The following is a 72,089-nucleotide window of genomic DNA, read 5'->3' on the forward strand; positions in this document are numbered from 1 at the left end:
ATTCACTGTTGCTTTTTATTAAGAAAACTGAGCCTCCCGGAGGAGAAACATCATATAAATTGTGCTGTTTAAAAAGTGCTGTGTTCATTATGAGGAGCTTAATTATGGTCCTCATTTACCCAAAAAAATCAAAGTCTTGTCAAGGAATTCATAATAATGAATGTTTCTCATTAAAAATTAATGAACAAGTGGCTGATTCTGAAGGTATAGTCTGAGGACTATCGTTATGTTCCTTTCTTGTTTAGAAGAATTAATATTCATGCAAATTAGATCCGAATGACTACAGTTTAGGTGGTTACTCAGTACTACAGTTATGGATTTGTTCATCACCGTAGAAGCCAATTATATTTGTCAGCATAGGCTAGATTCTGCTGTGATAAACAAGCCTGGAAATCTCAGTGCTTTAAGAAGACAAAGGTTTCTTTCTTGCCTCGCGCAGAATGCGCTGTAAGTCAGAGGACCCCTCAAAGCAGCTCTCCTCCCAACAGTGACTCAGCAAACTCTGAGCTTTTCATTTTAAATCTCAGCCATTTCACAACTTTCGGGATCATCATGGGACAGAAAGAGAGAGGTAGAAGGTTGTTCATCAGCTCTTAAGTGCTTCAGCCTGAGGTAACACACATCACTGCTGTTCACAGCCCAATGCCACATGGTTCTGACTAGCACATCTGGGCTGTGCAGGGGGAAACAGATGAGTATTCCATGAATGATAATGTGCCTACAACAGCAGCAGCAAAACCCAGAGAAGGGGGTTGGTAAAAAGCATATTGCCTACTAGGGTGGGTTCTGCTCGGAGTTTTTTGCATAACACCCAGGATGAGGGAGAGGGCAGAACATTCCAAAACACAACCGAAAACATCTCTGTATCTTGAAAAGGATAAACGCACGAATCCCTAACTTAGCGATGTAATTGCCCTTGCATCCCTGTGATTGGAAACATACGGTAATAATGGCTCACAGTCCAAGATGGATCAAACCATCAGTAAAAAATAAAAAAAGAAAAAAAAGACAGTTGGTAAACCCAACTTGAAAAGGGAAATGGAAGGAGTTACTTGCTTGAGTGTAGGATTATCAATGGCCCAGGCCCAGCCCTGCTCATCAGAGGGAGGCACTGCATTCTATTTAAGTCTAAGGAAGGCTCCGTTGGCCAGATTAACAAGGAAGACAGTGCTTTGACTGGGAAAGAAAAACTCTTCATTCTGAAGTCTTGTTTGAGAACGCACACAATTTAACTCCCCATTCTTCTTCATCCCTAGGCTAAAATAGCAAAGAAATGAAGGACTGAGTTAATTAAATGCACATTTTAACAGCATTTATCTGGCATTGATTGGCTGAGACCACTTACAGTAAAGTGTGGAATAGTTAATACAAGCGCTGGCCATCTCCTAAAGGAGGTGACCTCAAGGTTCTCTAATTGTAGCAGTAATTTATTTAGCTTAAAATGAATGTGTTCTCAATTAGGTTGGTAGGCATTATAATAACACAAGTGGGATTTATATTTGCTTCTGTCTTGGCTGTGAGGGTTTAGTTATTGGATTTGTTTGCCTATATTTAGTCCTCCAATTCAGGATCCCTCCCTCCCAGTAAAGAACAGGAGGCTGGCTCACGCTGATTAATAAGGGCCCAGTCCTAGCGTTACAGATATTGGCCTGATCTCGCCAGAGGCCACGGAGGAGCAGACACGTAGCAGAGCCGCCAGAAGTCAACATGATCTGGGGGGTTCTGCTAGTGGGAACTGTTTCTCCCCCAGTGCAGATCCATCCTCATCTTAAATTCACCCCATAAATTGGTGCTAAATATGAAAATATGTCACTGTGGGGGCGCTTCAGCATTTACTGCAGGATTGATGTTGTTGGGGTTCATGTTTTAGAAACACACCTTCTGGGGTGCCTGGTGATTCAGCCATGAAGCGTCTGCCTTTGGCTCAGGGCGTGATCCCAGAGTCCTGGGATCGAGTTCCGCGTCAGGCTCCCTGCTCTGCTGGGAGCCTGCTGCTTCCTCTCCCACTCCCCCTGATCGTGTTCCCTCTCTCAATGGCTGTCTCTCTCTCTCTGTCAAATAAATAAATAAAATCTTAAAAACAAAACAAAACAAAAAAAAACAACAAAGAAACACACCTCTTCCTGTACTCTGCTAGAGCTGGTCCTCTGTGGCAGAAACAACAGTCATCTGAGACGCTCTACTCTCAAACTTGAACTTCTGATTCTATTTGTTCAGATAGGGGAACGGAAGCATCTTCACCTTTCCTTGGTCAGATGCGGTAAAGAAATTTTCAAAGTCAACATGCAAATGGCTGAGTCTTTACCAACCCTGGCCCCACCCAGGTCCCTGTGAATTTTTCAACCTTTGCATGCACACCAAGTGTGCAGCTAGTAATTCTGTATGAACAGATAAAACCGATCGTGATTCTCGTTTTCATTTATTTACAAGCTGTCAGAGATGAGGGGTGGGTGGCTCCCAGGGTCCCACAGAGGCTGATCTGGAAGCACAGAACTCAGCCAGTAGATGTCTCTATTAGACTCATAATCGTGAAGTATTCATGCCCCCCTGGGAGGGTGCCAGCCCTCTCCGGATGAGTGTAGCCTGCTTGCAAAATGTGTATTTTTGTCCAAAAATTTAAGAAGTCTAAAAAGGAAATCTGGCACCGATCGTCCTTGTGTTCAAGTTTAGGCTGTCAGCTTCACGACGCACTTTCTGTTTAGATCAATGGGTGGGGTAGGAGAACCCACTCTTTCCCCTGATGGATAGAAGGTTCTCTCCCATGACAGCCCCCCACCTAAAATACCACCCCTGTGCAGCCTTCTTTCTCCGGGGAATGAAACTAACACTCACCTCACTGTCTGCTCAGAGACCATTTGCTTTGCAATGAGCGCCTTCTTTTACCAGCACAAATTTATGGTCTTTGGGAAGAATAGAGACTTTTTTTTGTTTTGTTTTGGTTACATATGCAACAGATTCAAGTAAGTGATCAAACCTGTGCTGGAGATGAAAACTCACCGAAGCAAGGAGGGCGTCATAGCGATGTGTGCTCCAAAGCAGGGTGCTCGCCACCAGCTCACTTTTGTTTGAGGTCCATCAGTGCCTTTGAAACCCAGAGAGGCAGTTTGTTCAAGTATCTACCGGCACAGCAGCGGAGGAGATGAGGACGTTATAGTTAAAGGTTTTATAACCAAGTCTCAGTTACTGTGATGCTTCTCGTCTCAGGAAACACTGTCTGGTGGAAAGAAAATTGGACTGGGCGTTAGGAGATCTGTGTCCCTCTTTTCATTCTCTGGGTGATATCGAGTTACTTAACCTCTCTGAGCCCGGTTCTCTGTGGCATAGGGATGAGAACAAGAGCAAAGGAAGACAAACTTTTTGAAAGAAATTAAAAAATTCTTCCTTCTCGGGATTGTCCCAGGGCGTAAATAAGATATATAATCCTTCTGAATCATACTCAACCCTGTTGATTCTTTCCCGCCTCCTTCTTTTCCCATTGGTCTGCTCGGCAGGAAGCCTAAGAGTACTTAAAAAAAAAAAATTGATGAGGGGATTTAATAGGTAAAATGAAACTTTGGGATTATTTGAGCATATCAGAGGTTTTTATTTGCTGTGCTCCGTAACACCCTCTTTATTCCGAACATAGGACAGGTGTTCAAAGGCAGAAGAATGACACAGACTAAGTGTCAGATTATTCATATCCCCTTTGATTTGTAAGCTGTTGCTCCAGCTATGTTTTCTTAGCTATTAAACCGTGATAGAGGAAGAATGCCCTTTGCACCAACAAATGTAACCTACGTAAAAAGCATGATTTAACTTCTTCATCATCCATGCGTTCATCACCCGGTCATTGGTGTGTCCACTGGGAATCTCCTTTATGCATGACCCCCCGCTGATGGGGAGGTGCCGCTCACATCCTGGTTCCTCCTGTCAGGGGATCACTCTACCTTCTGGGAGGAATATCTTCAAGTGAATACCTCCGGTGCTAATGGATACATCGGATGCTAATTAAAATTGAAAGCATTAAGAGAACCCAAATAAGAGGATTTCGCATGCTCAAACTAGTGAGGCGAAGGCGGGTCAGAGAAAGGCCCCAAAGAGAACTAATGTAACAGGTGGGACTCAGTTGATAAAAGGAAACGTAGCTGGACAGTAGGTGAGGGGAGAAGAGGATGATATCTTCAGTACCGGGAATAACAAGAACAAAGGAAGACAGACTTTTTGGAGGACGTTGAAAAGCTTCCCCATACTTCACTGAAAAGAAAGTGTCCTGAAATTGTGAGAGTATTCATACTACACACAGATGTGCGGAGAAAATAAAGACCCTCTATTCCCTAAAGCTGTTGTGATCTTCATGCGTAGAAGATAATAACGTAAGGGGAAGAAAGATGAGCTGTTTAAGATCTGGTCCAAAATACTGCAGATTTTGACTCAGCCTCTTTGGGAGAGCTGGTCAGTCTTCCAGAATGGGTCTCTATTCCCTGATTCTGTCCTTCCCTGATTCAGGATCTCCATGCACCACCCCACGTTCCTCCCTCCCTCTCAGATCAGCAGGTGGCAGGGTGACATCTGTCCTCCTTGCTTTCTGAAGATACATATGTTCCTGCACTGGAATGAGAGAGACTTGCCCACCGTAAAATATAAATGGGGAGGTAATTTGAATCTATTACACCCATTTCAAAATCATGCAAGTTAAACAGAAAGTTCTTATATGTGTGACTTCAAAGTACTTTAAAAAATTCCCCCTCTTTCGTCACTACAGATGGTCCAGGGTCAAGTTTGTACTTGTTCACATTTCAGATTGTCAGTTTATAGACAAGATACTTCTACTTTCATTGTTTTAGGCTTTGGGTTCCTGAATGATATATGGGAAAGGGCTCATATTATATAGAAACATATCTTTCTCTTCAGCAATAGTAGGAATGCTATATAAAATTGACACTTCCCCCAATTAGGGTAGCACCAAACACTTGAATCCATTTCATGCTAAAGATTTTTCCCAGTATCCCTTTTGTAATGCTTACCAGCCAGGCCAAATGGAAACAGTGCACAAAGATGATAATTGCCAGAGAAACAGAACATTTTTTTGAGAGAGAGAAGTATCTAGACGAGAGGAACACCGGGACAGACACAGCTCTGAGACACATATGCTTGAAGTCTGTACTCGCTCTGATCAATGGAGTTTGTGGAGTTTTACTCTGAAAAATGAAGGCTTTACTCAGAAGGTGATACAGGCTGGCCTTGTCTTGCAGCTGTTTTAGAAGAGCCTGGAATTAATTTTAATTTTAATAAGTTCATTGGTATGACAGGGCAGGCATGTTTTGTGAAAATCAATATAACCGAACCCCTGTGTGGGGATGGGTTGCACGGTCCCTTTCCTTGTGCTCTTTCCTTGGTGACCATGTCTAACTGTAAGTCTGCGAAGGCCAAGGCAAACACTTGTTTCCCTACCCCCTTACCCCTCCCATCTAATTTTCTGCAATAAGTAGTGTTTGGGAAAGGTAAAGGATTTAAGGAAATATGCTATTTTTACATGTCTCCAGTTACTGGATTTTTGCCAGCTATATTTCTATACTCCGGTCACTGAGCCCAAAATGGATAAATAAATCTACAGAGAGTTTGTGAATTGGCTATTTAGAAAAACAATCTAGCAATTTGTGAAATGTTTCCTTTCTGGCATGGCACGTATAAATATTTCTACATTTACGACCATTGTCAATTTGAGGACCTTTAATAGTCATGCCAAGATCGGAACTTGCAACGATGCAGGAAAAGTATGTCAATATATACACCATTCATGTACACAGTGTCTGCAAAAATATAGAAACATGGGTAAACACGTGTAATGCCATCAATGCCATCTCTGATCTGTAAAAGCAATAAATTAATATGTAGTAATATCAATGTATCTTTGCTAATGTCAGTAAATCTAATAATATTAATAATGATACTAGCACTGATGCCTTTTCTCCCCTACGTTCGACTTTAGGGACACACTGCACAATGTGATCCCAAATGTTTTGTTTAATGTGTGCATGTTTAAAACAGAAAAATATACAACCCACTTTTAAAAAAAACAATTTATTTATTTATTTGGGAGAGAGAGAGAGCACTAGCACACAAGCAGGGGGAGCAGCAGGCAGGGGGAGAGGCAGGTTCCTCACTGAACAGGGAGCCCAATGCAGGGCTCGAGCCCAAGGTCCTGGGATCATGACCTGAGCTGAAGGCACACGCTTAACCAACTGAGCCACCCAAGTGTCCCTATATACAACCCAATTTTAATGGTGGTTTTCTCTGTGAGGTGAGGTATATATCATTTTCATTTTCTTCTCTGTTTCTGATTGTTCTGATATTTCTAATATTAGCATGTGTTACTTTTGAGTTGAGACAAAATTAAAAATAAAAAAATAACAGAAAAAACTGTGTGTCTGCGCATTGACCATACAATGTAAGTAAGGTGAATGCTACATGCACCTACTTGGAATCGTGGTTGTGAGGCTCACACTTTGCAGATAAATGACATGTTTTAAGAATCTAGGGAGGAGAGGGGCGCCTGGGTGGCACAGCGGTTAGGCGTCTGCCTTCGGCTCAGGGCATGATCCCGGCGTTCTGGGATCAGGCCCCGCATCAGGCTCCTCTGCTACAAGCCTGCTTCTTCCTCTCCCACTCCCCCTGCTTGTGTTCCCTCTCTCGCTGGCTGTCTCTATCTCTGTCAAATAAATAAATAAAATCTTTTAAAAAAAAAATCTAGGGAGGAGAGAAGTAAAGACAAGAAGTACCAGAAGGTCCAAATGTTTATCTCCTAATGCATCGAAACTAATAGTCTTGATATAATCATTTTCTTCCATAGAAGTTTCCAGGAAAAAGACAGAATGCCATAGCATGGTTTCTTCACCTCTGATTTCTTTTGTTTCATTTAATCAAACCACCAAAAGCATTCTGAAAACACAACAAAGCTCCTTTAACAACTATACATTTAAGGGACAAATTACATAAAATTTGCCCTTGAGAGGTTTCAAGAAAGAGTAACATATATGTGTATTTGCCTGCATCAAGTGTTTTTAAATATGAAGGGGGCTTTAATTCATGTGGTAACAGAAACAAATCATCAGTTAGATTTATGAGAAGAGATTCGAGAGACTAGCCTAGTGCTAGTCTACAACCAATTCTGCAAGCGCGTTTGTGTAGCCCGAGTGTGTGCGTGTAGAATTATTACTATAATCTACGGCAATGGTCGGTTCCAAGTTTCCCTGTGATAACGTAGATTGAATTATGCGGTCTAATAACTTGGGAAAGAGCTTTATCATGAAACTGAATGTGTCCAGTGGTTTTTATATGGCTCCGACCTCTTATAGATCGTTTTCTCTGACACGATTTCTATAGCCTTATAAAACTTCTCATATGTTTAACCTGTACGTATGAAACCCACAGATGAAAGCCCCATCCTGCCGGGGCAGCAATCACTTTCTCTATACGGAAGACCACATGTTCCCATAAACCTTAAAGACAGAACATAATTTGAGTTTTTCTCTCGTGGAATATTTCTCATGCTTAAGTGTACAACATGACCCAAGCACATTTAAGGTCCATTTGAAAGCTGTTCAAGAACAGAACTGAAAATAGGCAGGGAAGGAATGGTTCTGGCCATACCGTCAGAGAGCACTGGCTTCATGCCTCATAGGCATACCTTTCTCTTGCCTTTGAGAAAATGACCTGTCGGCTATTGTAAGGAAAGAGTTTTCATTCTGTAGACACTGGAACCAGCAGATGATTTACCCCCAGGAGAAAAAATAACCACTCCTCCATAGAAGAGACCACATTGCCTTCGCTGAACCGCATCTGAATGAAGAGAACTCTGCAGGGCACTTTGGTCAGAATGACAGTGTCATCAGCTACGTCGGTAGATTTTTCTTAATAAAATTCTTCTACTTTGATCAATCCCTGCTCTTCAGTTTAGAGCTGAGATTAATTCTCCAAGAGACATTATGGTACAGTATGAACACTTGAAATCATCTTAGAACTGCTTGCTTTCATATTTGGCATTAACTATTGTACCACCTTAGAAACTGCTTCTATTGACCTTTAGATTAAAAATGTGTTGGATTATCATGATTGACACTTTTAAAATGACTCATTCTTGCCAAACACAGCATAACAACATTTAAACATTCCCTTTTCTTTACAGCTGCCTCTACTTTCATTATACGAAACATGGCTGTATGCTACACCATCTCTCATTGCCTAATGTGCTTTTTTTTTTTTTCCTTCAGAGTTCAAGAAGATTTACATTTGGAACTAAATGTTTCAGTGATTGCTCTGTTGGGTTTCATTATACCAGTGTAGTTAATCAAAGCAAGTCTGGCCTTGCTACCATGATTCATTGTATGGTTTTTTGAACTTAATCATTTACACAGAATGAATATACACATTATCACCGGGGCTGGATTTCTTTAACAGCTTGCATGACACAGTACTGTAATACCTTTGTCAACTGCTGGTTCCCGAGAACGTCACAGTTGCTAGCGGTTTTTTGTTAAGACATTTCATTGATGGGCTTTCGATTAGAAAGAAGCAGATAGGAAGTCCCTGGGTGGCGCTATGCAGAGCAGAGGAAATGCCTGTTGACTTGACTCATCTCCAACTGGGCTACCTGGAAATCCTCTCGTTTGGTCGTAATGTTTCTGTCCCTGGTGTGTATGGTCTTCCTGATCATAATTAACAAGTAGCCTTTCTTCCGCCTCATCCCTAATCCCATCATAAATTATTGACCCCTGGCATCTGGGTAGGGTTTGGCAGATCTCGGATTTGGGGGACAGCCTGAGAGAATTACGGGGATTGCTGTTTTTACACAGAAGAAGCTAATTGTGTTAAGTATTAACACCTGTGAACTGGGTCTAACACATCTAGTTTCTGTGTCTAAAAGTCAAGTCCAGTGAAGCTCCCCTTGACACCCTATTCCACACACACACACACACACACACACAGCAGATTCACTTTTAACCAGAACAGGTGGAGGGCGGGAGTCTCCTCCAGGCTTATAGAGGTCAGTTGTCAGTTTTTCAAGAATTTTGTAAATGCCTTGTTAAGCACAGCCATTATTAAAAAAATCAAAGTATATAAACTTTTAAGTAAATCAATTATATATTTTATTTTTTTAAAGATGTATTTGAGAGAGAGCGAGAGCTCGAGCAGAGCTGGGGGGGAGCAGAGGGACAAGCAGACACCCCGCTGAGCAGGGAGCCTGATGCAGAACTCCATCCCAGGACCCTGGGATCATGACCTAAGCTGAAGGCAGACACTTAACCGACTGAGCCACCCAGGCGCCCCTCAGTTATATATTTTAAAAGGTAATAAATACTCAAAACTCATCACTTTCTGAGTATTTCACTAAATTGTACTATTCTCTATGCCCTTGAGGTCCTCTGTGTCTAGTGTATCTGTGTGATGGAAACAGGATATGACAGCGTACTGCCACACTTGCCTTCCCAACTTCACATTCAGCGATGTCACCTCAGTAGCCTGAAATCAGCCATGATGAGAGTATTTACATCATGAAAATCACAAACGCTATAAACCAGGACTTGACTTGATCTGCCGCTTTGCCTCTTCCTTGTGTGTGAACTAGATACTACTTTTATTTGCCTACCAGAAAACTCGACTAAGTCAGTCTCAGAAAAGTTCAGGGGCACCTGGGTGGCTCAGTTGGTTAAGTGACTGCCTTCAGCTCGGGTCATGACCCCAGGGTCCTGGAGTTGAGCCCCGTGTCAGGCTCCCTGCTAACAAAGCAGGGGAGTCTGCTTCTCCCCCTCCCCCTGTTCATGTTCTCTCTCTCAGTCTCTCTTTCAAATAAATAAATAAAATCTTCAAAAAAAAAGAAAAAAGAAAAGCTCGGTAAATAATCTGGCCAGAAGATTCCACTGCCGATGTTTTCTGACTTCAAAATCCGTTCTGTTAAGTCTTGTGATCTATACCTCCCCTCCCGTGGAACTTTAACACATCAATCTACCTGTACACTCATAAAAACTATTAGTGGCATTAACTGGTGTTTGGTTGGTGTATTTGTTGTGGTCCTTGAGTTAGGTACCACTTAAGTACATTTAAGTTTAAACTTTTTTTTTTCAATCAGAGAGCCAGTTGTTATACGTTTACCAACATATCACTCTCCGGAATTGGAGGTCCAGTTTAAACAAATCTACCCCCAGGAATGACCAGGCTCGGCTACTGCAGTCCTATCACTTAACTTTCCCATCCTCCTTGCCTCTCTTCCATGCCATCTCCTAACCCCAGAAAACACGGAGAAGGATTCCTAGAAAAGCAACGTGAAGGTGATAGAAATGAGAAAAGGAGGCAGTTATACAGACATGCAAAGAAGCACTGGGTTTGATGGGCTTTGAAAGAATCAGGGATCCAACTACCCGAGCCTGTCCTCTCTATGCCATTCTGATTTGCCTTCCATGGAGAAAACAACCTCTTCGTGGGAAACTCAGGGTACATGATCAACCAAGTACTGCCTGGCTAATGTAGGATAAAGGAAGTGAATGGCGTGGTAGGCTGGGAGCCAGAGACTGATAAAATCATATGGGGCCCACCCACTTGTGTTTCAGATTTTCTTACCATTATTTGTGTGCACACTCACAAAAGAAGCACTAAGCTACTCTTTGTGTGGTAGTCACATTGGTGTGGGAGTGAGGCTGAAATGTGCGCATGCCCTATTGGTGGCACTTCTCTAATGGGATATTCCGTCCCCACCCCCACTCCAAAGCTCTTTACACGGTGATCCAAAAACCTGACCTCTGACACATTTCAGTCTTTGGGTTCGTTATTGGTACCACATGCAGCAAGAATTACCTTCAGCTTTACCGCTGACCCTGGAAGTCATGCCTTTCGAGAAGTTTCTGCCTCACTCCTGACTCAAAGAGGCCCTTGATAGCTCATAATGGAAATTGTTTGGTGTGTGGCAATTAGATATAAATCACACTCTAACTTTCCAAGAAGTCTTGTCTCTAAATGCAAAAGAAAAGAAAGGAAGAAAAAAGAAAAAAGTGATAGCAAAATTCTTAAGGTAGTTTTAAAACTTGTGTGCAAAGTTATCAAGGAAAGAAGGTAACAGAATTCATTTAACTGTAAAGCCTAAAAATTAAAAACTGAAGAGAGCTTATCACAAAATTATTGTCCATTGTTGGGATTCCCTTTATTCTCTTCTTAAAAATGCATTACGGGGTGCATTACGGGGTGCCTGGGTGGCACAGCGGTTAAGCGTCTGCCTTCGGTTCAGGGCGTGATCCCAGCGTTATGGGATCGAGCCCCACATCAGGCTCCTCTGCTATGAGCCTGCTTCCTCCTCTCCCACTCCCCCTGCTTGTGTTCCCTCTCTCGCTAGCTGTCTCTATCTCTGTCAAATAAATAAATAAAATATTTTTTTTAAAAATGCATTACAGCACTTGTTTTTTCCTATATATGCATACATTTTCCTCCTCAGTTGGACTGAGAATAAAGTATTTTGCAAATAGTAGTTGCTCCAAAACGCTAGTCCACTGGCTGATTTCAAAAGCTGTGGGGTTCTACAAATTGACCCATTAAGCAGCTGCTCCCACCTAAAAGTTACTCCTATTAACAGTAAAATGCAAGATTAGAGCTCACATTGTCTCAGTAATGGTGTTCTCACCTAGTGTTCAAATCCTATATGTCAGAATTCTAATCAGGTAACAAGATGCTGAGAACACAGGTGGTGAGGTGCCCAAAGGTTGGCCTTCTATGCTATTCCATGCTATGTTATTAAGGAAAGTTTCTAGCAAACTTGAGGTTTAACTGAAAGAAAAAATAAGCATTGGTTTCATACAGTAAAACTTTAGGGGGAAAAAAAGCTAACAACATGCTTTGGTGTAACTCATTTTTGTCAAACGAGCAATTTCTATTATGGAGTCTGGCTTTAGGCTGCTAGAATGTTCTGCAGCTTGGGCCAGGTCACTTTAACTCGCCCACTGTCATACCTATTGTGAAAAGGGGAAAATAAGACCGTTTTCATCTATTTGGGATTGTAGAACAAAATACCATACGTGACCATATGTGACAAAGTACCAAGGTGACTTAGAAACAACAGAGATTTATTTCTCATGGTTCTAGGAGCTGGAAGGCCAAGATGAGGTTCTGTTGAGGACTTCCTCCTAGTTCATATATGACCATATTTGCTATGTCCTCACGTGGTAGAAAGGGTACGAGATTTCTGGAGTCTCTTTCATAAAGGCACTAATCCCATTCATGAGCTCCACCCTTATAATCTAATCACATTCCAAAGGCTTCACCTCCCAACACCATCCCACTGGAGATTAGTTTCGACGTATGAATTTGGCAGGGGACACATTCAGTCTATAGCAAATGCATCATTGAAATATTTCCCTGGTGTTCTGGCAGATGATAATTCTGGCCTTGGTACCTGCAAGTGCTCAGAAGGCCAGTCCAGGGCAATACTGCTGCATCCCTGGGACAGTTGTGGGGGGAGGTGCAGGGGGAGAATAAAGAAGTCAGTCCGAAGGAGAGAGATACAGCTGCAGTGAGCTTTCTCAGCACAAAGCAGGATTCTGGCCTCTTGAGTCTGTGAAACACTCAAATTCACTGAAAGCAGAGAGGAGGAGGACTATATATATTTATATATTGATCTGCATGCTGGGGTTTCAAATGTGATTCATTATGTACCATTTCCTTTACCCTAATCCATCTGCTGAGGTTCTCTTCTGCTGTGCAGAAGGAATTTGAAAAAGAAATGCGACTTTAACTGGGAAGAGAGTAACAGCATGACATAGTTAGAACCACCTGCACTAAAAAAGATTCAAGATGGTATTTGTCAAATATTGGAAGATGTGTGTCTGCTAGCTGAGGGATAACGGGATGTTTTCAGAGACTGTTTTAAAGTTCTATGGCCAAGAAAAAAAAAAGACTGCATTTGCTTCTCATAATAGTGGTTATCATTTCTCTTGTGAAATGTTTATCTACTGGTGATCTCACTATGGCTTCCTTTGGATTGTCTTCTTGTTTTATTTTCTCTCACTAGAAAAAGCAAACATCTTGGTTCCTGTCTTTTTCTATTATAAGTACCTAGCATGTGCAAAGTTAAAACAAAGACTGCACATTTCCAAGGAACTGGATAAGTACAGTCAAGTGGATCCTAATGGAAATGCCGTGGTGTGGGCATTTGGTTACAAATGCTTGTTGATTCTGTAAGAAGTGGAGGACAGATGGATCAAGAAGGGGGTGGTGCTGGTGAGAGAAGAGAGAATAAAATAAACAGAACTCCCTAGTGAATAAAACACTACTATTCAACTCAACTTAGAACTCGTAGGCTATGCTTTATATATGTGTCATACTAAATTTCATGTGTTGAAATCAGCTGGTAATTCAGGGATTAGTAAACTTATGTATCATACCTATATGGGCATTTAAGTTTTAGTCTACTGACTTGCTTATTATCCACACATCCTAGAAGATACTAACTCCACCAAAGTGTATTTTTGAGCTTGACCAGGTGTTTATTGTAGCTGCTTATTTTCTTTTATTCCTGACTCTAAAAAATTTTTTATCATAAAAGTAATAGAACCATGATACTACAAATTTGGACAGTAGGGGGAAATGAGAACCAAAAAATACCTAAAACATAACCCATGACCACGTGAAGAATGTTGGGGTGTGGCCTTTTGCCCTTGGGTTAATTCTTCTTTGCATTTTTACATTATGCTATAATCATTATATAAATATCACATCTATATCTATATATATATCTCGCATCTATATATATGAATATGCATATATATGCATATATATACAAATTTTATATATATACAAATTTTCTGTCCTATCTTTTATCATAAAATTATATTTTAATCATTCTCTTGTTCTGAGCTTTAAAAAAAATACAATTTAATGGCTGCATATTATTTGTAAATGGGTTATAGTTTACTTGGCATTAAGTCCATATTAATATATGTATCTCAAAAACTGGGGTCCAGAAGTAGATAGATTGGAATACACCTAGTTGGGAAAAGTAAGGGGTATCTGGGTGGCAAAGTCGGTTAAGCGTCTGACTCTTAATTTTGGCTTAGGTCGTGATCTCAAGGTCATGGGATCGAGCCCCGCATCGTCGGGATCCACGCTGGGCAGGGACTCTGCTTATTTTCCTCTCCCTCCGCCCCTCTGCCTGCTCTCTCTCTCTCTTAAATGGATAAATAAATCTTTTAAAAAAGGAAAAAGTTAAAGATGTTACTTTATAACATCTCCCGTATACTATTATGGACTGTGAAGCTCCAGGAGAAAAGCTTAGTGTGCTCATTTCTCAAACTTAATTAAACAGGGAACCATTTTCACCATGGAGCATAGCCCAACCTTGGTGTTCCCTAGAGCACACTTTGGAAAACAATGGCTTAACCATTACCTTATTGTTCGATAACTAAGTGGTAAGACTTTTCACTATAATAATTAAATAAGATTGTAACATCATATGCAAATAGATTTTTCAATATTTAGATTTTTTTTTTTAGTTTGAATTCCCAGAAGATAAAACAAAATAAAACAAATGGAAAAGTTGGTATATTTTTAAGGCCTTTAATACATATTGCCAAATTTACTTTCTAATTGCTTCACTGGCATATTAAATATTTTTTTGCAAATATGACACCGTTCCATAGAGTCATTTGGGATACTTTGCACAATCTCTGCTGCTCTTGGATTTGGGTATGGCTGAGAAAACCAACCAATTAATTGTATACTTGTATAATTAGCAATATAGTTCTACACTACTGTTACATACTGTTAGTGTCCTGAAGTATATGCCCTATGAGACGTATTGAGTTTATGAGCTGCAAAGTGAGTTACCTACTTCTGACTGTCACACACTTAGATGGTAGGCAGAGATTATTTTCTGGTTTATAAAGAGGCTGAAGATTGTGTTGTATTTTTGAGATACCTAGAAAGTTGTTGATGCATGAGGTATGCTCAGTAGATATTTACTGAGTGAAGGAATGAATAAATGCATGAAGGCATACCCACAAAATGGTCCTTCTGATCAGTATCTTGAGATAGCCCCTATTTCACCCATTACCCCTCGCCATGGCCTTCACCATACAGCACTGCTATAACCAAAGCTCTAAACCATGGAGGGCCCAGGTCTGTCAAGGAACTTAAATATGGCGGACCAAAAGTGGTTGAGGTTCTTGCAAATGCTTACGGAAAGGATGATGGATACAAGCAGCAGGACTTGGGAGCTATGGGCTCTTTGCTGGTTGTATGACCTCTTCAGCAAATCTGAGACCTCTCTGAGCGTCAGTTTCATCACAGACAAAAGGAAGTTAATAACACCCTTGCCTGGGTGTCTGGAAGTCCTAATAGATACGAAAGCACTTTGAAAAGTTAATACCACATTGAAAATATGAGGTATAATTATTATTTTTATCAACTCTGCAGTACCCATCCCAAACAGTGAGAAGACCTGGAAAACGGAATGTTAGGAGTTTGTAAATTAAAGAGAAAAAGTGATGGAATTCCTGGGTATTCATTTTCCTTCAGGTGGCCGGCCTAAAGACAACACTAATGTTTTCCCTCAAAGAACAAAAGTCTTCCCTCTTGCTGGTGTTTCCAGTTTCTTCAGAAGTTGCTAGAAGTAGCAAACCTAAGAGTAATTTGCTGACTTTTAAAAAAAATACATTGTTGACAACTGGGATTACATTGTACCTCTTTTATCCTAGACTTTTTCCTGATTCTAGTTTTATTGGGTTTTAATGAGATGTGATCTTGTGAAATGCTTTGAAACCTGATTAAAAAGCAACATGAATAAAGGTGAAGAAGAAATAACAGCAGTGTTGCAGACCTAAATAATAAATTAATGAAAAGGCAGTGGTAATTATATATAATTAGACACTTGACGTTCATGAGGGATACGAACTGAGACCTTTGGAATCCCCAAATCTGTGAATTCCGAAATATTAATACAGGCATTCTTGAGAGTCATACATTTTTCGGGCGTATCTTCATATCAAATTAACCATTATTTCAAACTTTGAAGTTTAGATCTTGCTCAGTTAGTAATTCTGGCAGTGGCCAGCACATTTTCTAAACAGTTTCACAAATCTAATTTCTTGGTTTCCATTTATGATGGTCTTGTTTATCTTATTTACATATGTCACTGACAAATAAATATTGCACTTACTTGTTTTCCTAAAACTCCTAATTGTGTACAAGAACCCATTATTCCTTTTCTTTCTTTTTTTAAATTCTTTTGGTCTTTCTCTCTTTCTCCCTTTTTATTTTTTCTTCCTTCCTTCCTTTCTCTCTCCTCTTTTTTCCTTTTCTTTTTTTTTAATTCTTTTTCTTTGTCTTTCTCTCTTTCCCTTCTTTCTTTTTTTCTTCCTTCCTTCCTCTCTCTCTCTCTTTTTTTTTTTTAAACCACCACCACCCCGAGACCTGTTAAGAGTGCAGACATACAGCAAGTGTGCTCAATAAATATTTGCTTAACACCTTCTTATACTTCTTCACTTCCATGTCAGTACCAATGGTTGGCTTTTGGGTGAGGATAATTTTTGTACAAAGTAACAAAGCAGGGCTTTTTGTTTGTTTTGTTTTGTTTTGTTCACTCATTTCATGAGATTACTGTCTGCACTCCCACCCTGACTTACTTTTCCACGTGGAGGTCCTAATGCAATAACATCCTTTGGCCTCTCCCTTTTATTCTAGGGTGGTGGTTCTCAACCAGGGGTGATTTCTAGAGACATTTGTCACCAGTGGGGTAGGAGAGATGCCATTGGCATGTAGTGGGTAGAGGCTAGGGGTGTTCCTAAACATCTTTAGATGCACAGGACAGCCTCTTTCCACAAAGAATGATCTGGCCCAAAATGTCGGTAATGTCAAGTATGAGACATGCTGATCTAGGGTGAGTTAAAGTAATGTGAGGTTTAGGGGGTTGAGGATTCTTAAACCAGTCCTTGTCTTTTTTTTTTTTTTTCTCTTTGTGCTTAGAAAAAACACACATTTCCCTCTGTTTACACTATTTCACGGGGTTCAATTAGTGGGGCAGGATCTGCCACCCACAGTGTAGACCTGCAGTTTGGGGACGTATGTTCAATGCAGGGGAGTAATATGCTCATATATCTGCACTCCCTAAAATCAGTTTAAAAAGGGGGAGATATTAATCTCCCTCTGTTGGAGTCTGGAATCTCTGTCTCTCAGTGCATTCTAAACTTGGGTAGGAAAGATTACTATTTTGGGGGCTCCTTCAAGCTCCAACATTGTGTATAATGAAGACAACAATGAGATATAGATGCTTAAAGGCCAGCTGGGTTTACTAACTAGCTATGGCTCTTCCCTCCTCACACCAGCTCTTCTAACAAACAGTGGAAATGATGGCGGTCATAGCAGTAGATGCTAAAGGTATGACAGTGGGGAAGATGAAGTCCTCGAGGCAGGGAAATTGAAGAGTTCATTGATTGAAAGATGGAAGAATGCCTATGAAAGGAGACAAAATATATAGACATGGTACCCATTTGGGACATGCCCACTAATATGTCTGTCCCAAACTTGGAAGCTGGAAGAGACATGTATTATTTCTGTCTGTCCAGAATACATCTTTTCAGAACAGAACCTACATTGTCCTTGGGGACAACCTTTCTTCCACTCTTGGTCCATGTGGGCCAACACCATACCTGGGCCTCAGGGATAGTCATGAAACTTGGCCCATGAGAACCTCTATTCCTCTTGGTCTCAGTGATTGGGTCATCAATAGGCACACACCCCAGTCAGAGCCAAACCAATGCCATGATTTTACTGGAAGAAACAGAAGATAGATACTTTTTTTTTTTCCTGCTGGACTTGGGGCTATGAGGTTGTTAGCCCAAGCTGCCATAAATAGGATGCATGAAATAGAAACCAACATACAAAATATAATGAGCTGAGAAAAGGAAAGAAAGACTCTAGAATCTCATGCCATCATTTGATCACCGAACTCCAGTTGAGCCTAAATCTTGGATTCCTCAAGTACATGAACCAATAAATTCCACCACACCACATTTAAAAAAAAAAAGACAAAAACAATTTTACAATACAGAGTCTTAAGTAACAGAGACATCAACTGTGAACTCACCATCTCAATGTCCCTAAATAAGATAACTCCTCCTAATTCTGGATGCATACATCCTGCCCATTGTCTTTGCAAACTACATACACTTGATTCCCCTCAATTTCATTTGTTCAACTGCTTTGGTCACATTTGAAAATATTTCCTGTTGGTCACTAGACACTCTGATAGCCATGGGTAAATTGATGCCATGAACCAGGTTATAGGTGAAACACGCTGTTTCTTAGCATTTATCTGACCAAACCCTGAGAAAAACCCACCAAATGCTATTCTATAATAATGACTAAAATAACAACAAAACTGATGTTGTTAACATCTACAGTTGATTAGCAATTTACCACTTTTCAGATACTATGTTAAGTGTTTTTTTGTATTATTTCATTTAATACTCTCCCTGACCCTATAAAATAATCTTGATTTTTCTACTTTACAGTAGAAGAATCAGGGACGGATGGAGGTTCAACAACTTACCAGAGGTTGCAAAGTTAGCAGGAAGTGGTGGCATTGTGAATGAGATCAGACTCCAGACGCAGGGGCCGTAACCACTGTTTTCTCCTACTTCTCAAGAGTACTCACTGGTGAGTACCTTTACAGCAAGGTTTTACAGTGATCGAAAATGTGAATCAATGATAGGCCTTCTTACTCATTTTTCCCAGGAAACTGATTCATAAAGTGATTCTTTTCTGGCATCTACTGAGAACAGTTTTACAATAAAAGATTGACAGGTGAAAACAAAGCAGGAGATGAGATGGCCACATGAGAGACACAAGCCCCAGTGGCTTTTGCCATTGTCAGTCTCTAGCCTTGGTCAATGATCGACCTCAGTCTGTGTCCTCCATTGCAAATAGAAGAGGGTGATTTAAATGTAACGATAATGATGATCTTGATTGAGGACCTACTACGTGCTAGGCATTTACCGGCCTTTACCATCCACTGGCTCTGAGCAATCATGCATGTCTTTTTAGGTCTAAACCTCCGTGATGACGGGCTGTCTATCAATTAAAATGGTTTAGAAAGGGACGTGGGAGAGAATACAAAAATGCAACGGCTTGCAAGAGTTGGATTAAAAATTCCAAATAATACAGTCTCCCAAAAGTCAATTTTTACTTTTATTCTTGACAGGGTGGCATTGTTTGTCCTTGGCAAGCGTACACACTGCAACCATTATCCCTGTTCCATGGATTTGGTGTGAATAAGGAATGAAATGCTTACAGCTGAGCTCTTGGTGGCCTGCTTAACCTTTTGGCTGAGTCCCCTTGCCCTGCTGACACCCAAATGGACACGTGAGTAGCCAGAGCGTGTTGTTAATATGCAGGCATTTTCTCCAAGGGCCACAGAAGTTCTCCATAACTCAAAGAAAATGAGGTTCCTCTGCAGCAAAACCGCCCTTTGGGGGAAAAGGCGGAGAAATTCTAGAAGAGGGTAGGAGAAAAGGAAGTCTAAATTTCAGCCACTACTCTCGATTATAATTGAAAACATGGAGGACGGTAGATGACAATTGCTCATTTCAGATGCGTGCCTGCGTCAGAGTCCTCTTCAAGCTGGTATCTCTGGTTTGTAGTTATTTTTATTTAAATATCCTGGGACAGGCACATTATTATCTGCCGCGGACATCTTTAGTAAACAGGGAGCTTAGACATGTTTGCATTGTTCCGGCTTGTCGCAGTTGGTTGACCTGATTGGATCACGCACCGCTTTGATCACATAAAAATGAAAGCAGTTTTTACTGCAAATTGCGCTGGAATAATTTGAAAACTAAACAAACCAAAAGGACATGTTCTATTTATTCTTTATTACTTACACATTTAAAAGAACACACAGACCTCCCTTCTCTCACTCCCCAAAATGGGAATGTGTTTAGAATGTACTTTTGAACCACCTTCTCTTTGAACGTTCTAGGCAAAACCCTCTGGAGGGTGCTTCTGCAAAAGCATCTGTGAGCTAGCAATTTTGGTTTGAAAAGGCACACTTTTTTTTTTTTCCTCACCAAACTCTCACCGGAGCCCTGTCTGACAGACCCAGGAGTTTTTGTCTTGACTCCAGCACTTACTGGCCTTCTAAACTCCAACACAACAGCTAACCTCCCTGCATGTCACTTTCCTCACCTGTAAAATGGGGATAGTGGCTTAGTCTTATTGAAATGATTGAATTATTGAAAGTGCATGGTTGGTATTCAAGGAAAGATGGATACTCTTTCTGATTTTGGTGTTACTTTTCATTTACGAATGAGAAAATGGAATCTCAAGGAAATGTTTTAATAGTAACAGCTTACAAGTGGTGGAGAGGAGCCCTATCCTTTTGCCTTAAAAGTCACCTTTTGCTATTTTTCTCCCGTAATAGCAACAATCTAAGCAAAAACTGTGTTTGCTATGGACACATACCCCTTTAAGATGAACCCATCCCTTGTCACCCCTAATAAGGTTGTCAACTTAAAGTCCCTAGGATAAAGATATTCAGAAGCTGCCATTTTCTCTATCTTATTTTTTTTTATTAAAATGCCCCTTAATTAAAGGATACCATTAGGAAAATGAATGGAGAGGCGATGGTTTTAAAGCCACTGCTTGCATAATGATGTGTCTGTTGCTCTCGCTGCCTTTTCTTGCCTTTTTGATCAACAGCCATGATAGCCTTATCTTTTCAATGCTACAGTCATGAGGTTATTAAAAGGGACCAAATACCCTAACAGCCTTGTACCTTTGATTTTCTGCCATACTCTCCAAGTTAATGAGTAAGAGGGTCAAGGGAATTTATTCCTGTGCTTTAGGAAATCCACAAACAATATTAAAAGAGAAGTTGGTGGCAGATTAAGAAACTTTTAATAACCTTGTGCAAACCTTCCAGACACTCATTACTCAGCTTCGGTTAGCTCATATGGGTGATTGAAATATGCAATTTCAAAATATGCTGTAGGAGCTAGAAGACACCCAGCGGCTGACAGAGAAGTAGTTTAGGCAAGAAGAAAGGGGTCTCAGGGCCAAGGAGTTCAGCGAAAGAGTGAGCTCTTTTCTTTTGCTGTATTTTTAACTAGAACAACCACATAAGAAGCAATGTTGGACGCCTTGGAGGGTTTTGTATGCACACCATTTTGAAAATCACTAAGGACCACTGATTGATTTATGTGAGGCACGTATACTTTGGTTGAAAAAGAACACTGTCTTCTCTCTCCTCTCTCCCTTTCTCTCTTTTTCTTAAGGTGCTAGTTTTCCAGGCAAGCAAGTAGCTTCTTAGCTGTTCTATCAGTTCCAGTCTAAGAAGTAGAAACTCTGGGGTGTATTCTTACTCATCTTTGAGCAGGTATTTATCTTCCTGATGCTGTTTCTCAGAACCAACTGGGAATTTGTACATAGCTTGAGATTATCAGCCAGATTCCAACTTCTAGCCTTAGCTCTTTCTACTTCTGGGAACTTGGGCCAGCCATGTAATAGTTTCACACAGAGTGAGTTAAGGATTTTATCCACATTAGATAAATGAAAATCTGAGGCTCAGAAAAATTAAGTGACTTAACCGAAGTCACACAGCTACTGAGTGGAGTTTTGAACGTTCGACTTATGTCAGTCTGGTGCCAACATCCTTGATACTGGACTGCACCCGACATCTGTTCCCTCTCCATAAAATAATACTAATCTCTGCTTCATCATCTCAGAGAATTTTTTGTAAGAATCAGTCTAGCATTTGTAAAAGTGTTTTTGTCAACTCAATAGAGCAATAAATCAATGTGAGGGTTTCCGAGAGGAGAGAGGAAGGGCAATTTTCAGTGGAGGAAACCCCATGGTCAAGGGCAAGAAGAGAGGAGAGAGGGACATACCTAACATACAGTCTCAATCACACTGACTTGAGTGGGAATTCGTGCAGTAGAGCAGGGGGTCCACAGATTTCTTCTGTCAAAGGCCAGTGAGCAAATATCTTAGGCTTCTCAGCCCATCTGTTTTCTCTCAAATACCCTCTACATGAAAGCAGCCAGGGACAACATGTAAATCAATGAGCATGGCCGAATTCCTGTAAAACTTTACTTATGGACATTGACAGTGGAATTTTATATAATTTTTACATATCACAAAATATTATTCTTGTTTTGATTTTTATTTCAGTCATTTAAAAATGCAAAAATCATGGTTAACTCACAGGCCATCCAAAACCAGGCAGTGGGCCCAGGGGGCAGAGTTTGCAGATCCTTGCTCCAGAGCAGTGAAAAATCATGAAGAGGCTGACTCATTGAGATAATGTCTGCTAGACAACACAATGTCACCAGGGTTTACTAGCGAAGAGGATTGATTACAAGACTTTGTCAGTTTGGAGTGCTTTGGGCTGCAGAGAAACCAAAAAAGCTAAAGTCGGGTCAGAAAACAAGCCATTTTATAGCACAGTTAACAAGCAGTCTGAATGGAGGGATTCCAAGGTCTGCTCAGAAGTTTAACAATGTCATCAGGGACCCAGCGTCTTTCCATTCTTTTGTTCCTCCTTTTGTAGCATGTTGAATTTCCACATTTATTCTTGATACTTCACAGTCCTAACATTGCTTTTGTGGCTCAAGCATCATGTCCTCATATCCCCAGCATGAAAGAAGGGGAAGATTGTTCACCAAGAACTCCCCCTATTTTAATCTCTTTTGTCTAAAACTTCTGTTTTCACAGAAGCCCTTCAGCAGACTACCCCTTGGCTAAAATTAGGGCCACATGGCCACATCTTTGCATTGCAAAGGAAAATGCAATTGTCCTTATCGGCTTATGTCAATCATCACTTGCCATCAGGCTGCTATAACAGAATACCATAGACTGGGGGGCTTAAAGAGCGGGAATTTATTTCTCCCAGTTCAGGAGGTTGGGATGTCCAAGGTCAAGGGGCCAGCCGATCCAGTGTCTGTTGAGAAGCCTCTTCCTGGTTTACAGACAGTGTTCGTTTTGCTGTGTCCTCACATAATGGAGAGCAGAAAGCAATCATCTCTTCCGTGTCTCTTCTTAGAAGGGCCCTAATTCAATTTATGAGGGCTCCACCCTCATAACCTAATTACCCCCCAAAGGCTCCGCCCATCACATCAGGATTTTAAACTTTGACATACAAGTTTAGGTGGGACGTAAACATCCCTAGCAATCCTTTATCACATTGATGCAAACAAAACTAGGATTCCATGAGCAAGGAGGAAGTACAGTGATGACTCTTGGAAATGTCATTGACAAGATCCGCCCCAATGAAGGAAGGAAGCAGCATCTCGCGGGAAGTTGAGCTCAGAGCCACCACTGGGGTGGGATGAAATTGCTGGATTCCCACCTGGGCCTCTATCTTCCCACTTTCCATGAACAATGGAAACTCAGTAAAGGCTTCTGTTTTCTAAATTGACCATCAGATGGCTGAGGGCCAGGACCATACCTTATTCATCAGGGTGTCCTCTGTGCTGGCCTGGCCCATGCCTACACTTCAGTAGGCTTTGAGAATACTCAGCAAATGGAAGTGTCAGAGCTTTGTGGACAGAGTTAAGGAAATTCCCCAGTAAAGGAATAGGAGTCTGAATTAGGGAGAAGAGAAATGGAATGTTCTTGAATCGAAGTTGTGCAACCTTAACTCTTTCTCTTCCCGGTGGGCAGCAGTGAAGCCATCCCAGCAGTGATGCCTGCTCCTTTCCCACAGTTCCTGGTCCTGTTACATCCTCAGTAGAATGGAAAAGACTAGATCCCATCTTTTTGCATCACCGTGAGTTAGCCAGGAAAGTTATCAGTGTCCCTCCCTGAGAAAGGGCCAGGAAAAATCTGAATAAACTTGAAAGAAATTTCAGTAAAAATGTGAAGGTGGACTCACAGTATGGGTGGTATTTCACCACAAACAGTTGGAGGCTGGAACCCAACAGCAGAAAATTAGATTTCCATCTTCTGTTCCTTTGTTTCACTAGAGCTCTAAAGTGTTATAATCTCCTCTAACTTGTGAATTGGTGGCCATGTTCTCTGAACAGATGGCAACACCCCAGTGAATGAGGTAAGCAAAGCTTTGTCACTAAGCAAACGAAAGAGAACGATAAATGCCTCTTTTTCTAATTTCTGCATCGTGTGAGTTCAATGTTGTCGTCAAATAAAATTCACAACCAAGTTCATCTCTTACAGCATCGATAATATGCTTATTACTTGTCATTGCTGCCCAGGTAGAAAGACAAAGGTAGTAAGCAGGTCATATACACGGCTGTAATTATTATTAATCCTATGTGGCAAAGCCAATGTTTCACAGTTCGCCTTTCCTTTATTAATTCATCAGCATCTGTAATGATGTCGATACATATTACTTTTACTAACATTTTGTAGTTTTCTCTCACATGTATTCACCCACCACCGTTACAGACACATTTCTGAGGTTGGCTTTTTCCGCAGCTAGAGTTTTCTATGTGCTTCACTCTCTTAGCCTCCGGGCTGAGGCCCCTTGTTCCACCCACGCCTCCCATTCCTGGTTCCTTCTTCCACCCTTCCCACTCCATCCCACTTCTCATCACCTCAGGGACGGATGACAAAGGACTTTTATCTGGAGTGCCAACTCCAACTGAATTGTACCCGTTGCTAGGGGAGCTCTGTTTAGATAAATTGTGAGAATGCTTACTGTGGTCCTGGGACATAAAGAGAGCCAGGTTCTTGACTTGCTGAGTCTCAGCAGTTCTAAGAAGGTAAGAACTTGGCTTGGCCCTATACCCAGACCCACAGAGGACCCGCCCCCAATGTCCCAGTCGCTGGAGAAGTTAAGACAGCAAGTGCTAAGGCCCCTAAGACTGCAGTGGCCCAGGCCAGCAAGAATATCTTCGCAGCCTGCACTAAGAAAGAGAGAGATGATGGCCAAATTGTGGGCGGTGGGTGAGCATGCGCAGCAGGAATCAACACAAAAAGAATGGACTTGACCATAAAGCCGAAGAGGAAAGAGTAAGAGGAGCACCTGAGTGAGAGGAACTATTTCCAGGCACATCTCCTGCCTACAAACCCCACTCTTTAGTCCATCAGCTTCACGGGCACAGCTCTTAGATACACTAGGTGTGAAGGAAAAGTCTCTAGGGATCACACTGGTATCTTGCTGTGTGTGAGAACAGTCCTGCACACACACAGTCTTATCTTTTTTCACCATTCCTTATGGATTTTCTTTTTCTTTTTTCTTTTTTTTTTTTTTTTTTAGATTTTATTTATTTGAGAGCGCGCGCATGAGCTCAGGAGCAGAGGGAGAAGCAGACTCCCCCCCCCACCCCACAGGGAGCCCCACAGGGGCCTCAATCCCAGGACCCTGAGATCGTGATCTGAGCTGAAAGCAGACGCTTAACCGACTGAGCCACCAAGGTGCCCCTCCTCATGGATTTTCACACTTCTTAGAAATGTCAGCCTTCTTTTGGATTCTCCTGTCTCCCCAGAGAAATTGGTCGCACAGCCCTGGAGCTGAAACCGGGGATGGTTTCTTACCAGTAGGCTGCCCTGGCCTAGAAGCTTACTTTCAGTTCAGGTCCTGTGTTGCTGGGAGAGCTGAGTGGGCGGCAGATTACAGATAAAGGCCTCAGGCGGTGGTTAACTGGGGGCCGGTGCAGCCTCCCTGGCCCACAGCTTAGAAGGAACAGTGCCCCTGACCAGGTGGGGAGAGCCTAGAATTCTTCTTGCGGAAATGGGTAGTGCAGACAGCTTGCGGGGGGCGGGGGGGGTGTGACACCAAGCAGGAAGTGAGGAAGTGCCCACGTGTCTGGGGAATCCACTTGCAAGGCTGCCTTCAGGTCGAAGCTTTCCTGCTGAAATTAACCCTCCATGCGTGGCTGATATTGACAGCGCTGCCCCACCTAGCATATTACTCAAGGTCAAAGGCCTCTCCCGTCCCTCACTGCCCACATTCATTGATTCCCGAGATTCTCCAAACAGAAGCCAAACACTTTTCTTCCACGACTCAGTTCACACGGATGGACTACCTGCCCTGAGGTGGGCATTAGGTGCTTTGAGAGATGATTCATGCTTGCCTCAGGGAGTTTACAATCTGGAAAGTTAGAGGGGAAAAATAAGAGCTAATAAATTAGACAGAAAAGCAATATCCTGACGCAAGTTGGCCATCAGATGCTTATCTCTCTCACCATCAAAAGCTTGTCCATAAAAGAACCTTCGTGATGAGAATGAATACATGTGACTGATACTAGGGAGACAAAGCCCCAAATAAGCCCTCGCAACCACAAAAATGTTTTGGAAGCGTCATGCCATATACCGGTGGTTTTCAACCAATGTCATTTTGGCCCCCCTTCCCCCAGAGGACGTTTGGCAATGTTTGGAGACATTTTTGATTGTTGCAACTGGGAACAGCATGCTTCTAAGTGGGTAGAGGCCAGGGAGACCGCTAAACCCTCTACAAGGTACGGGGCAATCCCCCACAGCAAGGAATTATCCAGCCCAAAATGTCAATAGTGCCAAGGTTGAGAAGCCCTGCTTTATATTAAAATTCATGCAAATTTTGCATTCTACTCAATATTGAGAATAATATTTAACATTGTGTGTATGTTTTGTTTTTGTTTTTGTTTTTGTTTTTGTTTTTTCCTGAGTATATTTGACACTGAAGGAAAATGGGGTCATGTTTCTCTGATGCTCTAGCCTGGGCTTTTTAAAGCATGGCCCCATTCTTACCTCTCCATTGATTATACTCATCCTTCAGCTTACTTTCCACCTCTTCTGTGAAGATATCATAGAACCTTGTAGCTGAGGGGTATCTGATTATTCAAGTAAAAATATGGGATGCCTGGTTATATCTGAATTTCAGAAAAATAATCTTGTAGTGACAGCATAGCCCATGAAATACTTTGGACAATTGAAATTTAGAATTTTAGTTTCAGTTTGGAATTTGAATTTCAAATAAAAAGGAAATAACTTTTTAGAAATAGAAATGTGTCCCATGTGATACTTGGGATATGTTTATACTCAGAAATATTTATTTTTTTAATCTGAAATTCCATTTTAACTGGGTATCCTATATTTTATCCAGCAGCCCTACCTACCCCAGCTTTAAGTGTTTTCGGTCTCCTATCAACTCCTGTGATGCTGTGGGTTATACTCCTTTAGTACTTGTGTTTCATAACTGTATATGAGTAATTCTCCTTTAGCAAGGATGTTTTAACCCCCCTAAGTAGAATCAAAGTTTCATAAGGCTGGGATCAGGCCCCATCGTTTTGTTCTTGTTGTCTAGAAAAGTGCCCTGATTATTGCAGGAACCCAATAAATATTTTGAGGCTGATGCATCATGACATTTTCATGCTATGCTGGGGAACTAAAAACTTTATCAGGTATCATTACATGATACGTACGCGTAACGACTAGGATTTTAGCAGTGAGTATAGACTATATTGGTTAGGATTCACTTGGCTGTTAGGATTCACTAAAACAAACAAACAATCAAAAAGCATCACTAAAACAAGACTAAAGTTTACTTCTCTCCTGCATAAAAGCAGGCTGGAGATGAGCAAGGCAAGGCCGGTGTGGTATCTCCACTGTCAGAGAACCCAGGCTTCTTTGAGTTTTTCACTCTACTATCCTTAGGGTGTGGCCTTTGCCCTCACCTTCCAAATGGTTGCTGGCGATCCTTTTCTCGTTTCCACATTCCAAGAACCAGAAGGGCAGGAGGGAAGAAGAAGGGCTCACCGTCTGCCTTTAAAGACAGTTTCTTCCATTTGCAATCTCATTGACCAGAACTCAAGCATACAGTCACCACACAGATGCAAGGGATACTGACAAACATGGTCTGTGTTCAGGGGAGAAGTGTGCCCAGCTAAATGTGAGGTTAATTGGAGAGCAAAGTGAAGAATGGATATTTGATGGGCAAGGAGCAGTCTTTGATACAGATCCCTTCTGGCCTGGGACACAAATTCCATGACCACTTTTGACTTCTATCCCTCATTCTGAAGGAAGTGGAAAACAGACCCTAGAAGAGTCCCTGGTCCATATCGCAACAGTTCACACCTTGTTTTTAAATGCAACCTCCTTCACTCAGCCTTCTTAGGTTCTTCCTTTTGCTTATCCCTTTATGAGCCATCCAAGCACTTAATACTTATGCAGGGTTTTTACCTTGCTTCATAGTTACTGCTGTGAATTCACATTTCCCCAGTAGACTGTAGACATCTTGAGGACAGTGTGCATTCGGAAATCTCTGTGACCCCTTGATGTGTCGCACACACAAGGAGTTCACCTCTCGGTTTCATGGGGGAACGACTGTCTCACACCTGTAGGAAAGGAGCGACAGCCTTGGATAGACAGACAGGCACAGGAAGGAAATATCCACGTTCTCTTTAATCACGGCCAAGATAATACATTGTGGAGATTATTTCATTTAGTTAAGCGGATTTGGTAAAGGGGAAAAATGAATTTGTTTGGAGACTACAGGGAGCTTTTGAATATAATAATGTGAGAGTCTCAAGATTTGGGCTAAAATCCCACCCCAAACTGCTCAGGAAAACAGCACGTCTGCAAAACTTGCCATTACTGAATGCACTGGTGTAGGAAGGCCGTTAGTGAAGGCTAATGCCTATACAGATGGTGTAATGAAGAAATGGGAGGTTTAGGCAGGGGAACCACAGCTCCAACAGAAGGAGCTGAAAAGATATAGATAAGATTAGCGACATATGTAAAGGCCCAGATACTGTGTGACAAAGTCTACCCAGCTGAATAGGCTGAAGCCAGAAGTAATAGGAAGGCCATGTTCTCCCTAATCCGCCAAGATAAGCTGTTCCATCCAGAATTATCAGCCAACAATCTTCAGGGTATCAGGCTGAAAATGAAGTTTCAGACTGCTTTGATTCCTCATCCATAAATGAGAAAGTGCCTGAAGGATCTTTATTTATTCTCGCTCCCACCGAAACACTCTTCAAAAAGTGCCAATATACTAGCAACAGATGCATAAAGCCTCCCTTCCTTTGATTGACAGAACATGATATAAAGCAACCCTCACTTGACATTTCAGTTTTATAAGTCTCCTAGCAGGGGGAGGGAAAAAAAATCCTGAAAAAAAATCCACCAGAAAATAAAGAGGATTTTTGCAAACTCACATGAATGTTTTCAGAATCAAATTTAACAGTTTTCTCTCCAGCCCTTATGCGATATTTTGGGTTGCAGATGAATAATTTCAGCAGAAGTAATTTTAGCCATGTGCTTATTAATGTTTATGGCTTATTGAAACAAAGTATTTACATGTTAATGTTTGTTGATTACTGGATGTTTAAGTTGCTTAGTTATAAATAATTGGGATATTCACTCTGGGGAGGAGATATTTAATTTGGTGCTGTGTGTGCTTTAATTTAGATTTCAAAATAAGTAACTGAGTGAGAAAATGTCATCCACACCTATGCATTTCAGTTTTGAAAGGTCATCCCGTGGTTAGTTTGTACATTTAAAAATTCTTGTCACACTGTTCAGTAAGATATTAAAGTCAACCGCACCCCTCTACGTATTTCTTGCAATTGACATATAAGTGTTTTGTTTGAAATAAGAACTGAATTTAATGCCTGCATATTTCTTGAGGAAGAAGGGTTGAAAAATCTCCCAGGAGAGCCTTTCAGTAAGATATTAATGCTTTTTGCCTTATCAAAGGCGTCTGCTTTGTTTTTAATTCTTCTCTGAGTCTTTGCTAAGGTTACGGGTAGCTGGAGTTGTCCACGTTCCGTGGCAAACACGGTGGACTAGAATTTCAGCACACCAGCATTTCCCTGATGAACATCGAAGCTGCTTTGGATCCCAGGGTTGACTTTATGTCACTCAAAGAGCATTTCAAATGGTAATCTTCAGACTGCAAAGAAAACTCTGGGTGATAAGAGCAAGAATATACCAAATCTGACAAAATGTAGCCAGATGGAAGTCCATTTTATTTCAAACATAATTTACTTATCTGTGTCTCCTGTTTTCCCCACTTGCCAACAAACTGGACAGTAGAAACCAAGCAGGTGTTGCTAAGAACAGTGTACCACTTTTTGTCCTGCTTCAGCTGGTGTTAGTGGTGGGATGGCTCCAAATCTTGGTTATTTTGCCATCGGAAAGTGGGAACTTGAGGAAAGCAATTAGGGTGATAATATTCCTATTACAGACTGCAGGTTTGTGTACTGCCAAAATTCATGTTGAAGCTGAACTACTTAATATGATGTATCTGGACATGGGGCCTTGGGGAGATAATTAGGTCAGAAGGATGGAGCACTCAGGATGATATTAGTGCCCTTATAAGAAGAGACTCTCCCCTTTCCTTCCCCTCCTCCTCTTCCTCATCCTTCCTCATCCTCTCGCACCCCCTTCCTCCACTTTATGAGGACAAAGCAGTAAACCAGCTGTCTACAAGCCAGGAAGTGGCCCTCAAGAGCCATCGGAACTGCCTTACCTTGATCTTGGACCTCCCAGCCTCCAGAACTGTGAGAGAGAAATATTTGTCACTGGAACCACCAGTCTATGGTATTTTTGTTTTTGCAGCCTGAATTGACTGAGAGTGCCTAATGATAGTATTTTTAGTGGCATAGAGATACTCTCAGAGCAGCCAGAAGCAAGTTATTGAATTGCCCACTCCCACCTTATTTTTTTGATTGGATAAGAGATTCTGTAATGTTTCCAGATTTCAACGAAAAAACAAGGAAAACAGAGGAATTAGATTGAAAAGATTGACGAGAAAGTATATAGATAGAAATATTTGCATAAATTCAGGAGAATTCATTTTTTTAAAGAATTATTCATTTATTTTAGAGAGAGAGCATGAGCGGGAGGGGCAGAGGGAGAGAGAATCTCAAGCAGACTCTGCTCTGAGGATGGAGCGTGACGTAGGGCTCGATCTCAAGACCCTGAGATCATGACCCTGAGATCAAAACCCTGAGCCCAAACCGAGAGCCAGACGTTTAACTGACTGCACCACCCAGGTGCCCCAGGAGAATTAATTTTAAAAATAGACTTCTACTCCCCCATTCATTTAGGACCCAAATATTCATCTTAGATCCAGCCCCAGAAAAAAGGATCTGATTAAATTTTACATATATGCCCCACTATGAACCCTGAATCAGAAATGAATGGTTCATTTTTTCAAAATAGAAAATTGGCTCCTAAGAAGTTCCCGGCTTGACTCCCGAAGACATCGATGGGATGTCTATTTGGATTAACTATAGTTTGCAATGCCTCCACTTCCTTCAGTCTATTTTATCAGTTCACCTGGTGATTAAATAAATCATATCAAGGCACAAAATACCCTCTCTTTTCCTTTAAACCTCATAGAGACACCCAAGATGATACAGGCTAGAGTGCCTTTGTGACAACAGGGATTTTCGTCTCCTGGGAGAAATGTGAAAATGTCCTATAGCATTTTAGAAATATGTTATCATAACTGGACCTTAAATAAGAAGAAACATAAAATCAGCAGACAGTATTAAAATAAATTGGGTTGGCATAGAAGTTTCTCCTAAAAAGGAATAGGTTTTTTAAAAAATGTTCTTTTTTTTAAAGATTTTATTTACTTATTTGTCAGAGAGAGAGTGAGCGCAAACAGGGGGAGTATCAGGCAGAGGGAGAAGCAGGCTTCCCACTGAGCAGGGAGCCCGATGCGGGACTCAATCCTAGGACCTTAGGATCATGACCTGAGCCGAAGGCAGATGCTTAACCACTGAACCACCCAGGCATTCCTATATAGTTGTTTTTTTTTTTAATGCATATTATGAGACAGGAATTCTGTCTACTTTATGTCATTTAAATTTCCCAATAACCCCGTGAGGTGAGTGCTATCACAACCCCCGTTTTACCTAGAAGGAAACTGAGGCTTCTTTCTGAGCCTAACTGAGCACAGTCCAGTCACTTGGTTAAGACTGTGTAGCTAGTGAACAGCAGAGTCCAACTTTACACTCAGCTCTGTTGGATTGAAGCCCAGGCTGCAGTCACCACTTTATATTACTAGTTTTTGATTCTTTGTTTGGGAGTTGCTTCTGCACATCTATTACACATACTTTTTTTTATATTGTAATGGGAAAAATCCATAGCCTATGCTTTACTTCTAAAGTCTCTGGAACCTCGGACATGATAAAAACATTTCAGAATATGTCGTGTGCACAGGATTGCCACAATACGCTTATATGGTAACAACTAAGCATGATGTGTGTGTGTACATGCGTGTTTAAAAGAATCCTTCTGTTGTTCTAAAATACGTTTTCCATTCAGAAGTATACGTACTTTGCTAAAGGCAGCTTGTCAGAGTGACACATAATTTCAAGATAAGCGCAAATTAAGTCTACCACGTAAAATACAAAAATCTCAAATACACAAATGTGATTCCAAAAATGGCCATTTAACACAGAATTGTTGAATAATTCATTCCGTGCTGTAAGGCAAGTCCTGCACTCAGTTGGCACTGGTACATGTCACACATAAGCTGATGCATTTTACTATAACTCATGGCCACTACTTATTGTCCAAATGTCTTGCAAAGTTTTGTAATGTTGCCTGTAGAGAGACAAGATAAGAATGTGGACGACTCCATCAAGACTCCCTTACTGTGTGTTCTGTACAAGTCAGCAGTAGATGAAGTGTACAAATAAGAGGATACACTTCTAAAAAAGTAAATATAGGCGTATTCTCATTAGCACAAGAACTGCCTTCCTGGAAATAAGAATGCTAAGTGAATCCATACCTTCCATGTTCATTAGGTCATAGCCCTTGTGAGAATGTGGTCCCCGTGTGGTGATTGTTTAATCGTTAACAGTGCCTAAAATAGTCCTTGTTCCAGAGCAGACACTCAATAAATATTTGTTGAAGGAATGAATGGATTATCCATTCACTTCGGCTTCCCTGAAGTCACCACATACCTTTCAACGTTGTTTCTTCTGGGTAGGAGCCACACCACTGTAGTGTCTCTCCCTGGCGGTGGGGCTGTTTGTCTGTCTGAGGGCCTCTGCCCACCTGCTTGGGGGCTGATCCTTACCCTCTGTTTCCCTGCCTGCAAGCCCGTCTTTGAAGGCGCCTCAAGCCATTATCAACCTCAGATATTAAAAACCCTCCCAAAAGTCTTGCTTGCCCTGTTCCCCTCCTCTGGCATGTTTACAAATATATTTCTTACTAGCTATTATGAGTCAAAGTTGTTCAGCTAAACATGAAGGAACGGCAGATTTAGATACTCACGAGAATCAACAAATTGCCTGACGAACACCATTCACAACCGAGCCAAGTATCTCATGGTCTGCTGCTGGTCTTTGACGGAGCCTGGCATCCCAGTGCTCTCTTCTGTACCAGCTACCGTGTCGTAAGAAAAGTAGCTATTAATTACGTTATTCACTATCTACATATTTGGTAAAAGTATTTTCTGAGACAGAGTAAAATATCGAGTCAGTAGTATAGGAGGGAATCCCAAATGTATGCCTCCATTCGAGGTAAAAAAAACAACAGATCTGTTTTGTTTTGTTTTACTCCTTTTTTGCAGTGTAGCATACATGCCATAAAGTGTGCAAATCTACAATATGCATTGTAATGAATTTTACCAAAGAAACACAACCACCCCACAACCCAGACAAAAATCATTAGCAGCAAATCAGAAGTCTCCCCCATAGCTTTCTCCTCCTCATTACTTACCCATTCCCGACCCACAGCAAAGCAACTCTGGGATCTCTTACCAAAAGATCTGTTTGCCTATGTTTTATTTCTTATAGATGTGCTATATCGTGTAGACTTGTCTGTGTCTTTCTTCTTTCACTCAATCTTTTATCTGTGGGATTTATCCACCACATTGTTGCAGGTGGCTGTGAGTCATTCATTCTCATTGCTCTATGGTATTCCATTGTACTGGTGTATCAGCGTTTATTTATCCTTTCATTTTTAATGGACATTGGGATTTTTTCCCAGTTTGGGGCTGTTATGGACATTCTCATATGTGTTTGGGTGCACACGTGTCATGTTTTTGTTGGGTATATAACTAGGAGGGAAATTATTGGGTTACAGGATAAGCACATTTTTAATTTTTAGAATTAAAACAATTTCTCCAAGTGTGTGAGAGTTCCCATGACTCTACACGCATAAGACAACTGATATATTTTGGAGAGTTTTCGGTTTGGGTTTATCTTAGTCATCCTTGCAAATGTGTAGTGTCACCTCAGTATGGCTCTCTTTGCAATTCCCAAATACCTAACAAGGTTGAACATCTTTTCATATGTTCGTTGATCATGTAGAGATCCTTTCTGATAAAATGCTTTTTCAAGTTATTGCCCGTTTATATTGTGTTATCTTTTTTCTTATTGATGTACACATTTTATATATGTGAACACATATATATGCACAATGTATATGTTCAATAATAACGTTATATACACACACAAAGAGACACAGAGACAGAAAGAGGAGGGGGAAGAGTTCTTTTTTGGAAATACATTAATAGCAATTATCTTCGCCCACCCCCTCCCTAGTCTTTTCACTGTCTGTATGATGTCATTTAGTGAATTAAGATTCGGAGTTGTAATGTAGTCCAATTAATCAATCTTTCCTTTTATGGCTAGTATTCTTTGCATTCTATTTAAGAAAACTGCCTAACTCAAGGTATTTAAAAAAAAAAAATCTTCTGTATCTTCTAAGAAACTATATGGTTTTAACTTGTTCCTTTAGTTTCTGTGATGCTTGTGGAATTGATTCTTATATATGGTGTGAGTTAAGGGTCAAGATTCATTTATTCTTTTAATAGGGATATCAAGTTGATTTAGTACTGTTTTTTGAAAAAACTTTGTTCTACATTGCATTGAAGTGGCATATTCATTATAAATCCTAGTTATGTGAATTTGTGTCTGGATTCTATCCTTTCCAGTGGTTTCTTTGTCCATCTTTGTGTCAATACTATTTTAGTTAATGTAGTCTTAGTAAATACCTATATAAGACCTCTTTCTCCTTCTTCAAAAGTATCTTTGCTAATTTTGGCCATTTGCACTTCATCTAAATTTTAGAATCAGGTTGTCAATTTCCACAAAAAATACCTGGGATGTTGAAGGAACTGCAAGGAAGTCAATATGGCAGAATTTTTCAAATGGCAGGAGGATAGCAGAGGAGAACTAGGGAGAAGCCTGAGATGTGAGGCCACAGAGGTATATAGAACCCAGGACCTCACAGGCCATGCCTCTATGGCCTCACATCTTAGGCTTCTCCCTAGTTCCCCTCTGCTAGCCTCCCGCCATTTGAACAGCTCCGCCATACCAACTTCCTGGCAGCTTCATCAATAGGCCAGGCCTCCACTCATCTCAGAGACTGTGACTTGCTTCTCTCCTGACAGAAGCTACATTTTCTATTTAGGATCCAACTAAAATTTCCTTTCTTGGTGTGCCCCATTATATAGGGATATGGCTGGTGGTAGGTACTATGTTTTGCTCATCTTTTTATCCTATAAACTTGACCAGCACATAAGAGCTCCTCTAGAAACATTGTTTGAATGAATGAGAACATATTTACTACAATTCTCCTATGTCCACTGATCATCTCAGTGTAAGAACTAAGGGCTGAAAGGAAAGTGAGAAGAACAAGACTATCACTAATTTACTCATCAATTAAATCAGCAAATAATTACTGAATATGAGCTGTGGGTTAGGCACAATCCTGGACATGAGGGATACAATAGTAGGTAAGAGAGGAAAACCCAAGAAGTTTATAGTCTAGGGAGGGAGAAAGGTTAATATAAAGGGGGGGGGGAGGTAAGTTTTAAAATCACAAATTGGGATAAGTTCTATAAAGAAAAACAAACAAACCAAAACAGGGTACTAAGCTCCAGAGCATTGAGAGTAGGGAACGCTCACTTCAGAGAGAATGTCAGGGAAAGCTCCTCTCAGGTGGTGACAATTCAGCTAACTTCTGGAGAGTAAGGAGCCAGTGTTAGAATAAGCCAGAACTTAATCAGTTCTGAATCAGGGTACTTAGCTTGATCATAATTTTATTCAGGTTTGTTTGCCTCAGGAGTTCTCAAAGGGCTGCCTGGAGACCAATAATAGGCTCCTCCCTTTCAGAGCTGCCGTAAGGTCAAAACCATAACACTAAGATCAGAACACTTAAATTATCTTGCGTCTGTCACTGTTAGTATTTCATAAGGTTACTTGGAGAGTCCCAGAATCTCCCTGACATGTGATGTCACAGAATGAAGGGGCTGGCTTTTATTAAATCGGACATTGCAGAGATTTGCGAAAAACTATAACAACAACAACAACAAAAAGCACATAGCAATGTCCCTTTCCTCATTAAGCATTTTTACTTTAGACAATATTGGTATGTTGATAAAAATATGTGTTATTTATGTTAACCTGTGATGGGTTTATTATTGCTGCTTTGTGATCATTTAAGAAGTGCTTTTAAAACTTGCAGGTTTTAATTTCTAATATTGATAGCTAAAACCCACATGAACAAAAGCTCGCTCAAGTTTTCAAACATTTTGGGGAACATAAAGGGGATGTGGAGGTCCCTTAAAAAGTTAAAAATTGAGCTACCCTGTGATCCGGCAATTGCACTACTGGGTATTTACCCCAAAGATACAGACATAGTGAGGAGAAGGGCTTTATGCACCCCAATGTTCATAGCAGCATTGTCCACAATAGCTAAATCGTGGAAGGAACCAAGATGCCCTTCATCAGACGAATGGATTAAGAAGATGTGGTCCATATATACAATGGAATATTACTCAGCCATCAAAAAGAACGATTTCTCAACATTTGCTGCAACATGGACGGGACTGGAGGAGATAATGCTAAGCGAAATAAGTCAAGCAGAAAAGGACAATTATCATATGGTTTCACTCATTTATGGAACATAAGAAGTAGGAAGATTGGTAGGAGAAGAAAGGGAAGAAGAAGGGGGGGTAAACAGAAGGGGGAATGAACCATGAGAGACTGTGGACTCTGGGAAGCAAACTGGGGGCTTCAGAGGGGAGGGGGGTGGGGGAATGGGATAGGCTGGTGATGGGTATTAAGGAGGGCACGTATTGCATGGTGCACTGGGTGTTGTACGCGTAATGAATCATGGAACTTTACATCAAAAACTAGGGATGTACTGTATGGTGACTAACATAATATAATAAAAAAAGGGGGGTCCTGAGACCAGAATGTTTGGGAACCATTGGTTTAGCTTGTAGGATTAATATCAGGAAAAGAATTATGATTCATAGATGAAATGAAGATACCCAAGAGGATATATATATATATATATATAATGGTCCCTGCTAACCTTCAGCTTTGGACACAAAATGATAGCATCTGCCTAGAAACAGAAGCATTCAAACATCTCCAATGTTCCTAAAAGCCCAGTGGTTAGCAGGTTATGGAAAAACATTGAGTGCATATGAGCAGGGTTCCATGGTGAGGAGGGTTCTCACTCAATTATTTGGTGTGTCATAGCCCCAGCCTGAGCATTTTCTATTTAATTGGGAAATTTTGTATTCTCTTGTTTATAGCACAAGGAATAGGACACCAGGCATCCTTAAGTGAAATAAAAATAGAACCAACTCCTCATTTTAAACTTCTAGAATCTTTTCCTTGAAATGTGGCCACCAGGTCTCTCTCACCCAGTTAACTGGACTAGGACTGCTTAGCCACTGTCCAGGATGATCAAGGCTGACTCCATGAAATACTCAATCACTCCGTGTCTCCACCTGCTGCCTGGGCACCGTGGCACAGTATCTCCATTGTATTTCAGTCTGATTTTCAATTTCATTGGAAAAGGAAAAGTAATGAAACTGCCGACCATAAGAGATCAGTTATGGAGGAAATATTTCTTCATTAGAAAATGAAAAAAGCAAACAAACAACAAACAACATCCCCCAAAACTAACTTCAGTCTTCTGTCATTACTATGAAAAATGATTTCTCTTTTCAAAAGTCTGATGTACTTTACACTGTATCTGAAACTAAATTAGAAGTCAACAAAAGAAACATCCCACTGAGAGGAAGGAAGGAAGGGAAAGCAGGAAGGAGGGGAGAAAGAAAGAAGGAAGGGAGAGAAAGAAAGAAGGAAAGAAAGAAAAGAGTAGAATATATTAAATGGGTAGGGTTTGTTTGGGTGGGGTTTTTTTGTTTGTTTTTTGGGTTTTGGGTTTTTTTTTTTCTTTTTGGCTATTCTTATAGCCTTGTTTAATGTACTATACCCCAGGAAACATTTATATTTGCACCAGATTTGCAAGCAGAAATGATCATATTACTCTGAGAATCCCTGTGTTTGCATTTAACCTAAGGTTCTGACTTTTCCTGTTATAAATATACCCTTGCAGGCTTATACCAGGTAATGTATGTGAGAAGTACCTTACACTACAAAGATATGTATACTCATGTATTGGATTATTATTGCAAGTAAAGAAACCAAAATAAAAGTTATTGACACTATTTCTATGTAATCTCTTCCATTGATTCCTAAGAGTGTCTTTGTGAATCCGAAGTATCTTGTTTCTTTTGTATCTTGTTTATTTATTTGACAGAGAGACAGCCAACGAGAGAGGGAACACAAGCAGGGGGAGTGGGAAAGGAAGAAGCAGGCTCATAGCCGAAGAGCCTGATGTGGGGCTCGATCCCATAACGCCGGGATCACTCCCTGAGCCGAAGGCAGACGCTTAACCACTGTGCCACCCAGGCGCCCCTGAAGTGTCTTGTTTCTTGACTAATGGAACATTTCTATACTGACCCTTTCAAGTATATATGCCATCAAGTAATCAATCTGTAATCTGGAGCCCTCTCTGTTTTAAGATCTCCAAGTCTTTCTTGAATACTAATTAATCTATTCTAGAGAGATTATTAGCAAAGTTCAATATGTATTACCCTATGTACCTGAATACTGAAACAAAATAATGATTTGTAGATGTTATAATAGACAATGACCAAACTATACCATTATCTTTACAGTTACTTACACAAATTTCTTTGAGCACATTGATACCTTCTTAGAGCTAGATTTTCCAATTCAGAGAACCAAGAGGTTCTCAGAATATTAGGGGGAAATATAACATGAAAAGTCAAACATTTAGAATAACAAACTCATAATAACTGTCATTCCTGTTGTGAGGACTCAATTTATTTGAACAGACTTGACTAGAAAAATAATATTCAATGAATGTGAGGATGTGGGATCATTGTTGTATTTCCTTGAAATCGTTAATAGTAGTTAAAAAGACATCATGACACTGTAAGATGAAACTACTTCCATGTAATTATTCTGCTGTTAAGGACTACAAACACATGAATACAAATTTTGTCAACAGAATTTTATAAAATCTTCCATAAAGTGATCATTTACTTAGAGGCCCTCAGTTATCCTATCGCTTTAATATCTTTAGCTTTTTGGCTTACGAGGACTACAATTTGGAAGAGGTGGATCTCCAGAAAATATTTACTTCACAGATTTGCTTGTGTGTGATATAATCCTTTATTCACTGAAGCCTCTATATCCCATCTTTGTTTCCCTGTTAGTGTCACTCTAAAATGAAGAAAGGGGAAGGGAAAGATGTAAAAATGCTTTTTCTTCTTAAATCTACCATCCTCAGCAATAATAACTTAATAAGTGAGAACTCAGTGCCAGTTACAAGAGAGACGCATGGAGGGCATTTTGGAATGTCCTAAGGAGATGCTTCCCATTCTGAAGTGCATCGCACACTTAGAAAGAAAAACACCTTTATAAGGGGTGGGGGGAGACACAAGAATAGAATTTCCAGTGTCAGCTTTACGGTGTAAGTACGTTTGCTTCAGAGAAGGAGGAAGCAGGCAACTTTGACAGTCCTTACGTATTTCTGGAAGGCAGTGAGATGCTTTACATTGCCCAGCATTACAACACTGAAATCATAGATTTTGCCCCAAGTAAGTCCATCTGTCAATCATACGTGAAATATTGGATTATAAAATTATTAGTATGAATTTAAATGTGTTTGAATTACCATTTATATGCTGGTGGAGATTATATAAGTGTGAACTAGCACCAAAGCCTGTATAACAAGGAAAATATCATGCTTAGCATAAATCAGGCAAAATATTTGGTTTACTATTTGATGCATCTGAACATTTTTTATTGGCATTTCAAGCTTTTCTTCCTCCATCTTCTTTCTAGGTAATGTTGTTAATGAACAATACAGATAGTATAAAGTATCCAAACCGCCCCCCCCAATTCCCTTTGGTTGGGGCTGAGCAATCAGTTGGTGCATTCAGTGGGACAGAGTTGGTTATCAGGGTGAGGGCTGAGGGAGAGCCTGAGATCAGAATATTGGCTATTTAGGGGTACTGAACAAATATATAAAATAAATGAACTGAAGATAATGAGAAGCAGATTTCTCACTGTTGAAGATGGGAGTTACAAATACAGAAAGGGAGAGTGCCAGAAGTTACACTGTAGTACTAAGCTGGAATTGGAAATGTTGGTGTGGAATCATGGTTTTTCAATATACATAAATAGAAACAGGCATTGCTGCATGTGGACGTGTGTGGGTGTGTGTATATAGGCACACATTCCTTAGTCCTGTCTGCACAAGGAGCAATGACACACTGGTAACAGCATCCAAGGTACTCGGATCTTGACTCCCAAGTAGCTTCTGTTGGTTTCAAAGAAACCAAGGTTCTGCAGAAATGGCTGGGTGGAGGGCAGGGACAGGGAAACAACAAGCTGAACCTGGACTACCTTGTGCCAGAAATTAAAGATTGTCCAAACAAATTATGTCAAAAGGACATGGGAGCCAGCCTGAAGGGGCTTTCATTGGCTAAGCCTGGGACAATTTGATCATCAAGGCATATAATAATAATAATGGATTGTAAGACATTGAGTGAAACAGGAATCTGAGTCGAACCTGGTATAGATGGTAGGTAGGTAGGTGGTAGATAGATAGATAGAGATAAGTTGGTTGATTTCACTTTTATGGTGAAAGGAAAAATATTGTACAGAATGACATGTATTTAAAAAAATATCAAATTTGTAAGATCACCATTTGCCAGCCGTTACAGAAATAATTGATTCAGCTAGATTTGTCAAAGGATGCTAAAACTGGTGGGTAAATGTTTGATATTTACATAGTCTCAAAATTGTCTCCACAAATTACTTAATTACTTATCAATTAATAAGTACAAAACACATAGAAAGTGATCTTACAATGGAGAAACCTGGAGAATACTATCTAAAGCAAATTGTTAGAGTTAATAGCAACAAGAATGGGACGTATGGAAATCATGTGCCTCCAGAAATGATGCACTGAGGGCACACTTCCCTCCTACGATGCTTCTGCCCCAAAAGTGTGTAAATCACAAGAAAACATCAGATAAATCATGATTGGGGGACATTCTACGAAAATTGGCTGGTACTCTTCAAACTTTTCAAGGTCATGAAAGATAAGGAAAGACAGAGGAACTGTTCCAGATTAAAGAAGATGGAAGAAATATAACTAAATACAACATGTGATCTTAGATTAGGTCTTGTACTTCATAAAGAAAGCTGTTAGGAGAATTGGCAAGATTTGAATGGGTCTGTGGATTAGATGGTAATATTTTATCAGTGTCAGCTCCCTGATTTTAAAAGTTTGCACTGATGTAGGAGAATGTCCTCATTTTTAGGAAATATACATTGAAGTATTAAAGTAATGGGGTAACATGTCTGAAACTTAATCTCGAATGCTTCAGAAAAATATGTTGTAATGTGCACATATATGTATAGTGTGTGTGTGTGTGTGTGTCAGAAAGAGTGATAAAATAAATGTACTAAAATGTCAATAGCTGGGAACCTGATTGAAGGATATACCAGAGATCTTGGTACTATAATGTTCCTTTTCTGTAATTTTAAAATCACTTCAAAATGAAAAGTTAAGAAAAAAACTTAATTCTCCTCACTTCCCAATACAAGGGCACAAAACAATGATTTTAAAAAGCAAAGCAAAACACCCACACACATAAATACAAGCAGCAGTGGGCCAGGGACACCTGGGTGGCTAAGCATCCAACTCTTTTTTTTTTTTTTTTTTTTTTTAAAGTTTTTTTTTTTTTTTTTTTTGNTATTTATTTATTTGACAGAGATAGAGACAGCCAGCAAGGGAGAGAACACAAGCAGAGGGAGTGGGAGAGGGAGAAGCAGGCTCACAGCGGAAGAGCCTGATGTGGGGCTCGATCCCACAACGCCGGGATCACGCCCCGAGCCGAAGGCAGACGCCCAACCGCCGTGCCACCCAGGCGCCCCTAAGCATCCAACTCTTGATTTCAGCTCAGGTTTTGATCTCAGGATGCTGAGTTCAAGTTCTGGGTTAGGCTTGGGCTCCATCCTGGGCATGGAGCCTACTTAAAAAAAAAAAAAAGTGGTCCAGAATATCTACAAAAAAATAATTCAGGGTTGTATTAAACTATTAAAATTTAACAAGGAAAAATAGTTGTGTATTTTATCCAGTTCCGTCTAAATTTGGGTTCCAAATTTATGTCCATTTTTCTCTATTTCAATTTATTGATTTCTGGTTTCTCAGAGAATCGTTTTGGCAGACTGCATCCCTTTCCAATATTTCTCAGTGAGGCTACTTTCCAAATATCCATCTAAAGTTTTATAAATGTTCTCAATATCACCGCATATCATATCTCTCCCCTCTAGGAAAACAGATTTTTTAATTCCTAGACAATACCTACTATCTTAATTTGAGGCATTGCACCAAAAAATTATCTTTTCTCCCCCAGAGTTCGGACTTAAAGAAGGAGACTTTAGATGGTAGACAGAAGAGAGGGATATTATCAGAGTTGTTTCTTTTCAGCTTTGGGGTTTCGTAATACAGCCAGTTTCATGTTTTTTCTATGATTTTCTCTAATTCTAAAAATTGAGTTTTATAACTAAAGTTTAGACTATCTTTTAGGTATGATTTTTTTAAGAGGAAATCTTGGTATGTCTCAACATTTTTTTGAGTTATAAACTACCATAAATAATACTTTTTCAGTGTCACAGTCTTCTAAGTTTTCAAGTTCTTGATCAGTTAGAAATTGTGTTTAAAGTTAAAAACTTCTCCCCCAAAAGAAAATAATGTGCTTGCTGTGTTGGGAAGATAAAGTAATTGAGTTTGGGTAGAAATCTAGGGTTACAGAGGTCCACCTAGATCCAAAATGGTGACAATGATGATGATGGTGGTAGTGGTAGGGGTGATGATGATGATGGTGATGATGATGATGATGGTGGTAATGGTGGTGATGATGATGGTGATGATGATGATGCAGGTGATAGTGGTGGTCATGATGATGGTGATGATGATGGTGCTGGTGATGCTGATGGTGGTGATGGGAGTGATGATGAGAAGATGATGATGGTGGTGGTGGTGCTAATGATGATGGTGATGATGATGGTGATGTTGATGGTGCTGGTGATGCTGATGGTGGGAATGGGGGTGAAGATGAGATGATGATGATGATGATGGTGGTGGTGCTAATGATGGTGGTGATGATGATGGTGGTAATGGTGGTGATGGCATTGATGATGGTGAAGGAGAAAGAGGGAGATAAACAGATAATGATGATTATAAGCGCTAACATTGAGAACTTATTTAGACCCTCCTTTAAGGGTCTCACATGCCCTAGACATATTTAATCTTTAAAATAATCCTATAAAAAATATACCCATTTACAAATGGCAGAAGCTGAATTCCAGAAAGACAGATAAGTTGTCAGAAGTCACAGAATCAATAAAATGTGGATCCATGCTCCAAACCTAGGTCAGTACATCTCTTTCACCCTCACATGTTGAATTAAGAGTTGCCCTCCCCTTCCTGCCCTCCTCTACCAGCACATACTTATTATATTCTCTACATTTCTTAGAACCCAGAAGTTGAGCAGGAAAGAATTTTAATTCTGTCCACTGGTGTAGTTCAGATATATACAGACACATCTGACCCACTTATGGGGCCGGAGGACTGTGGTAGCTAGATTGTAGATACCAACGCAGAAATCACTACAATAGCCATCGAGGTCTGAATGATCTGACTTACTATTACCTTTCTGACACCATTTCCTGACACTTTCTTCATTGCTTTCTCCACTCCTACCACACTGGCCTCCTTGATGTTCCATGGACACATTAAGATATACTAACCTCAAGGTTTTTGCGTTTGCTAATCCCTTTGTTTACGCAAATAACGTACACACATCCATTTGTAGTATGTGCACGTGTGTCTGAAAGAGAGAGATTGATTGAGATTCATAGGTGAGGGCCGCCTCAGTAACTGCCTGAAATAAAGGGAGCAGTGGTTCAAGATCTAAGGGAGACGTTGTTATGGAATCCACCCTGACCCTAGAGTCAGGGAGACACATATCTCTCTGCCCTGGAAAGATGGGACTAAAATGCAAAACCAAAAGAAATGCAATTGAAGGTTGACGCAACTCTGCTGGGTGGCTCTCTCCCGTGTCCATTGCAGCCGAAGAGGGGGACACTAGAGGGGGCAGGCACTAGCTGAGGATGGTGGGAAGTGCAGTGACCCTAATTATGCAAGAGGTAGTGGGTGGGTCAGCACCCCTGCTGGGCAGCCTAAGGTGACATCAGCAGCCAGGTGGCATCAGAGCCCAGCACTCAGCCACTAAGAGGGACGGGCTGAGCAAGAAGTACAACCAAGCCGAGCAGAGAAGCAGGCAGGTGATGAAGTGCATTTCACATGAGGCAGTCTTTCCTGGAAGCCTGAACGGAGACCCAAGAACGCAGAAGGACTGAGTTTCTGTCTTTGAGGGGCAGGAGCTCTTGAGTTCCGTAAGTTAGGAGTAGAGGCTTGAAGTGATTCATCGCCTGAGCTACACACTCTTGGCACCTGAGGACGTTTGAGTTAACACTGATACTGAAGAGACCACTCTATTAGATCTGCTTTTTTTTTTTTAAAGATTTTATTTATTTGAGAGATAGAGCAAGAGAGAGCACAAGCAGGGGAGCGGCAGAGGGAGAGGGAGAAGCAGGCTCCCCCACTGAGCAGGGAGCCTGACGTGGAGCTCGAACCCAGGACCCTGAGATCATGACCTGAGCCGAAGGCAGATGCTTAACCCACTGAGCCACCCAGGCGCCCCTAGATACTGAGTTCTTTAAGTGCCTACTTTTACTTTGTAACTTTCTGATATAACAGAGGAGCTAGGAACAAACAAATTAAGATTCTGTGTCTTTTCCTAACAAACTGTCCAGCCATCCAAATGTGGAAACTGATGATTTGCTATCTTTCGTGCTGCTCCTCCCAAATTCGGGTAGAAGCTTGTTCAGACACGTAGATGCACCTGCTACACCGCCATGACTTCATTCATTTGCTGCTTCTGCAAACACCTGTGGGGTGCTTGCTCGGGACTAAGCGGCGAGTAGATCCAGCGAGCGAGGTTTATAATGTGGGGAGGGAGATCATTAACACAGTGTGCAATTAATAAGTTAATTATTGGGAATGTTAGAAAACACGAATGCTATGGAGAAGAAAAGCAGAGTAAAATAAAGGGATCGGGGATGGCAGATAGGGGAAGGGAGGTTGAGGTATTAAGCAGTAGGAATAATTTTAATGTTTAGCAGTGAGAAAAAGTCAGAATTGCTTAATCGGACCCATTCTTGAGCGTACTAATTTAACTTTGTGTATGATGATATAATTGATACATTATAGAATTGTATAGTTTTAGAAGTGAAAAAAAAGGTCTAATTAGAAAACTGTTGACTTCTCAACCCAGAGATAAAAATATGAGACCCTGAGAGTTTAAGTGATTTGCCCACCATCACTCAGCCAGTAAATGGTATAAAGAGAACCAACATGTAGTCTCATCAAAAAGCCTTTTTTGTAAACACAGTTTTCAAATGTTCCATGACGTAAGTTTATTCTACTGTTTCTTGTTTAATTGTCTAATTCCCACATTATTCCCGATCCACCCCTTTCCTCCCTGCTTTGCCCCTTAGTTACGTGGCTGTGCTCGCGTGTATCCTTTAGGTGCTTCTTTATGTAAGTACAAAAAAATGTGAATACATCATGTACCCTGTTTTAAACACAAAAGTAACAGATAGACACTGCTCTGTACTTTCATTGACCTCAGTGCTTTTTTAAAGGGATCCCTTACCCATTCCCCTGAATTCTCCTGTGCCTATCTTGCACCAAGGGATATAATACTAGCGGCGATCTTTTCTTAGCAGAGATTGGGACTATAGAACAGAGTTCTTTAATCAGGGTTTCAGTTAGAAAGGCTACAGTTTGCAGATAACAGAAACCTGATTTACAGAGACTCAAACAAACAGGCATTTTATTCTCCTCTTATAACAAGAACCCCCAAGGTAGGTGTTTGCTGGCATTGAGTCAGCGGTTAAACAATGAATCAGGGACCTGGATCTTGTTTTTTCATGCTTCCATTCTTGAGAGCTGGCTTTTATCCTCTTGCTGTCGCCTTGCCATTGTAAAAGGTTATTGCGCCTCTGGGCATTATCTAAGGCCTGTCTCTCAAGCAGCTTTGTGTTCTTATTCCAGAAGGAAAATCCTCCAGCCAGTCCTCCCGATTCACCCCGTTGGTCAGAACTGAGTCACATGCCCATTCCCAAGCCCATCACAGGCCAAGAGGAATAAGGTTACCTGGCGCGTATAAACCAATCAGCCCTAGGGGCTGAGGTAGGATTCTAGCCTCCTATTAGGAAATTGTGTATTCTGAGAAGTGTGAGGGCTCTCTTAGCTGTTGAGAGTATATTACGCCTTCTCACAGCCCACCCACTGTTTCATTGTGTGCCCTTGCTTTAATATATTCGTTCAAGGGCACAGATTTTAAAAATAATAATAAAAGGAAAAAATCACATGAGAACAAGAAAATGAAAGAATGGGGGTGAGGGGACTCATTTCTGAGTTAGCACATAGAAGGAGAGGAAAGGAGAACAGGGCCTCCATATCTGGGTAGATAGAGGTTATCTTAGAGTAAAAATCTGCGCTCTGTTAAGGCTATCCCAAACTACACGATAAATAAAAATGTAAGTAAATATATACAAATCCTAGCTCTGCCCTTATAAATGTTTACTAATTACAAAGGGAAAAATAACTTTACAGTGGAGAAATCTGGCAGGCATCACCTTAATCAAGAAATCAAATTTAACATCACCAGTAGTGAGATAAATTGAAACCACGTGCCACGTGATAGGATGCAATGAATAACTTGCCAAAAATGTGTAACCTATAAGAGGAAACATCAGACAAGCCCAGATCAGGCTTATTCTGCAAAGTGACTGGTCTGCAATCATCAAAAGTGTCAAGGTGAAAAAATTAAAAGACAGAGAGGAACTGTTCCAGAATGAGAAAGAAAGGTGACTAAAACTTCATGACAGCTAAATGCAACACATAATTGTGGACTGGATCCTTTTGCAACAAAGGACTCTATTAGGATAATTAAAAATGGAAAGGAGTCTGAGGATGAGATGTTGGGAACATACTGATGTTAAGTCCTGATTTCGATGTTTGTATGAGTAGTATGCAGAGGAACGTCCCTTTCTGTAGAAAATACACACTAAAAATATTTAGAAATGATGGAGCATTATGTCAGCAACTTACAAAAGATTCAGGGAACAAAAGATTTTTGTATTATCAACGTGAGCTTTCCAGAACTTTGATTCTGTTTCAGAATAAAAACATTTTTCTGCTGTTTTCACTTAATGATATATAGAGATGCCGATTCCTCGTAATGGCTGTATAATATTCCAGTGCAGGGAAGTAACTTTCTATTGACGGGCATTTCGATTGCTTAGATCTCAGGCAATTATGCTATGCTGCAGTGAATATTTCTGTACTTAGTATTTTTCATATGTGCCACTTTTTCTGTAAAATAAATATTTAGAAGTAGAAATTATCTTAACTGATTTTAAATGGAAGGCATATTCCAAGATACATAGTACCAGTGCTGAATGATGAAATACATACTAAAACTATTTTAAGGTTGATTGATCTGGTTTGGTATGGTTTGTTTTTTTTAGAGAGAGAGAGGAAGCATGAGCAAGCAAGGGGTGGGGAAGGGCAGAAGGAGAGAGGAGAGAGAGAATCTTAAACAGGCTCCACGCCCAGCACAGAACAACGTGGGGCTCAATCCACGACCCTGAGGTCATGATCTGAGCCGAAATCAGGGGTCAACCCCTTAACCGACTGAGCGACCCAGGAGCCCCTGATCTGGCTTAATATTTTCACTCATTGGTTCAACAAATATTTTTTGGTTTGCTTCTACAGACTGAGCTCTGTAGAATACAACTGTAATCTTTGCCTTCCAAGGATATAAGCACTTGAGAGTTTGAGCAAGCTGATGTTAATTAACTTAAAATTTTTCCCCATGTAAAATATATCATAATATTGACAAAACTTAAATGGAGGCAGAAAAGAATTAAAACCCTTTTTCTCTTAAGGTGTATATAAAAATTTTTTCAACATGGAAAGGAAACCCTTACAAGTTTTAGGTATTTTACAAAAATCACTTATCAGCCTTAGTGTTGCTATTAATATTCTATCTATGAATACCGTCTATGTTATGGTGATTTCAGTTAAGTCCGGTTGGCAGTTTGACACCCTGATTCCTGTTTTTTCCCCCACTTTAAGGTTTCGTTGCATATCTCCTGAAAGATGGAGAACAATGGCCCGTCTCTACAAGAATGAAATATTATTTTCAAGGTTGTTTTTTCCATATATTTTCAGGAAAGAATTCAGAAATACATGCTATAAATACATTCATAAAATTTTTTCTAATATAAGTGGAGGCCACTCAAGACTCCCACTCTAGGAAACTGATACTTACAGAACTGACAAGCTGCGTAAATGGCCTTTTACGGGTATTGATACTAGCTGTGCAGGTGCAGAAGCCTCTCCATCAAGAATTTATCAAGGAGTTTCCCCAAAATAAATAATAGTGCAAATCCCAGAATAGTCTAGTCATTCTTGTTAAGGAATAAATAATTACAATTAAGACTCCAGTTACAAGGAAATAAATCTCTTAAGGTCAAACAGTCATTCCTCTAAGTTGAGGAGCTCCGTGGAAAGGTTTGGAGTTGGATCTAGATATTTGTCCAAATGCGAAGCCAACCTCTGGTTTTGAAAGGGCCACGCACAGCCCCGGATGCAGAACAGGGCGGTGGTTGCGAGCCTCGTGGCTTGGGATGCATGTCCTCGGTATTTTATAGTGTGAGCGCTGAGTGCGTCAGTGATTTGCCTTCTCTGAGTCTTAATTTCTTCAGCTGTTTAATGAGATAACAACGCCAACTTTTACCCAAGACCTAAATAAAAGTAATCTAATCTAACTCGCAGCCGGTCTAGTTGAACTTTGCAGATGAGTGTGCATGTTGATTTTCGTCTGGCGTCTTAGTGCCTCGTTAAAGCCCTGCCCTGAGCCTGCTTTTCCAGCCTCACCTGTCTCCACACCTCCCCTCGTAAACTACACTTTGGAAATAATCCCCATGATGCCACGCAGTTCCCTACGCTGTTTCACATATCTGTCCCTCTAGCCCGGCATAGTTTCTGTTTCTCATGATGAGCTTGAGGGTAGTATCCATCAGGAAGCTTCATCTCACCCCTGGCTCTCCCCCTCGTCCACGTTCAGCATGTGCACGTGTGCCTGTTCTCATTGAGGAGGAGCAGGGTGCGGGGTGGGGGGGGAGCACACAGAGAGAAGAGTGTACAGGGAGCGAGAGGAGCGAGAGACTCAAGCCTGAGGAGGTCCTTTGGAGCCAGATTAGAAAGGGACTCACACGATACACGGAAGAGTTTGGCCTCATCTTGAGGGCAAAATCTTACAGAGGCTACAGAGCATTTTACTAAAGGAGTGACACGATCAGATATTTTTTATTTAGGAAGACAATCTCGCTACAGTGACAAGGATAGATAGATTGGAGATGGAGGAAATGTCACAAATACAGATGGGCTCTTCTGAATGATGAGAATAAGTCTCCCTGCAAGCTTCTTTTTCCTCTTCTCTAGAGTTTCACAGGGGTTGGTTGGTTGATGTGTGGACCCAGACAGGCTGGCATTTGACGGGAGTCCTGGAGACTTAAAGGATCAGGCGGTGACTATCAGGGTCCCTGAGGGGTGAGTCTGATGTGGCAGCCCAGGCTCTCCCCACGTTCTGCTCTCAGCCCTCCTTTCCTTAGAGAAGACAGAAGGTGACCCGAATTGCTTCTAATGATGAGAACGGAGAGGGAGTTGGAGAAGCAAGGGTAGACAGCAGAGGAAGAAGGAGCATGCTTATAAAGGTAGTTACTTTTGTTCACAGACTCCGTGCCAGGAGCTTTTCCTAGTCAGTGGTTCTCAAGCCTTGAGGTGATTATAATCACCTCAAGGGCTCATTAAGCCATAGAATCGGCGACCCTGATTCTACAGGTTCGGGGTGGGGCTAGCCGTTTGCCATTCTCACAAGATCCCATGTGAGGCTGATGCTGTCGGTCCAGGGGCCATTCTTGAAGAACCGCTTGTCCTACTTTGTTTCGTTTCTTCCTCTCGATAACCTGGCAAGTGGTATTGTTTCAACAGAAGAAGAAACCACTGTCGGAGGACTTTGTAACCTGACCCCTACCCTAAGTCAACTAGGAAGTAGAAAAGAAAACTTTGGGGCCAGGGTGTGCTTGGCTCACAAGCCCATGTGTTCCCCGCCTCACCTCCCTTTCCCCAACAGCTGTCTTGAGACCTTAACTAGGACAGATGGAGCTCCCAGCTTTTTCCTTCCCATCGGGGTCCCAGTTGCCCACAGCTCTTAAGTGTGAGGGTGGTGTGTAAAGGAACATATTGTACATCTGAGTGCTTCCTTTTCTCCAAAAACCGTGTTAACTCCTTAAGCTGCGGTTTGTCACTCTGGCCCAAGAGGTGGCATCATTGCCTATGCGGTTGCTCCTGGAACATTTTCTTTGAGAGAGGTACGAAATGCACATCCAACTGTTCCACACACAACCTCATGCCGGGAAGTCTGCAATCTGCCCACATACATCTGGCCTTCGATGCCTTTTCCAGTAAGTTAACCCTTAGCACAACCACAACCAGGTGGTTTTATATGGAATTGCCCACTGTGCTCTCTGCAGGCAGGTCTTCCCCGTTTTTTCTGTTCTGAAATATTTCCCCATGCGAAGGATATCCTGCCAAATCCTGTTTCCGACGTTGGATCGTTTTTCCTCACCTGCTGGTTGTCCGCTTTGAGCTAGGAAGAAAGAAAAAACAAGTACCCAAGGAAAGCATTCATTTTGAACATACCTGTGCTTTGGAATTAGTTATTTAATCTACAGGTAATATGTAATTAGTTGCTTTGGGCCTGTTTTTGGCCAAAGGAAACATTTTAACCTAATATTTCCTTGTTCCTGTTTTTAAAGGTAATATTCAACATATAAAGTAGCAAGGTTTGCTTGAGGAATTTTCTAAATTCTTTCTTTCTGTGTTGTTTACAATGCATATGTTCCTTTACTGCGATAATCAAAAGAAAGCTGATTGCCCTGAGATTTTTTTTTCTGCATAAGATTTTTTCCCCCTGAATAGAGAGGTAGTAAGCACCAACAATAAATTTTGCGCACCTAATTTTGCACAAAGCAGAACATGATAATCCTGTTGAACTTCCAAATTTACCTCGTTGGTATAGTCCTTGTTGACCTCATTAACTTAATATTAGTTGATTTAGTATTAACACAACTTAGTATTCCTTGATTCTGGATAGCATTTTTGTCAGTGTTGGTTTTGCTTTTTAAATCATTAGACTGTGCATAGTGTAGGAAAGTGAAAAATTTATTTTCATAAATGTAAATTTTCGAAGTCTAATATATTCTTCCTTTTCTTCTCTTTTGTCTCTTTTTCTCTTCCCTTTTTCCTTTCCCCCCTTTCTCTTCCCTTTTTTTCTCTTCCCTCCCTTTCCCAACAGTTTAGCCTCAGAGCTCTCAGGTAGTGGTGGAGGGGAGAGCTCAGGGAGGGATGTCACAACTCCAGTGAAGTGAGGAGGGCTCCACACTGGGGGATGGTCTTGCTCTGTGGCCCAACATGAGGTTGCCAAATGTAACAAATAAGGATATGGGAAGCCTAGTTAGGTTTGTATTTCAGAGAAACACTGAATGAGTTTCTTTTAGTATAAGTATATCCCATACAATATCTGGGATATACTTATACTAAAAATGTTTGTTTATTTGAAATTCAAATTTAACTGGATGCCCTATATTTTTATCTGCCAACTCTATCAGTGTGGGATGTCAGAACTCAGTCTATATGAGAAGGGCATCCACATGGGGAAGGAGCAACAGCTTAACATGGGGTGTCAGAGCTAAGTAAGATGACAAGGACATCCTTAAAGTAGAGGGATGGTGGCCCAAGAGATTGTTTATTTATAAGGTAATCAGTCAAATAGGGAAATATATTGAGGATAATGTTGGAGATGGGAGTTAAAATTTGGGAAAAAGGAAAAAGTAGTATGAGCCCTGTTTTGTGGGGTTAGAATTGGCAATATAGGTGTGAACTCACGATTGATAATGTGGAAATAGTATATATATTTGCTTTACATGCATAGACTGTCTCTGGAAGATGCACAAGAGAGTTGTAATAGTGTTTACCTCTAAGGAATAGAACCGAGGCTCCTTTTTACATTTTGTGCCACATGCTCCCATGTTACCTGCACTAGACGATATTTTTTTTTGAACATTTAAAAAATAGAATTAGCTCTATTTCAAATCAGAAATTTGGAGGTAGCAGGGACCTTAGAGATTTTTCTAGGCCACATTCCTGAATTTAAGATGTTATAACAGAAGACTAGAGACGTCAAGTGAACTTCAAGGTCAGAGGACCAAACAGTGGTTACATTGGAAAGAAAGCTCTGGATGAAATCATGATTCTATCCCATGGCAGCATGGTGCCCTTGGGCAATTCACTCACGTCTCTGACCCTCACATCCCCCCATAGTACAGAGCACAAAGCAAGGGCTCAAGGTCAGCTCGCTCAGGGACAGATCCCGCTCAGCTTCACCTGTCACAGTGCCTGAACTTGGGTGAGTCGACTGGCCTCTTTGAACTCCAGAATCTTCATTTGTTACGATTGCATTAGCTTTACTTTATCAAATCTACGAAGCCTGAGATTGTTTAAAATGCACTGTTATTTTATGTTCCACAAGAAATTTTAAAAATGCTGCAATTAATTGTAAGATGGCAACCGCCGTGGGATGTATACTGATTTCAAAATGTTAAAATGTGAAAAAAGAAATACATCGTAGACTCAATGTAATATGATAGTATTTACCAAAGGGAACAGATTTATAATATAAGAGGTGGTCCAATGGTAATGGAGAAATAAATGGATATAAGGAAAGAAAATCAGGCTGGCATTTAAAAACATTATGAGGATGGGAGAAAAAAAAGAAACAAAGTAAGGATATAATGTTAAGCAAACACCTCAGTCTTCATACAATTTTGATTCAGAAAACAGGCTGTACACACTTGGCCGTAAACACAACAAAAAAATTAAATAGAACTGGAGTCACTTCCCAGGAAGACAGGCTCTGGTGTCAAGTAATTTGGCCAAGAACTAAAGCCCATCCTCTGTTTTAAAATGTTAAGAGGAGGTGGCAGATGTGCGGTTCTGGCTTCGGGGTGGACGTAAGCAGCCCTGGGGAGCACCAGGCTGGTGGGGTACATACCACTGCTGGGCCAGCATTGGGTGAAAGCAGCAACAGAGTAAGAAGGGGATCTTGTGAGGTCTGTAAAATATGTAACTCTAAGCGTGAATGCCTGAGAACTTTGGAGGAACGGTGGCCCTATTTCATTGTCCCACTGACCCTGGTAAGACACAGAAATTGAAAAATAATACGGTTGTGTTATCTAGGTTGCCTCATCCATCCCACTAACTAATCAATACTGGATCAAGTCCCAGAACGAGGGAGCCAGGTGGGGGAAGGAGCAGAGGCTCACCCTAGGGCCCCAGTCTGGGATGAGAGGCATCCAGCCAATCAGTTGATCAGGTCAGTCTGACCTTGTAATCACCCAGGAGGGTGAGGTTGGAAAGTAGGGTGTTGAAGAAGAAGAAAACACTTACCTCATAGAGGTGTTACGAGAATTAAATGAAATCACCACATCTGGCACGTGGTAAGGGCTCAATAAATGTTAGCTATTGGTAAATGAAAAAAATCAACCATAAATGCCATACAAATATTTATATCATTTAGGTTTTTTTAAGCAGGCTTGAGGCTCACAATCTAGACCTCTTTGCAACATGCTACGTTATGCTTATTTCATGCGCTATTACTTTAAGTTGAACCCTTTCTCAATAAACTGCATTATTAAACTGCACTTGTTCATAAACAATAGTTGTGTGCATGGGGTGCTGTTTATCTTTCAGATATTTCCATAATGCATACACATGATGTAACATAGAAACATAGATTTTTCTTTTAAAGAGCAAAGCTTCAGCAGTTTCTCTTGAATTTTATTCTGTCATTTGACTACATTATATTTCTGATGTTCAATTTGCACTGAGTACATTATGGACTTCTCTAGGGAACAGAAAGAAATTTTTTTAAGTAAACATAAAATGGTTTGATAAATCAAAACATGTGAATGAAATTTCTGTTAAAAATGTTCCAATCTGTTTTGAGACTTGAAATAAAGCTCTGTCTTTAACGTAATAAAAACTGTTAACCCAAAGGCAACAACAAAGTAATAATAACTTGTTATAGGAGTAATGCATAAGGCTTATTTTAAAACATTAGCTGTTATATAAAATACAAAAGGAAATCTTGGTATAAACTAATTGTAAAGAAACTTAAAAGCTGTAAAGTTTGTGCTTTCTGATTTGAACTGGCAATAAGAAGTGTACGCTGTTCGGAAACCATACATAACAGCTTATATCATAAACTAACCGTCACATCTCCCATCCTGAAAAATCACCCATATTCTAAATCATGGAATATCACCTCAATAATAGCTCTGTGAGAATGAGACCCTGCCTGGCCCATCATAGTTCTATTCCCAGTATCTAGAACAATATCTGCCCAGAGTGGGGCTCAATAAATATTTCTTGAATGAATAAATGAATGAATACTTCACATAGAAATTCAGCAATTTTAGAAATCCCAATAAACAAAATTCTAAATATAAAAAAATAGGTAACTGGAGAATGATAATTTAAAATACAAAAGGGTGCTATGAGCTTGCAAGTCCGGTACAAGTCAAAGGACAGTGGAACAGAGATCTGAAAATCTTAGCTAACTAACTATATTAGTAAGGCACATAGCTGAGCCACTTAGCTTCTGAGTTTTAGTTTCTTCACCCCTAAAATGAAGGGAGGGGTGGCTGGAACTAATGATTCTAAGGCCCCTTCCAATTCTAAAATTCTATGATGCTGGAAACGCAAAGGCCCACCCCCAGGCATGTATGTGTATGCTTGCTCATTTTTACTTGAGATAAAAACAGAAATTTGTAGCTAAATCACTTTCAAAATTGACAACGTGAAAGAGACTTCTGGGTGTCCTCCAAAACCTGCTTTCCCCTTCTTCCTGGGCACAGAGTTAGTCTACGTATCTCGGCTTCTGCTGCAGTGAGGTGTGACCATGTGCCCATTCCTAGGGAGGAACATTAGGAGGTGGCATGCCCCACTTTCAGGCTTGCCTCATAAGACCTTCCATGCTCTCTCCTCCAAACCCTTCTCCTTCCAGCTGTCTGGGATGGTGACACTCCCATCCCCTAGAACAACCTCAGAAGCCACATATTCAACATAGCTGAACCACCATCAGTCTGGATCTCTAAATACCTTCATGCGGCACAGCACCTACTCCTTCCCTTGCCCCAGAAATGTTGGGTGGCAATTCTCCTTGGGTCTCTCATGTTTCTGAATGTCCTGTAAGCAGAGGCACTGGCTCTCTTTGTTTCAGACTCTTTTCAAGGACGTTAGTATGGAGAATATAGCCTTGGAAGATAGAGATAGTGGCTTCCTGAGAAGCAAAGGGTGGGTTTCTTTGTTGTCCAGTGTGATAAAGGTAATATCTTCCTCTGGGTAATAAAGAATATCTTCCTCTGGGTAAATAAAGGTAATATCTTCCTCTGGGTAGCTCACTATAAAAGATCCAGGTTCCCTAAGCTTAAGGATCCTGTTTGTGCCCATCCCAGACACTGTCTTCCACTAGCTTCCATGAAAATGTGGTAGGCTAGCTAATTCATAAGCTCACGAGTGGGTCAGATCTCAGATAGACATGGTTCTCGATACCCACCCACTCTTCCCACCCCACAAAAACCCTGGACTCTTAGGTGAGTGAGCCATTACGTTTTAGGTCCTTTTTTTTTTTTTTTTAAAGATTTTATTTATTTATTTGACAGAGATAGAGACAGCCAGTGAGAGAGGGAACACAAGCAGGGGGAGTGGGAGAGGAAGAAGCAGGCTCATAGCAGAGTAGCCTGATGTGGGGCTCTCCCATAACGCCGGGATCACGCCCTGAGCCGAAGGCAGACGCTTAACCGCTGTGCCACCCAGGCGCCCCAGGTCCTTTTTTTTTTTTTTTAATACCCTTAACTGATACAGCAGAAGTCACATCCCCATTGAAAAATCAATAAAAAATTAGAGTCAATTACCTTATCTTTGCCACATAAGGTGATGAAAATAAAGGATATGAGTCTGTTAAATGAGAGGATTGAATTAGATAAATGTTTTCAAAATGTATCAGGGTACACACCAGTGCTATATCTGGTGAAAATAATGTTCTGTATTCAAATATGTTTGCAGTACACTCACTGTTTAAATCTTATTCCCCCTCCTTCCCTGGAGAGTCACAATGCACATAAGTTTATTAAAGACTCTGAGAAATCCTGTGGTAAAGAAAATTATTTGCATTATTTAACCAGCAGTATTTTCCTAAATTTTTTTCAGCATAACCTCTATTGACATTCTAGGAAATGAGTGTTCCATGGAATACACAGGGGGAAATGGCAGGGCTAGATCATTTCTAACATCCCTTTATGTATCTATGATTCAAATGTCTGAAAATAAGTAAGAAACATATTTATTCATTTATTAGACTAATGTGAGTACAGTCGGTGCTTCTTAAACTTTAATGTACACCTGGGAATCTTGGTAAAGTGTAGCTTTGGATTCTGAATGTCGGTGTAGGACCTGATACCCCACATGTCTATCGAGTTGTCAGGTGATATCAGGTCAATGTTTGAGTAACAAGGATCTAGACAAGACAGGATCTAAAAAGTGAATAGGCACACTTATGATGATTGTGTTAAGACATGTAGCGAATCAGTGGTTAAGGATATATTACTGCAAATGAGTTTTTATTACATATTTGGGGGGGGAAATGCTCCATAGTTCATATCAGACAACTTAGGGATGATTTCAGAATTTCTCAGTATTACCTGATGAACTTAGGGACATGTTGACTAACCGGAAAAATGAATGGGTATCAGTTTGGGGGCTCCGTATCATCATACAGCCTCTTCCCAATTTAGAAATTTGAACACAGAGACAGGACCTTCACTATTTGTCAGTGACAAATAGTGATTCAACCCAGCAGAATGGATTAATCTGACCAGACTGTTACCTATCCGCTCTAGATTAAAGATGGTGAAGCACATTTTATCTCCAGAAAAGAATGTTTTTCTTTTATTTCCTCCTAACTCAAATTTGAACTTCCCTGGCCTATTTTTCAAGAAATTGTTTTCCCCACTCTAGTCTAATGGTTCTATAGCAGAATTTTTTCAACAAAATATAAAGGCATGTGAGATCAGGTAGAAAGGTTATAAGGATATGAGCTTACAGGGGCATAAAAACTTAATATCACTGAAGTTACTTCCAACAATGAAAATGAGAGAAAGTTTGGCATGTGCTAATTAAGGAATTTGATATGTGTGAATTTGTTTCCAATTATGAGATCTGAGTCCAATAATGAATTCTTTGAACCTGTTTCCAAAGTAACGTATTTGGTTCTATAATAAAATCTCCTAGCAATCCCTAAATAAAAATAATTTGCAACCTTCATGCTAGTGAGAGGAAAAATGTCAAAGAAGGCACACCACATGCTCTCAATGGAAAAATAATTTAAAAAAAAACCACATTTAACTTTGTAAGAATCTGAGGGAAATTCGTGATATAACTTTATGTGAAATAAGAATAAAAGAAAGTCTATCTCCCCTATAAGTAGGACAATAAGAAAATGAAAGCAATTCAGCGGGTGAGATGATAAAACCATGAGCGAATTTTTCTTTATTTTGGCTCCTGTTAATATTGTACTTCCACTATCAGCAGACATTATGTGATTTAAAATAAATATATTAAGATGGTTCATGCTGATGGGTCTGTGGAAACAGTAGTAGTTATGTCAATGGGAGTTAGAAAAATACCATATTTGTTTTGTTAATTTTTTTTACCATGTTGGCGTGGGAAAAACGTTGCTTGATTGGAACTTTCTGTCAGCGTAGGGTATGATCTAAGCTATACGTAGGGAAACTCTACGTTTCCCTGAGAAACTCAGCAAAAAACAGATGGCACACCCGAAGTGAACAGTTGAGGAGAGTTTAATGGACTGCTTACAAAGGTGAAGGCAGGGTTTATGCCAGTGCCTGGGGGGATAGCAGAGAGTGAGCCATTGTCACCATTGGGCCGGAAGGAACAAGGATAGAGTAGTCCTGGGGACCCAGGCTGGGCAGCCGATGGGAGGGGGCTGCTGCAGGAGATAGACAGCTACTTCACAGAATGCACAGCAGCCTGGCAGGGAAGCCCCAGAAGGAGACACCCCGACCTCACATTCCTCCGGCCCTTCTTCCCCCATGGGTGCTTCCTGGTCGTCCTCCCCAACCGAAGCCAAAGGACGAGGGAGCTAGTTGGGCACGTCAGCTTCCCAGGCCCAGAGCGGAGCAACAGAAGTGTGGGACGTGGATCTGGAGGGACCAGGGGAAGAGAAACAGAACAGGGGGTTTGACAGGGCAGGATCTGTGCATTTACACAAGGGGGCACGTGAGGGCTCATGCTAAGTGCTTCGGGCGAATGCTAATGAAGAAAAATACGGCCAAAGGCATTTCTGAAAACCTGGAGCATTGCATAAACATGTTTATTTCTCCTTATGTGCAAGAGTGCCCATGCTGTGTTTGCTTGGCTAAAATAAAATGTTCCAAGACATCCTGTGCTCTCCTTTGCATTAATAGCAAGAACTGATGGATCTTAAAACAAGAAGAATCTCGGTCAGACCTTTGTTTAAAAATCTCTCCTAATCAGCTTTTCTGTATATGATACGGAGAATATATATATATGATATAAAATTAATAAATCACCGTTATTCCCTCATTGAAGCTCTCTTGACTCCCAAAATTAACGACCGGAACAATACTTTTTTTTTTTTTTTTTGGCTAGAAGTGTAAATTAGTGGCAACGATTGGGACGGTGATGGTGGTGGTGATGATGATGATAGCTCTCACTTATTGAATGCTTACTTTGTGCCCAAGCACCTATGAAGTAGGTGCTATTATCGACTCTATTTTAACACTGTATGGGTGAAGAATTGAGGCTAAAGGAAGATCATTAACTTCTTCCAGTCACATCAGCGAAAATACAGGGCTGGGCTTTTAAAGGCAGCCAGACTACAGAACCCCAAACTTTAAACATCCTATTATCTCTCTCTTTGGAAACATTACATTATACCCTTTTTAAAAAAAAATTTTTTTTTTGCTTGAAAGCTAATCAGATAAAACACAAGACTGCTAAAGATGGAGGAAGAACAAAAGAAAAGACATCAGAGGTGGGGGTGGGGTTAGATATCAGCTGAGGAAGGCTCTACGCTGATGTCAGTCTATCTACTCGCTGGCTCCTGCCGTTCGCGAATGTTCTGTTCTACACCTTTCCATCTAAGCTGTGATGTTTGTCCTTCCCTTTCCTAAATGTTCGCTGTGAGCACTTGGAGCCCAGTTCGATCATTTTGTTGAATCTGTATGAAAGTCCAATGTACGGAGTTGTAATAGGATGATTTTGCCATAAGCCTTCAACTTATCAGCTTTGTTCAATGAAATGCTGAGAAATGTGATGAAATCGTGAAATGTGCATAGGGCCACATTGCATCTGTCCATGTGAACAGCTTTACTAACATGTTAAGCTGCTTTTGTAAAACATACTGATGGACCAAACCAAATACAGATAACCAAATATGGATAACCAAAGGTTATCCCAGGGTTACCCATATTACTCCACAGCCTTCGATGCTCAAAACATGAAAACGTTATAAAGAAATAAACAACAATTCTCACTCTACCTTGGAATGTCAAGGGATAAATAGATAATTGTAGATTATTGAGATTTGATACTTACCCATCTCTTTTTTTTTTTTAAGATTTTTTATTTATTTATTTGACAGAGATAGAGATAGCCAGCGAGAGAGGGAACACAAGCAGGGGGAGTGGGAGAGGAAGAAGCAGGCTCATAGCAGAAGAGCCTGATGTGGGGCTCGATCCCACAATGCCGGGATCACACCCTGAACCGAAGGCAGATGCTCAACCACTGTGCCACCCAGGCGCCCCAATACTTCCCCATCTCTGCACTGCTTGGCTCATTTTTCTATTTATCAGATGATAGTCCTGAAAAATATGTAAAAATGGAACCCTTCAGTAAGTTAATTTAATGACTTGTTAACAGCTTTGACAAAAAGGTTGGTGATGAAATTAAAATAGTTATGGAAGATGACATATTGAGGTTAACAGTGGGATTCAATTTTCCATGATATCCATTAGCATGGAAGGCTAAGAAGTTGCTCTATATTTCCTAAAGCTTGGACCGCCCCGTAGCTTCAACCATATGCAGCAGAAGAGATGAGAAGGAAGTCATTGGCCCCAAACTGATCTGATTTGCCTGGTGGCTGTGTGCCAGCCTGTGCTAGTGCAGATGTGCGAATTGTAGGCTGCTGAACATGGTCCTGTAATAGCTCGTGTCTGTGCCACATGCTAAAGAAGACTTTATCTGGGCCACACCTGGATTTCTGAAATGGTTTACCGTTACGGCCATTTGTTGTTTTATGCCTCTCTGGTATCCATTCCCTTTTTCTCCAGCTTACAATACTTCAAATTTCCTTTGGGGAGCTACTCCATCCCCATCTCAGATCACGTGCTTTGAGATGGCTCGAGTGACCCAGCACTCAATTTGCTTAGCCATACTGATTGGTTCAGAGGTGGGCTCATGAACCAGGCCTGCCCAAGCATCAAAATTCCATCTCTCTGGGTGCATGGATTGGTTTAGAGAGAACCATAAACCCAAGTTGATCCAGTCATAGTTAATTCAGAGTCTTGAGAAGGTACACCAAAAAGAAGAAGAAGAAAGAGGAGGGGGAGGAGGAGGAGGAGGGGGAGGGGAGGGGGAGGAGTAAAAGTCTTCTCTGCTTGGATGACTAGCGCTAACAATGATATAACCCTAGAGCTATAGGGCATCCTTATAGAATTCAAGAATGAATCCCATGAATGTAATGCAGAAAAAACCAAGAAAATAATCCTTGCTAATGTTGTTTGAGACCCTGGATCAAACCATGCCTAAAAATATGAGTATTGAACTTTCAGTGATATTAATTTATCCTTCTTTTTTGCTTAAATGGTTTAAACTGGGTTTTCTGTCACATGCAACAAGAGAGCTCTAAATAATGTATCTCTTATCTACATTTGTTCTCATCTTCTAGTTCTAGAAAAATCCTGCTATTGATCGCCCTTTTGATCTAGCTCTCTCCCATTGAAGAACATTTAACAATGACTCTCAGTGCTTAGCCTAACAGGCACAGTCTGGTCTCTGCCTTTCCTTTGGCTGGCTCAGCCATTTGGCTGAGCGGCATGAGGGCAGTTGGGAGAAAAAACAAACAGGACTCGATGGGAAGTAGTCAGGGGACCATAGCCTGCTTGGGAGAGGACAGTGTGGAGTCTGGGAGCAGTGTCCTGTGGTCATTTTTAAAATCCCAAGTGAAATAAATATGGACAATTGGAGACATAAAACAAATACTTCAGAGACATCATTCTGGGAAATCTGGGTCATCAAAAGGAGTCACAGTGACACTGTAGCTCAAGGGCGAGGCTAGTTTCCCCCAGTCCATTGGTTCTGCCTGGTTGCAGGCAGACAATTAGCCATTTGGTTGGGCCACCAGGGCTTACTCTGGACAGCAGCCATGTTAAGCCTCACCTGTCAGGGGACACACAGGTCACTACCAAATGCACTAACCCTGTTGATATTCGCTCAAGAAGTCCGATGGTTCGGAACCTGTGCATGAGCCCTTTACAAGCTGCAGCTGCGGAAAACAGACAGGTGCAACCAGCAGATCCCAGAGCCGGAGTGGGGTTGTAAGCTTTGGCTTGGAGACCAACCTAGACCTAGGCTTAAGTCCCAGATCCACCACCAGCTACTGGGGTGGCCTAAAGCAAGTGTTTAAGTTGTCTATGCCTCAGTTTTCTCATCCACAGAATAAGTCTTTCCTCAGAAGGTAGTCATGAGGATTAATTGAGAAAGGTGTATAAAATGTTCATCCCAAGAGTAAATACTCAATGAATGCTGTCTTTCATTGTACCCCTGCATGCCTGATAAGCTGGATGTACCGTGTACCATTTCCTATGCGTAACTGGTGTTCCCCATCTTCACACATTCCATTTTCTTCGCTTATGTTTCCCTACTGAAATCCTACCCAGCCATTAGGATTTAATTCAAAAGTCATCACTTTCAGGACGGCTTCCTTCCAACTAGATAGAATCTTTCCTTTGGCTTGAACTTTTTATAACAGAGAGAAACCACATATAGGGCAGTAGTTCTTAATCCTGGCTGCATATTAAAACCGCTTGGAAATCTATTAAAAATATTGATGCCTGGGCCCCTATCCCGGAAATTCTGATTTAATTGGTCTGGGGTGAGGCTCAAGCATCAATATGTTTAAAAGGCTCCCTAGGTGATTCTAATGTGCAGCCAAGATTTAGAACTGACGGTTGAATGAGTATGATCTTAAATAATGTTTATCAATGAACTCAAGCTAAGATATTAATGGCTTAAAGTTTTAATAGACTAACCTTTAGAAGACGTGCATTTTTATTAAAAGCAATGCAAAAATGCAAAGGTAAATAAGATTTTTAAATAACATTTAGCCTAAAGAAAGTAACCATAATGAACTAGGGAGGTGCATATAGGGCTACAAGCATAGGATATGATATGTGAATGGTATCCTAGAAATATATCTGAAGTATTTGGGCAGCACAAATGGGAAACATCCACTAATTTGGAATGGCAGAAAAAGAAGAGGAAAAGAGGCTTTAAAATGTGGGTGACATTGGGGGGACCTGGGTGGCTCCGTCAGTTAGGCATCTGACTCTTGGTTTCAGCTCAGGTCATGATCTCAGGGTTGTGGGGTTGAGCCCTGCATTGGACTCCATGTTGGGCGTGGAGCCTACTTGGGATTCTCTCTCTCCCTCTCCCTCTGCCCCTCCCCCCATGTTCACACTCTCTCCCTTTCTCTCTCTCTCAAATAAATAATAACATCTTTTTAAAAATGTGGATGACATTGAGCTGAGTGTTGAAATGTGAAAACAGGTTTTCAAGGTAAGCCCTCCCAGGCCGCATATGGAGGTGTCTAAGTACATGGCTCATTTCAGTTCATACAATTTCCTAACCCAAAAAATGAATTACTAACAAAGAAAATGGCGACTCTGTCTAGGTCTTAGTCATGAGGGGGTAAGAGGATGTTTTGGGGCAGGAGAACTATTTCCCAAATTATACCTATGGCAGACTACTTTGGCTATAATGGACCAGCTTCCAACTTGATTTGTTTTTTAAAAGAAGAAAGAGTTGCCTTCTAAAACCAACTCATAGGGTGAGTGTGATTGGGTTCAGGGATCACTGTATCAGGAACTGGAATGCCCCCAACACTTTATCCTCCTCTTTTCTTCTCTGCTTCTCCCTGAATATATATTGCATTACCATAGGCTTGCTTTGCCCATGTTGCCATGGCTGATGTCACAGGTTCCTAGATTCACAGGTGCTCAGCTCTCCCACCCGTGGAAGCATTTTGAGTAGCCTGAATTGGGCCTTGTCCGCAATTCGCCGAGCACGAAGGCGAGATAGGGAGTATTCTGATTAACGTAGGTTGGATCACGTGCCCACCTCTGCCTAATCACTATGGCCAAGGAAGCAGAGTCAATGGGAAGATGTCAGCATTCTCTTAAGTAAGTCCTGTGGTTAAAATAAACATTTCTTAGAAGACAGGAAGTGAGTGCTGCTTGTAAAAGAGTAAAAGAGTGCTTGCTGGGCAGATCTTAGAGATAAATCACTACCACTGTCCATCTCTCGGGCATCTAGCTCTCTCATACACCTTCTTCTTCCTATTTAAATAATTTCCGCCTTAGCCTCTGTGCTTGATTCATTGCAAAACTGGCTCTAATTCCCGACTTTGCCCTCTATCCATACTCTTCGCTATGTAACTTTGCAGCAACTTTCTTCAACAGGTGGATTCCCCCCATCCTTTCAACCTGGGTTAGCCTATAACTTGCTCTGGTCAATAAAGTAGGACAGAAGTGGCAGTGGGTTAGTTCTCACCCTAGACTTGAAAAGGCCCTGTGTGTTTCTGTTCTTTATGCCACCAACATTAGAGCAAGCCCAGGCTGGTCTGATGGAAGATGACGGACTTTGGAGGCAGAGCCAGATCGTTGTAGGTGAGGACATTGTAGAGCAGGCATCCCCTCGCCAGCCCACCAGCTGAGCCCCAGACACGAGCATGTTCAGCCAAGATCAGCCGAGCCTCGCCAAGACTGGAGAACTAACTGCCCGACCAACCCACAAACTCAGGAGCTAAATAAAATGATTGTTGTTTTAAGCCACTGAATTTTGTGGTTGCATGTGAACAGATTTTTTGTGGAGATAGATAACCAGTAAAGCCACCAGTTTACAAATGCGGTAATCTCACATATAAACACAAATGTATTCAGCCCACCTCAGTGCAAATAGCTGAATGTCCAGTATCCCAGGGTGAAATCAGTTCCTATTTATTAAGTATAAATGTGACTTTTCTGATATTAATATTTAATGGTGGCAGAAAATGAAGATAATGCTGATCAAAACTTTACACGTTGAAATAGGGGATAGAGAAGCCACATGCAGGGGCAAATGCTACCTGGCTTTGAATCATGCTATTGATCCTTACCCAGAGTGCTCCAATTTCCTTTGGGAATTGCCCTCGTGCATTGCATGTGGGTGGCCCTGGCAGGAGAGTGTTTCTAGCATTCTCCATCCGCCAAAAAGATACCCTGCTGGTCAGGCATAATAAGCTAAATGATGACTTTAGTAGGTCTCATTGACATCTATGTGTTGAATCATTTCCCTGGCAGTGTATCGAGTTCTTTAATTGGCCAATCTGGTAGCTCAGGTTCTGCCAGCTGGGTGATTTCCCTCCTCCGTTTTCATCAGCAGGAACCCCAAGAGAAGAGAGAGACGTTTGGGGGAGTGTGAACACCTCAAGCATCCAGCTCACCTACAACAGCTACACACCTAGGGGTGTAAGGATTTCCTTGGTGCTTAAGCAGTCACCGGCTTCCATGTCCAGATTTGAGATTTGTCTGGCAACGTCCCATTTGCCCAGTCACCAGCGCCAGAACTGTGGTCCAGCCTGATATTTGAACTAAACATCACCATCACATTTTCCTCCGAGCCTCTATCTGCCTAGATCTCAGTTTAAAGAATTAGGTCCCTGCCTCTGCCTTGTTGTTGGAAAGAGTGGGTAGCGAAGGGAGGCAAAACTTTTTTCTCCCCTAACCTCAGCGGATGCCGGGGGGGTGGCCTGGGAGATCAAACTTCCCGAATTCCCCAGGTTTTCACCCATCTCCCACTTTAGCTTAGGCTGAGAAATAGACTTTTGCAATTTGCCAGTGCATGAATCCCAGACCCTCAGTTATAGGACCACTGCTGAGGACAGAAAGGGATTCACTTCGCAAAACCATTTCGTTCTCCTGCTGCTCTGCCTTTAATATGGGCAGAGCATGTGTTTCTCTTGTGACACCACGTGGAGCGCCCTGAGAGGAAGCCCCACACGCCACTATCATGACATTTTTCTACCACATCCTCTACAACTTTAGTCTCCATGGAAGATGGGTTTTGAATTCCAAGAGAGCACACAGTTTAGCCAAAAGCTTCAGAAGCTTCAAATCTAAGTAAAAGCCCAGGATTTGAACCACATGCTTGGAGGACTTTTCTAGAGGAAGAAGTGGGCTCTTCGCAGAGCATCAGTATTCTGGGCAAACAAAAGAAATCTCTGACTACTGCAACTCCATTTTGAGCCCTGTTCCTCTGAGCTTGCCAGCTCTGATCATTGGCAGGGGCTGCTGTCAGTGCTCCGTGGAAAGGAATTCTGCGACCATGCCCTGACTCTATGAGCAAGAAGGCCATGATTAATTAGCTACGTCTGGGAAGGTCAAGCGATAGGAGACTAACAAGACATATGTCATGTTTTGTCATCCTTGTTCTACACCAATTAAGTGTAAGATTAGGTCTGCTGTGTGGCTTTGTCTTTACAAGATAAGAATTTGAGAATTTGATAAGCATTGGAGATAAAATTTGAGAAGAGCCTCCCAGGAAAAATAATCACCAAATTCCAAATAGAATACCTTCCCTTTTCAGAAAACTAGTTCATTTGTATATATAAATCAACATTGTCGACAGAAGATTTTGTTTGCACTCTAAATATACTCAAGTCAGTCCCCAGTTGAAACTGTCACGTACTTAAGGTTACACATCTCTTTCTTTTAAAATAAAAAGCCAGAGAATAACTCAACACCGTATATGCTATGAAAGCAACCTCCTCTTTTTGAAGCTCAGATAGAATCCCTGCTCCACCTGCATCTTAGTCTCGTGGAGATCGGATGAACTTTGAAAACCTTAAAATGGTGCCTGAAAGCTATTTTTACTGTTTTCCACTTTGGAAACTGTTATACTCTATGTCAATTATTTTTACTGTCCTGTGCTTTTTTATTTTGGCTGCCTAACGTCGATCCTTCTTCCCAGAGTGTCCCAGTCTCCTTTGGGGGTTGCCCTCAGGCACTCTGAGTGGGGCGTCTGCGGGAGGGTGATGCCGGTACTAATGACGCACAAACAACAGGGCAGGAGCGGGGGTATTGAATCCTGCTTCCACTCACTGCTGGAATCGCCAGTGGGCAGGCAGGTGTCAAAGCTCAGCAGAATCCGATGCTCGCGCCTGAGAAACTGGCTCTAGATTACAGGCGAAGTCAGCAGCACTGGGTAGATGGGGTCACCGTTCCAGGGGAGGCTGTGAAGGTGGCCAGGGCTTGCTTATGACTTGACCATTCCTGGGGCCAGCGATGGCGGTGATTCCTGATACCCAGCCTCTCTCCTTGTCTTCTGTCCATTGTCCAAGTCACATTTTCCAGTCTCCCTGTGAAAGAAATTCACATTACCTAGTATCTTCTATGAATCCCTTTCCCCATTTTATCTTATAGTCTCATGCATTCATGGCAATAAATTCACTGCAAACAAGCCGTAGGTGTGGCACTACCTGATAGAGGAATGAATGTGGACCACGGACACGTATCCGTGTCTTGTGCATCGAGCCTAAAATGTAGCAGGTGCTCAAATAAATAATTGTTGAGGAAATGCAAGCATGGAATCCAACTGACCTCTGACCTCTGTGCTGTAATCAGCCACATGCTGATCCCAGTGCAGCTCCAGACAGCATGTCTGAGTTCAAAGCTGCAAGAGCCAGGCCCGCAGCATCTGTCTCCTTTGATGAGGGGAGTCATCTTTCCCAGAAGCCATTGTCCCGAAATCTCCTGCTTACTCCTCCTTCACCACCACCCTCCCTGTCATGGAGGTGGGGAAATCATGTCTGCCACGTGAGTCTGGATCTTTTGTTGCCTCAAACAGATAAAGGTTCTGTGAGTAAGGAAGAAATGGGTGAATAGATGCTGGGTAGGAGGCAACCAGTGATGTCTGTCAAAAGAAAAAAAAGATCGAATACACATGAGCCTCAGTCCCCACGGTCCATTCCCTCTGCCCCAGGCCAAGCAGGTCATCCCCGTGGAGGATGTGCTAAGTCTAAAGATGAGGCCTTACTTTCTGACACAAACATGGAAGCCCTGGTTCCAGAGGGGGACTCATTTCTTCAGAGGAACCCCAACACTATAGCCGACCAAGGTCTTCGAAGCCGAAAGCTTTCTACTTGGAGGCAGACATGGCTCTAAAATGCCTAGAATGGGGGCGCCTGGGTGGCACAGCGGTTAAGCGTCTGCCTTTGGCTCAGGGCGTGATCCCAGCGTTATGGGATCGAGCCCCCATATCAGGCTCTTCTGCTGTGAGCCTGCTTCTTCCTCTCCCACTCCCCCTGCTTGTGTTCCCTCTCTCGCTGGCTGTCTCTATCTCTGTCGAATAAATAAATAAAATCTTTAAAAAAAAAAATAAAATAAAAAAATAAAAAAAATGCCTAGAATGAAGGCACACATCTGTGACGTGTTTCTCGGGATATAGCTACTCTGGTCAAGTGCCATCAACAGTCCTGCTGGATCCTTCCCGACAGCCTAACAAGGGCTGCTGCAGACTCCTGACCCCACCCTGACCTGCCCCTTTAGGACTGACGGTCCCAGGAGACCCCACTAACCCAGCAATGACCCTTGCCACTCTGACCTCTCCTGCAGCTCCCTGTCTCTGACCGCAAGAACTAAACAGCCCCATCCTGAGTCCCGCGGAGGCCCCGGACGCTGGGCCCACGGAGTAGCTAATTGGTTTTTTACAAGCCTGAGATAATTCAGACATTTAAATATTGATGTTCATTTCTGGGCAGCTATAAACACAAAAGGGGGGAAAGAGCATGTTTAACTGCTTCCTCTCATTTGTTCTCACCGGGGATAATGGTCTTTAGTCAATAGGCCCAGCTTTCTAAAGGGGGGCTTCATTTGCATTAAAAAGGATGTTTCCTGTGCCCTCTCTCCTGGTGACAGAATGGTCAATCCACTGGGTAGCTACTCTGTTCACCCAGCGCCCTCACCTTTTGGGGTGGCAGGAGAGCTATGGAGCCCCTGAGTCCTGGGCTGAGGGGAAGAACAGAGCAGGCTATGTCCGGTGGCCAAGGCAGCATTTCCCAGTAGCCAGTGAGACCCCATGGAGGACGAACAGGCCCTGATACCCAACTCCAGATCCAGAGTGGGAGGCCATGCCGCCCCTGCCTGCCTCTCCTTGAAGCACAGCTGTGAGTGGGGACACAGGTGGGGACTTCAGATGCCGGGGGGTGGGTCACTGAGCTGACGCGATGGAAGGAACAATCTCCTAGTCCCGTTCACCTCCCTTAAAGTCATTCTGTGCTCTTGTCAGGGCCTCAGAACCACTTGTGCACATGTCCCTGACATCCACTCAGGTTTTTCTTGAACAAGTTTGTATTGTTTCTGGAAAATGTCCAGCAACAAGCAGACAATAATCGGCTCCGATGCTGGTACCTTCTGTTTTCATGTGTGTTTGACTGTTATTATTAAAGGCTTGTCATCCACCCATAGGATCTGCTTCTTCTGTATTCAGGATCAAGAATATGAAGATGTATAAACAATGTTAATAACGACAGTATCCTTTGGTTCAATTAAAACACCGTTAATATTACAGTACAGGTCATAGAATCCCAGTTTGCTCATTTATGTGAAATTGAAAAGATGGTCTATGATACTGGGTCCCTCATGTTACGTTTATGTAGGTTCCTATATTATCACTCTTTAGGTTTTAGACTTCTTGAGGGCAGCGACTTCGTTACTCTGGGGTCGTGGAGTCACACGTTCACTCACAGTACAAGTCAGATGTTGATGGAAGGGACAGTTTCTTTCATTTTTCCATTAACTGTTCTCCTTTTATAAATGCCCAACTGGTCAGCAAGGAAAAAGGAAAAAACAAAAACAACAAATTTATTCTAACAACCCAGAAAATTTCAACCTCTTCATTAATTTTTACATTTTCTCGACCTAACCACTCAGTCTCTTTTGGAAGAAATGTTCCACATTTCAGATTTCTGCTTCCTCTCCCTGTTTTCCCCAAGATGGCCTCTGGGTCCATGGGGAGAGGTCCTGGGGCTTCTGTTGCTTTGTGGAAGGGGGGGGTGGTGACAAGGTCCTCAGATGAGCTGAGTCTACCCTGGATCCTCATGACGTCTGCTATAGAGGGATGGACAAGGAATTCTCTGGGGGAATTAATGACCACAGAGGGTTAGTGGCTCTCCTTCCAGGAGGTTCTACTGGGAACCCATCCTGGAGCAGGGAGCTAGAGTAACGGATGGTTTTCTCTGTCTTGACCTGGAGCTGGCCATTTCCCTGGTGACTTAGTCCCACATTTGCTTTGCTGGTGCTGAGGACTCCCCAAAAATCCTGGTCCAGCCAGTCTCCCTGGCCGTCCTCAATTGCTGCCCCTGCCACAGTGACTGCCTTCCTCCTAGATAGTCCCTGTCCAACTCTTCCTTTACTTTGCAGACTTTCTTTCCTTGGTTCCTTTGAGTTGCTTTCATGCCACGGAGAAGCAAACAGCAGTTCAAGAGGTCTGCCCTCTGCCTCAATTTGGGGTATCTGTGAATTTACTTTATTATGGCCATTCTTGGCTGCTGAGTGTGGGTTACAAGGCTCTGTCCTCACAGAGCCACAAGTGGAAAGGAGGGCAGAAGCGCCTCTTTCCACCTGTTCATTCAACTTAGAACATTTCTTTGGATATACAATGCTATTGAGTTTAAGATATACCAACATTCTATATACCACTAAAAGAGAAAATAACAGTGCTTTGGAAGATGTGACATATCCTGATGCATCCTGGTTTCAGAGATTAAAAAGTGTGAAAATGTATGAATGATCAGTGAATGATTTATGTGTGTAACATATGTTCCTGTCCACAGAACATTGGCCCAAGAACAAAGATGGCGTCATGACCACTACTGACCTTCCCCTCTCACTTCCTTCTGTCCACAATCCCTCAGGCCCAGTGGAATAAACTTGGGGCTTTTTGCTTCTTGTCACTGCATTCTCTCACTACCTCAGGGCAGTAGGCTTCACTGCCTAGCTTCCATTCCCCTCCCATGGAAGAGGTTCATCTATTCAGCCATATCTAACTCTTGAGACTCTGGGACGATGAATTTGGAAAGTCCTTTCTGTTTCAACAAAGCTTGGCTTTCAAGCCTACATTCACTTGTGACAAAATCCTCATTTGGTTATCAGAAATTGAATATTAGCTGTTTTTTTTTTCATTGTGAATGATTTCTGTAACAATCCTAAACTTCTGGAAAGTGAGCTTTTCGAACACTTGTGGGAGAATGGGGAGGAGTTCGGTTAAGGAAAACAAAACAAACGAGGGGGGAAGTATCAAAGCATGTTAAAATATTACCAAAAAATTATGCTATTTCATTTTTATCTCCCCACTAGGCCTAGCATAGAGCAATGGACAAAACTGACATGCAGTAAATTCTAGCAGAAAAACAAAGAATGAAAGTATTTGCACTCATTCCCAAAGCTCCTTTTTATGAATACCTCTGAAGGCAGAATTTGTATCATTGACTTTCTTGGCAATTTCCCACAGAAAACTTAGACCTGGTTTTCAGGGGCCCCACAGTGGATGTTGACTTAGTAGTTAACCTCTTCACCATTTCCAAATTGATACTATCTCTACCACCAAAAATAACCCTGAGGCCCTATACACTTCTGTATTTCTTTGTGTTGCAATCTTTGGAGGAGGAGTGAATATTTGCTTCTTTTTGCTATTCGAGTATTGGTATCTCATAGGCGGAATAGAGTTTACACATGGAAATTGTTGGGGCACCTGGGTGGCTCAGTTGGTTAAGCGGCCGACTCGATTTCAGCTCTGGTCATGATTTCAGGGTCCTGGGATCGAGCCCAGTGCAGGTATCCGCACTCCAAGGGGAGTTGGCTTCAGAATTATTCTCCTCTGCTCCTCCCTCTCCTGGCTCACTTTCTCTGGCTCTCAAATAAATGAACATTTTAAAAAAAAGTTACAAGTCATATGTAACTCTTAAAAAATAAGAAAATTGTTATCATATTGTATAAATATGACTTTTTTTTTTTACTGTTAGTTTTGTCCCAGAAAGAGAAATTCCTGGGGCAGGACTTAAATGTAGGGCTTTTGTGTCCCTACCAGCATCCTTTAAAAAGAGACTTTATAGAGATGCCTGGTGAGGTAATAGGAGTGGTTTC

This window comes from Ailuropoda melanoleuca, chromosome 17, assembly GCF_002007445.2.
Source record: "Ailuropoda melanoleuca isolate Jingjing chromosome 17, ASM200744v2, whole genome shotgun sequence".
NCBI lineage: Eukaryota > Metazoa > Chordata > Mammalia > Carnivora > Ursidae > Ailuropoda > Ailuropoda melanoleuca.